This window comes from Pantherophis guttatus, chromosome 4, assembly GCF_059756535.1.
Source record: "Pantherophis guttatus breed Tessera chromosome 4, ASM5975653v1, whole genome shotgun sequence".
Classification (NCBI taxonomy): Eukaryota; Metazoa; Chordata; class Lepidosauria; order Squamata; family Colubridae; genus Pantherophis; species Pantherophis guttatus.
The window spans coordinates 13,273,688-13,344,984 of NC_142066.1; the positions used below are offsets into that span (position 1 = coordinate 13,273,688).

The 71,297-nt window shown below is 42.6% G+C and overlaps 7 protein-coding genes and 1 long non-coding RNA gene across 8 annotated transcripts; 7 read left to right on the forward strand and 1 right to left on the reverse strand.

The window, feature by feature from the left end:
- Positions 1 to 2,062: 2,062 nt before the first annotated feature.
- On the reverse strand, positions 2,063 to 7,674 carry LOC148113753 (uncharacterized). The gene is made up of 2 exons (XR_015733668.1): positions 6,921 to 7,674; positions 2,063 to 2,449 (listed from the first exon to the last, which is right to left on the reverse strand). It is a non-coding gene; the product is annotated as an uncharacterized LOC148113753 (long non-coding RNA).
- Positions 7,675 to 12,142: 4,468 nt separating this feature from the next.
- LOC117658797 (olfactory receptor 10G6-like) lies at positions 12,143 to 13,070 on the forward strand. Its single transcript, XM_087894437.1, has one exon. The coding sequence runs from the start codon at positions 12,143 to 12,145 to the stop codon at positions 13,067 to 13,069; it is 927 nt and encodes a 308-aa protein (XP_087750563.1). The 3' UTR covers position 13,070.
- A 9,241-nt stretch (positions 13,071 to 22,311) lies between these two features.
- LOC132709945 (olfactory receptor 10G6-like) lies at positions 22,312 to 23,238 on the forward strand. The gene has a single exon (XM_060685002.2). The coding sequence runs from the start codon at positions 22,312 to 22,314 to the stop codon at positions 23,236 to 23,238; it is 927 nt and encodes a 308-aa protein (XP_060540985.2).
- Positions 23,239 to 31,434: 8,196 nt separating this feature from the next.
- LOC148113754 (olfactory receptor 10G6-like) lies at positions 31,435 to 32,361 on the forward strand. The gene has a single exon (XM_087893344.1). The coding sequence runs from the start codon at positions 31,435 to 31,437 to the stop codon at positions 32,359 to 32,361; it is 927 nt and encodes a 308-aa protein (XP_087749470.1).
- Positions 32,362 to 38,549: 6,188 nt separating this feature from the next.
- On the forward strand, positions 38,550 to 39,476 carry LOC148113755 (olfactory receptor 10G6-like). The gene has a single exon (XM_087893345.1). The coding sequence runs from the start codon at positions 38,550 to 38,552 to the stop codon at positions 39,474 to 39,476; it is 927 nt and encodes a 308-aa protein (XP_087749471.1).
- Positions 39,477 to 46,055: 6,579 nt separating this feature from the next.
- On the forward strand, positions 46,056 to 46,982 carry LOC117658798 (olfactory receptor 10G6-like). Its single transcript, XM_034406897.3, has one exon. It carries the CDS (start codon positions 46,056 to 46,058, stop codon positions 46,980 to 46,982), a length of 927 nt encoding a protein of 308 aa, XP_034262788.2.
- A 9,141-nt stretch (positions 46,983 to 56,123) lies between these two features.
- LOC117658799 (olfactory receptor 10G6-like) lies at positions 56,124 to 57,050 on the forward strand. Its single transcript, XM_034406898.1, has one exon. The coding sequence runs from the start codon at positions 56,124 to 56,126 to the stop codon at positions 57,048 to 57,050; it is 927 nt and encodes a 308-aa protein (XP_034262789.1).
- A 7,986-nt stretch (positions 57,051 to 65,036) lies between these two features.
- LOC117658800 (olfactory receptor 10G6-like) lies at positions 65,037 to 65,973 on the forward strand. Its single transcript, XM_034406899.1, has one exon. It carries the CDS (start codon positions 65,047 to 65,049, stop codon positions 65,971 to 65,973), a length of 927 nt encoding a protein of 308 aa, XP_034262790.1. The 5' UTR covers positions 65,037 to 65,046.
- Positions 65,974 to 71,297: the final 5,324 nt, after the last annotated feature.

A 71,297-nucleotide genomic window follows, 5' to 3' on the forward strand; every position in this document is an offset into this window, starting at 1 on the left:
AGGACAGTTCATGTCTATACTTCTCCTGTAAACCTTCTGAAACAGAAGAGGAAGAGAATGAGATGCTATCAGTCTGGATAGTTTCCAATTTCTCTTCCAACAGTGGCATTAGACACTAATGGCGCACCTAGTCAAGTTGTCCGTTGTAATTTCACACCAACAAGCATAGCTCTTGAGATATGAAAAATGGATTGAGCTTGACATTGACAAGTTGGAATAGGTCTATGAAGAGGGAAATTATCCCAAAACAATTCTCCATGCAAGGATGTTTTCCATGTTGTGTTTTGACCTTGTGAGTCTTCTGCAGGTTCGCACTGTCCATATGAAGGTAAGGCCAATGATCTGAGGACCAGGATCTTCATGATGTTCTACATGGTGACTTCAGAGCAGAATTTATTGAGCTTCTATATGACCTATGTCCTGTATATGTGTATGAGAACAGCAACTCAACCTTCATATTTGTGTATCAAATATTGTCCAATTAGGCAGAATCGTGTGATGTCCACCATCCATGTCAAAGTACTTTCTTCGGTGTAAACCCATACTTACATTTCATATTAGGTGGTTGATCCAAGTAACAGGTTCCTATCCATTTGCTTGATAATCGTTTGCTTCTTCTTGAGTGGAAATGTTGCAAACATTTTAAAATTGGTCTCTCTGGCATGTCTTATCTCACTTGCTGGCTCAGACCCACTTCCTCCCTTACAACCCAACTGGGTTGAGGAAACTCTCATTTTGTTTTGTTTTTTGAAAAAAGTTTTTTATTTTTATTTTTCATCAACATGTTTAAATGTAGTCTTTTATCCATCCTTATACATTGTTCATTCATCTTCTTCTTTAACTTCCATTAGGTAATTAATTAATTATTTTGTTTGAGTCTGCTCTTTTTTCCATTTCCTTCTTTTGTTTTACTACAACCTTTCCTTTTTCCCTTCCCTTCTTTCTCCTCCTTTCTTTCTTCTTTCCTCATTCCTCCTCTCCTTTCCTTTCCTACTTCCTTTCCTCTTTCCCCTCTCCTCTCTTCTTCCTCCCCTTCTTACCCTCTCTCCTGATCTTCTTTCCCCTTCCTTCTTCCTCTCCTTTTCCCATTCTTCTTTTCTCTTCTTCTCACCTCCCAACTCCCCTACTTTCCCTTCTCTACTCCTCCCCTCTTTTCCATTCCTTTGTTGAGGAAACTCTCATTTTTCAATTGTTGTTCATCACTCAAAATCCAAGTAAATTGGAGTGGGATTATAATAACAATTGCAATAGACTTATATACCGCTTTATGCTGCTTTACAGCCCTCTCTAAACAGTTTACAGAGTCAGCATATTGCCCCCAACAATTTTGGATCCTCATTTTACAAACCTCAGAAGGATGGAAGGCTGAGTCAACCTTGAGCCTGGTGAGATTTGAACTGCCAAATTTGCAGGTGGCCGGCAGTCGGCAGAAGTAGCCTGCAGTACTGCACTCTAACCACTGCACCGCCGTGGCTCATAATGAGTTGTAAATAAATGTTTGAGTCTGAATTGGAGCTCAAAGAGGTGCCTACACATGGGGACAAAATCCCTTCCAAATCATTCATGCTGCAACAGAATTAACAGATTTTCCTCACGCCTCTTTAGATGTTAGAAAATAAATAGAGAGAACAATATTGAGAATTATTATGCTTCTAACTTCAGAATAGCTTTTTTCCCCGGCACAAATTTCACAAAATTCTAGGCCACCAAGAGTATTGAACCTTCACAGTTCCAGGTGCCTAGGAATATACAAGTAGTCCTCGATTTATGACCAAGATGGAGCCCAAAATTTCTGGTGCAAATTGAGACAATTGTTCAATGAATGTTGCCCCGTTTTACGATCTTTCTTTCCACGGCTGCTCAGTGAATGACTGCAGTTGTTAAGTTAGTAACGTGGTTGTTAAGTGAATCTGGATTCCTCATCGACTTTGCTTGTCCGAAGATCGTAAAAATGACCTCAGGACACTGCATCTGAATTTTGATCACATGACCATCGGGGGTGTTGCAATGTGTCAGGTATGCTTCCTTCAGTATCCAGGAAAGAAAACCCCAAACTCAAGCATTTTGAAGAATCTGGTACTTTTACTGAATATGAAAAGATTAACATCCCAGTGAAAAGCTGGAAGTGATCAAAACGCGCGAAATGCATCTACTAAGCTTCTTCCCCCCCTCGTGTTTATAGTTTCTCAGCCAATCTAAAGGTCTTCCAAAGGTCAGGTGGCAACACGTCTGGCAGCGTCATCCATCAGGAATGTCAGGACAGTTGGTCGGCCATCCCCTTCTGAAATGTAGTTTCGATTTCCCCGAAGTACCCTCCTACAAAGACAAACCCCCTCCTGCTCTCTTCCCCCCCTCTGCTCCATACCTAATCCCTCCCCGTTTCTTATGGCAGCTAAAGCAGGAAAGCTGATGCTGACATTCGGCCCCTCTTGCAGAAGAGACGTTAGTCCTAATTTAAAAGGAAAAGAGAAAGAGAAACAGAATATATACAATGATCAAGGTTTATCAGGGTATTTGGCATAGAATTGTTGAACTTTCTTGGGAGCTCGGACATCCCGTTTATTTACCCATTCAGCCTGAGATAGTGGAAAATGTTTCCAGGCAATCAGATATTGGATTTTACCATGGTGTTTTCTAGAGTCCAAGATTTCCTTAACCTCAAAATGTTGCTCCCCTTCTACTAGGATGGGAATTGGAGGGTTGCTATGATCAACCCTTAGGGGAGATGAGTGTTCAGGTTTCAATAAACTAACATGAAATACAGGATGTATTCGTCTCAAAGTTTTTGGTAATTCTAATTCAACTGTCACTGGATTTATCAGTCTGATCACACGGAATGGTCCTACATACTTAGGCCCCAGCTTTTTAGACCTCTGGGTGGTTTGTAAGTATTTGGTAGACAAATAAACTTTATCCCCCACTTTGTAAATGTGAGTTGGGGACCTTTTCTTATCGGCTTGTGCCTTATGAGCTCGGTGTGCCTCATCTAATGCCTTCCGAGTCACTGTCCAGGTGCTCCTTAATTGTTCTATCCAGTCTATCAAAGAAGGATTTTGGGGATCCTCTTGAGGTAACTCGGGAATGGGTACAAAATCCTGGCCTGATGCAACCTTAAAAGGGGTGAATCCGGTGCTACTATGCACAGAATTGTTATACGCCACTTCTGCAAATGGCAACAAGTCTACCCAATTGTCCTGTTGGTAATTCACGTAACATCTAAGGTATTGTTCGAGTACCCCATTGGTTCTTTCACAAGCACCATTTGTCTGAGGGTGGTGACTGGAACTCAACCCCTGTGCGGAGCCTATCAATCTTAAAAATTCTCTCCAGAAACTGGAAGTAAATTGCACACCCCTATCAGAAATTATTCTTTTAGGAGACCCATGTAGTCGGTAAATCTGCCGAATAAACAACTTTGCGAGGGTTTTTGCTGAAGAGATCTTTGAGCAAGGTATGAAATGTACTTGTTTAGAAAACAAATCAGTTACTACCCAAATGACAGTGCAGCCCTCACTGTCGGGTAAGTCCACCACAAAATCCATAGATATTTCCTTCCATGGGGCGTTCGGTCTAGCCACACTTTGCAGTAATCCAGGGGATTTTCCTGGAGGTCTTTTAGCCGAGGCACATACTGGACAGCTAGCCACATATGTCTGTATGTCCTTTTTTAGTGCAGGCCACCAAAACTGTCTCTTAACAAGATGTAAAGTTTTGACAAACGCAAAGTGTCCTGCGGCTTTGGCATCATGCACATATTTCAATACGGTTGGTCTTAATGTGGACGGAACATACAATTTTGATCCAACCCAAGCTAGTCCATCGCGAAGTGTGCATTCATTTGAGTGGAGTTTAAACCACTCGTCAACTTTTAGTGCTTCTCGTAACTTTTCGAGTAAATCCCCTGAGAGTTCTGGATCGGTTTTACTCTGCGCTCTGGTAGTGACGGGTGTTGCCAATTGCGTTAAGGGGATCATTGGTTGAACCAGTTCCTTCTTTATGCTGTTGTACTGTGGCAATCTGGAAAGTGCGTCTGCCATGAAATTTTTTCCCCCAGGAAGGTAACGTAAAGTGAAATTGAAACGCTTGAAATGTTGGGCCCAGCGTGCCTGTTTGGGTGACAATTTGCGTGGTGTTTTTAATGCTTCTAGATTCTTATGGTCAGTCCACACCTCGAAAGGATGTTTTGCCCCCTCCAAAAATTGTCTCCATGTTAACAGCGCCCATCTAACTGCAAACGCTTCCTTCTCCCATATGGCCCATCTCCTTTCTGTTTCAGATAGTTTACGGGATGTGTAAGCACAGGGTTGTAATATTCCATTCTCATTCTTTTGCAAGAGTATCGCTCCTACGGCAACGTCGCTAGCATCCGCTTGTATTACAAAAGGTTGTTCTATGTCGGGGTGTTTGAGCACAGGTTCAGCTGCAAACAGTCGTTTCAGTTTTTCGAAAGCGGCCTGACAGTCCATAGTCCATTCTAGTGGTTTCGAGGGTTTGGGTTTTATTTCCCCTTTTGTTTTGAGCAAGTTTGTAATTGGCAGTGCGATTTTTGCGAAAGAGGGGATAAATTGTCTATAAAAGTTAGCAAACCCTAAGAAACTCTGTAACTGTTTACGGGTGCGCGGTGCGGCCCATTCCATTACTGCCCGGACCTTTTCCGGGTCCATCTCTATTCCCTCATGCGATATACGATATCCAAGATAGTCGATTTTGTCTTGATGGAATTCACATTTAGAAAGTTTGGCATAGAGTTCAGCTGCTCTGAGTTTATTCGAGACCGCTCGAACCAATCTTATATGGTCGGTCATGTTGTCAGAATAAATTAGAATATCGTCCAAATAGACCAACACCCCCTTATATAGATGCTCATGCAACACTTCGTTGATCAACTGCATGAATACGGCCGGGGCCCCCTGTAGTCCAAAAGGGAGTACTCTAAATTGGAAACACCCCAGTGGGCAATTAAATGCTGTCTTCCATTCATCTCCCTCTTTTATTCTCACTCGGTAGTATGCCTCTCTTAAATCAAGTTTGGTAAAAAATTTTCCCTTTCCTAAATGGGCCAACATGTCCTTCATAAGTGGGAGGGGATAGACATTTTCCACGCAAATGGCGTTCATGTTTCTATAATCAACAACTAATCTGAAGGATCCATCTTTCTTTTCGCGGAACATTACTGGCGCTGCTACCTTGGGTTTGGCTCGTTCGATAAATCCCCGTTCTAAGTTTTTGTCAATAAAATTTCGCAATTCCTCCAATTCTCGAGGTGTCATGGGGTATATTTTTGGTTTGGGAAGCTTCACCCCTGGGAGTATTTCAATGGTGCAGTCAGTGGCCCTGTGGGGAGGCAGATTATCAGAAGCTTTTTCACTAAACACTTCCTTGAGGTCCCAATATTCCTTCGGAATTTTCTCTTCTCCCTCAATATAGTTAATGGCTACTGCGGCCCCTTCTGGTCTTATGTCGTCCCTTAGGGAGGGGCCTTCCTTTTCCGGAGGTGGTTCTGCCGTACGGATGCGCAGGACCCCCGTTTTCCAATTTACTCGTGGGTTCCATTTTCGAAGCCAGGGCAGTCCTAGAATTAGGGGCCTTTCCATGCCAGGGGCTACAATAAAGCTGAGCTTTTCTATGTGATTCCCCAAGTGTAGTTCGAGGGGTTCGGTCATAAAACTAGCTGCCCCCCCCCTGCAATTGACCCATCTAATTGACAAAATGCAATGGGTCTTTTTAACGTTTTCAGTCTCAGTCCCATTTCCTCCACTACTTTGGGGCTAATTATGCACCTAGTGCACCCCGAGTCCAACAGGGCTAACAATTGCGCGTGAGTTCCTGTGGATGGCACCCTTACTTCTACGGGGATGAGTAAGGGTTCTTCCGTGTGACTCACTCGTTCATCGGTGTCCGAGTCGGAGTCTGTCTCGCTGTCGTCATCGTTGGTCGGAGTTCCCAACTCACGCTGGTTCCGGGGAGTGAACTCAACGACTTCTCCTTTCAGGGCGGTGCCGCGGGTTTTGGCGGGTATTTTATCGCTTTTCTTTTGGCTGGCCCCGGTGGCTTTTGGCGGTGGTTTGGAGAAACATTCGGCCGCCCGGTGACCCTCCTTCCCACATTTGAAACAGGTGAAGGGCTTTGACTTGGGTTTGAATTCGGTCTTCCCGCCAGTCATCTTGGCCGCCCCCTTACGGTAGAGAGAGGATGACTGGTCCCCCATCCGCCTTCCTCGGAGTTCGCTCCGTTTCAGCTCGATCTCCACATCCTCAGCTACTATGTACCATCTATCCAAATCATCGGGGACCCCCATGCTCCTGCAATCTCGATATATCTCATCATTCAATCCATCCTTGAAACTCTCCAAAAGCGCCATTTCTGACCAGCCTGTCATATAAGGTGCCAGTTCACGAAACTCTTGGATATACTCTGCCACCGGCCTCCGGCCCTGCTGAATGCTCTTCATTCTGAGTCTCGCCTTTCGTTCAGCTAAATGGTCTTCAAAACATCTTCTAAGGGCCCTCATGAACTGGTTGTAATTTCTCAGCAGGAGGGAGTTGTTATTGTGGAGAACTACCATCCACTCAGCCGCCACTCCCTCTAGGGCATTCGCAACGCTTCTGACTTTAGCCGCCTCTGTTTCGTAGTCCTCCCCCCAATCCTGCATGTGGTTCCACATTTGGGTCAGGAAAAATCCCAAGGTTTTAGGATTTCCATCAAACTTTCCAGGAAGGGGGGGGATTTTTGGCTTTTTACGTCTGCGGGGGGGGGGGGCTGCAGGGCTGGGGTTCTCTGGCCGGCTGCATCTCTTCCTCGAGCTGCCGAAGCCTGGGATGTTCCCTCCTCAAACTCTTCCTCTCCCCCGCAGGCTGTCTCTTCTGCCTCCCCCCTGGGGTCTGCTTCCCCCTTTTCCACAGGAGTTTCAAAAGACTCACGGTTTTTTCTGCTTTCTTCCACATCACGGATAAGCTGCAAGGCTTGATCTATCATGAGACGTTCCTTCTGCTGTTGCATCCACACTGCCTCCCTTTTCCGGGGTCTGGAAGTCGTCACTCCCCGGGGATTCTCTCCCCAGTCCGGCAGTCTGCCCACACCTTTGGACCATCTAGCTTCCTCCAGTTCCAAACGGAGTTTTTCCAGCCATTCTGCAGTTTCTCTTTCCGACTGGAGGGTGGTTGAACTCGCTGCCCCCATCTTCCCTTCGTCATCACTCCCACGATCTGACATACTTTGGATTTTCAGTCCCCTCGGTTTTTGTCCGGGATGACTGAGATGACTTCCAGCTTAATGTCAGGTATGCTTCCTTCAGTATCCAGGAAAGAAAACCCCAAACTCAAGCATTTTGAAGAATCTGGTACTTTTACTGAATATGAAAAGATTAACATCCCAGTGAAAAGCTGGAAGTGATCAAAACGCGCGAAATGCATCTACTAAGCTTCTTCCCCCCCTCGTGTTTATAGTTTCTCAGCCAATCTAAAGGTCTTCCAAAGGTCAGGTGGCAACACGTCTGGCAGCGTCATCCATCAGGAATGTCAGGACAGTTGGTCGGCCATCCCCTTCTGAAATGTAGTTTCGATTTCCCCGAAGTACCCTCCTACAAAGACAAACCCCCTCCTGCTCTCTTCCCCCCCTCTGCTCCATACCTAATCCCTCCCCGTTTCTTATGGCAGCTAAAGCAGGAAAGCTGATGCTGACACAATGGTTGTAAGTGTGAAAAGCGGCAATAACTCACTTTTTTCCAGTGCTGTTACAACTTAGAAAGGTCACTAAAGGAACTGTTGTAACTTGAGGACTACCTGTACTGTTACAATCCATTTATTTGTTGGCCAAATTTTAACTATTAAAAAAAAAAACTATTTTAACAGAATAAAAGATTAACAGAGTTGGAAGGGACCTTGGAGGTCTTCTAGTCCAACCCCCTGCTCAGGCAGGAAACCCTACACCACTTCAGACAGATGACTGTCCAATCTCTTCTTTTTTTTTTTTTTTTTTTATTGAAAAGGTTTTCAAATACAAATTTTTCCCCCTTTCCCCCCCCCTCCCCCCCCTCCCTAACCCCCCCTCCCCACCCTTCCCCCCCTGTGACTTCTTCGTAACAAAAAAAAACCCTAATTCATAACAGATTACTTACTCCCTCCTCAAAATACTGACCTTTACTTACTAAAAGTATTATAAATCCCCCTTTATCCATACATTTCAGAAAAGAAGAAGAGAAAAAAAAAACAAAAAAAAACAAACACATTATACTATAACTATTATAAAATAACTTCTAATTTAGCATAATAGTGTTTTATATCTATGCATTATTGCAACAATTCAAAACCACCTTCCACTTTAAAACTATACAATAAGTCCTACTTTAATAACATTTCAAAGCGGGCTCCCCATAAAATCTAATTTAACATTTATTCCACTCTATCCATTTCCTCCACTCCCCTAAATGTATCACTTAAAAATCCCTTTTCTTAAACTAATCAGTCTGTAGCTAGCTTATTCACCCACTGTCTTACAAATTTACCATACACAACAATTCTTGATATCTTTAATTCACTGCCCACACTACTTAAAAATATATATATATATATATTCCATTATATCTAAATAAAAAAAGAAAAGACAATAACTTTAAATTTATAGTCCATATAATATCTTCTTGAAGTCTTTCCACTGGATTGTTAAAACCAACATCCATAATAGGGTGACATAGCTTGCGGATGCAACAGTTTATTCAAGATCTCCAATCATATCTGCCCCCATCAGTAGTAAACATCTTCTTATATATATAAAAGTAAAAACAACCACCCGAGTGACATTATAATTGTATTCCATATAATAATAATTGTGGGTTTCATCAGGATTATTAATTTCCATCATCGTATTGGGTAACAACCCGATCTTCTGCATGTCCCAATGTGATTCTCTTGCCTTATAATTCAAGATAATTATAATATATTTATCAACACAAAAAGAAGTTTCAAAGTAGATAATTCAAAACCATCAATTTGAGGCTCTTTCCATGTCCCAAAATTACGGCAATGCAGAGATCTGCCACTATCCTCAGGATGATATTGACCAATATGTCGCCTCCTCTATGTTTTCACATAATCATTCATATTTTAAAATCACTGGCTTCACTGTTGCTTGGGTTAGAAATTTCTATTTTTGTACAACCTATTTCTTTTTTTGTTTTCTTTTTGTGGGTTTGACCTCCATCCTAATTTTTTGTGTCTCGCATTTCTTTTTTATCCCTTGTATATCCTCTAATTGGTTTCCATGCTTGTCCTTGCCTTGATAAGTCATCACATTAAAATCAGATGGCACTTCTCTCAAATTTGTAGATAATCCAGCTGGGGTATCCGATAAATCCAAAGGCAATTTATCTGGTACAGTCTCTGTCTTTAGTTCCAGCTCCTTCTGCTTATCCTGTATTATATCTGAAGACGTTAAATTCATTTTCAACCTATTTTGATAAAATTCTTCCGCTCTTTCAACAGTATTTAACTGGTATCTTTCTCCTTGATATCTCAATATAATACCAACTGGGACGTCCCACCGGAATTGAATATTTCTCCTTTTTAACTCAGACACCAGAAAGCCAAATTTCTTCCTTTCCATTAATATCTTAGGTGGGAGTTCCTTGTAAATCCAAATCTTTCTTCCATACAATTGCAAATTAGAATTGAAGGAATTTTGCACAATTTTATTCCTAATTTCTTTATCTGAAAAATAGATTACCACATCTCTAGGCAATTGCCTTTGCTTGGCAGTCCAGGAGTTTATTCGATAAGCTCTGTCAATCCTACAAAACACTTCCTCAGGTTGAATCTTTAAAATCCCAGCTAGAAATTCAGAAGATATTTTCCTTAAGTCATCTCTGTTATTTTCCTGCAAACCTCTAAGTCTTATTGCATATTCTGTGAAATTATATTGTATCTTTAGAACCTCTTTTTGAATCCTCTGTTGCAGATATTCTACATTACCAGACTTTTGGTCAGCATCCATTTTAAATTTTTCTTCTGAACTATAATCCTGAATATTTAACAAATCATTTTCAATTTTTTGAATTCTATTGTCCAATTTATCTTGAATTTCATCCATTTTTGACTCTAGTAAATTAGTATTTGTATCCAACCGAATCATGAATTCTGACAATTTTAAAATTTTTTGCTGCAAAAAGTCAAACTTGGATTTCACCAATTCCTTAGTTTCCTGCTTAAATTTTTCAAGTTGCTGATTCACAATCTCATCCCTTCTTTCAATCTCCTCTAAGAGAAATTCTATTATATTAAAATCAGGTTTCTGGGACTGAAGAGTTAAAACTTGTTCCTTTAAATTCTTAGTGGGGGAATCCCCCCCACCTATTTGTTTGTCTAACTTCACAAGCCTCAGTGCCATGTTTCCGCCTAAGCAGGCTTTGTTAGAAGAAGAAAAAAAAAAAAAAACAAGACAAAAGACTTCCAGCCAGCAACACTCAAGCCTCCAGGGAAAAAAGAGAAAAACAAAAACAGGAGCGGAGTTTTGTCTACAAATGTAGCCAGTGGTATTTATTCCGCTACATTGTAATAATAAAAAACGGAAGAACTTTCCCTCTCAAACTCTTCTCCAGCCGCGGCAGACGCCATTTTAAAAAGAAACTTTTTTCCTCTTTCTCTTCCTCTATTCTCTTAAGTAATTTTTAAAAGATAAGTAAAATACTTGCGCTTCAGTATTACAGGTCCAGCTCACATTTTCTTTGAGTAATCTGTCAAATTCGCAGGCTTGCTTTTGACGCCTGGCTCTGCATTAGCAGAGGTCTCCCAAAGCCCGGAGCAGCGGCTGGGGATATGGGGCATCTCATCCGCTCCATCCCAAAAGTAAAAGAAAAACTTTTGGGACTCTGCAGAGAGTTCTACCCACCCCTGCCGGCTCTATCTCCGTTTCCTCATGGGAACGGAGTTTTTTCGAGCCGCCGTTCCGTTGTGAAGGCGGCTCTGACAGGCAGTGGAAGCTGACGATCCCAAAGGAACGTCTGGCGGCGGCCAGCAGCAAACAGGAAGTCCCCTCCAATCTCTTCTTTAAAAACCTCCAGTGATGGAGCATTCACAGCTTCTGGAGGCAAGCGGTTCCACTCATTAATTGTTCTAACTGTCAGGAAATTTCTTCTTAGTTTTAGCATGCTTCTCTCCAAACAGATTAACAGAGTTGGATGGGACCTTGGAGGTCATCTAGTCCAATCCCCTGCCCAAGCAGGAGACCCTACTACACCATTTCCAACAAATGGCAGTCCAATCTCTTCTTGAAAGCCTCCAGTGATGAAGCTCCCACAACTTCCGAAGGCAACTTCTGTTCCATTGGTTGATTGCTCTCACTGTCAGAAAATTTCTCCTTATTTCCCAGTTGAATCTCTCCTTGTTCAGTTTCCCTCCATTATTCCTTGTCTGGACTTCGGGTGCCTTGGAAAATAGCTTGACCCCTTCTTCTCTGTGACAGCCCCTCAAATATTGGAACACTGTTATTATGTCTCCCCTGGTCCTTCTCTTCACTAGACTAGCCATGCCCAGTTCCTGCAACTGTTCATAGCATGTTTTAGCCTCCAGTCCCTTAATTCCTTGATAAGTTTCCATCCATTGCTTCTTGTCCTGCCTTCAGATGTTTTGGAGAATAGTTTGAGCCCCTCTCTTTTTTTCCTAGAACATCGTTAACTCCAAAATTTTGTCTTGGATTTTGAGAGGTGGTGTTTTTCCCAAGTTGTCCCTAATAAAAGATAGAGTATAAATACATCTGTAAGACAAGAAAGAACTAATAATATGGTCGAAGATGTGACTGAGAACTGACATAATGCTACTTCCACCTAAGATATCCAGTGGCTTCTCTTTGACATGGACATTAATTTATTAGAGCTGTTATACTTTTCAATTACCTAGGAAATAATTGAGAGATAACTCTGTCATATAAGGAAGGTGCTGATGTTAATGATGAGGTGATGCAGGTTTCTATGTTTCAAAGAAGATTGAATTGGAGTCCATTAAACCTCCTTAGGCCATAAGAGCAAAACTTGCAGAATGCAAATAAGTTGCCAATGACTTTTCTCAGTTAAGAACTAGCTGTAAATGAAACATTCCTCCTAAAAATCTCTCACTCCTCAAAGCGCTGAAGACAGCATAAGAAAAGCAGATACATGGACTGCTCAAATCAAACCTCCCCAGACAATTTTGTCCTCTCCGGGTTCCCCTATCTAGAAGAATTTAAGCTCCCCTTGATCCTCTTCTTCTCGGCCATGTTTGCCCTCACTCTTGCTGGAAATTCGCTGACCGTCTTGGTGGTGATCTCTGATCTTCGACTTCACAAGCCCATGTATTGGTTCCTGTGTCATCTCTCCATCCTGGACATGGCCTTCTCAGCAGTGGTGGTCCCTACAGTTATTGCAGGGTTCAACCCTGGGGGTGAGATGATCTCTTTTTCTGGATGTGTGACTCAAATATTTTTTTTCAACTTCCTGGGATGCGCAGAAAGCTTTCTCTTCACCTTAATGGCTTATGACCGCTTCTTGGCCATTTGTAAACCACTCCACTATGGTAACATCATGAGCTGGAGACTCTGTCTCATCCTCTCCTTGGGTACCATCATTGGTGGCTGCCTCAACTCTACTTTTCAGACATCGTTGACCTTTTGGTTGCCTTATGGACAAAGAAACCATGTTGACTATGCCTTCTGTGACATTCCTGCCATATTGAAGTTGGCTTGTGCTGATACAAAACTTAATGAGTTGATGACGTTCATTGATGTTGGTCTTGTAGCGATGACTTGCTTTCTCCTTATCGTAGCCTCCTATGTTTACATCATCATGGCTATTTTGAGAATTAGTAGCAGTGAAGGACGGGGCCGAGCCTTCTCAACTTGCACTTCCCATCTTACCGTGGTGGTCATATACTACCTGCCTGTGGTGTACCATTACCTGAGACCAGCTTCTCAGGGCTCCATGGATGGTGTGGTGAGCATGTTTTACACCACAGTAACCCCTTTGTTGAACCCATTAATATATACCCTTAGGAACAAGGAGATGAAAAATGCTTTGCTGAAACTTTCGGGTGGGAATCTGGAGTAGCAGAGGTGGGTTTCAGTAGGTTGTGACCAGTTCTGGAGAACTGGTAGCGGAAATTTTGAGTAGTTTGGAGAACCGGTAAATACAACCTCTGACTGTCCCTGTCCCCATGTATTCTCTGCCTCCCGAGTCCCAGCTGATCAGAAGGAAATGGGGATTTTGCAGTAACCTTCCCCTGGAGTGGGGAGGAAATGGAGATTTTACAGTACCCTTCCCGTGCCACACCCACCAAGCCATGTCCACCAAGCCATGCCACGTTCACTAAGCCACGCCCACAGAACCGGTAGTAAAAAAATTTGAAACCCACCACTGCTGAGTAGGTAGCAGGAAATATGTAAAACAATTTTTATATGTATTTTTAAAAAATTCAAATGGTCACTAGTCATGTTCTGAATGTGTACATTAGCCTATTTTAGGGGCTCTTCTAATTTTTGAGGAACTGTTAAGAAATTGGAGCTAGATTAATTTTTAGAAAAAGCAAGTTTTGAAAAAGAGCAGATAAATAGCTCCTTCCATACAAACTAGGTCAGGCGTGTGAAACACAAGGCCCACGGGGTACTTAGATCTGGCCCAAGGGGCAGCCCTGGAAAGAGCAAAGGATCAGCCTGGGTGCCTCTGCCAGCAAAAATGGAGCTAGGGAGGAATGCCCGTGGCCCTCCTGAGCTCCCTTTTCACTGGCAGAGGGTTGCAGGAGGCCATTGCCGCCAAAAAGAGAGCTTGGGATCCCGTTTTTGCTGGCAGAGTGCTTGGGCCACCACAGGTGCCCCTGACATGAGTGATGTTGAGCTGGTCACGCCCACTCTGGCCACACCCACCCTGGCCCCTGAGGTAAAACACAACCCTGATGCGGCCCTCAATGAAATTGAGTTTGACACCCCTGAACTAGGCTATTTTGTGTCATCTTTCTTTCATAATTCAAGGAATGATATCTTGGTTAGAAGGGAAAAGAGAAGAAGAAACATAAGTTGGTCCAAGACAAAGATTCCAAAGATTCCCCTGAAGGTGGACTGTTGGGGGTTCGCAGGGGTTCGGGAGAACCTCTAGCTAAGATTCTGTGTAGTTCGGAGAACTCCCAAATCCCATTCCTGGCTGGCCCATCCTGCCCCACACATCCCCTTGCGGCCCTGCAGGTAAGTGCAGGGTGCACACGGAGGCTCGGGGAGGGCAAAAAACGGGCCTACCAAAAGTTCAGGAAAGCCAGAAACAAGCCCATTTCTGGCCTCCAGAGGGCCTCCAGAGCCTGGGGAGGCCATTTTCACCTTCCCAGAGGCTCGAAGAAAGCCTCCGGAGCCCAGGGAGGGCAAACCCCCCCCCCACCGTGGTACAGGAGGCCAACTAGGCCACACCCACCATGGCCACACCCATCCAGAAACCGGGCAGAGAACCCCTTGTTAAAAATTTTGAAGCCCACCCCTGCCCTGAAGTAATCTCTGATCTAAGAGATTTCTGCAGGGTTTCTGAAGGCAGTGAAGAAAGTCTGAGGTTTACATCATGGAGCCACAAGTGTTCATGAGTTCCTCTCCTGGACTATCATGATCCATCCATCCATATATTAAATTCTGAAAATAAAATCCTCAGTCCAGTAACCTGTATGTGTTTTGCTCTCTTGGACACAGTGGATTTCAGGAACTCATCTTCTCCAATAATATATCTTTAGGAGATATGGTCCCTCAAACTCTTTCCTGACAGTTGGATGGAGTTCCATTATCTCTCAGAAGACCTGATTCCAAAGAAATATCAACTAATGCAAATACAACAAAATAGAGAGAAATAGAGATACTCATTTGCTGCAGTTTTTACTGAGGCTCAATAAAAGCTACCAGACAGTTTATATGAATTTACTGTATAGAATGATTTGGGTGAATGATTTTTTCAGTCAGATATATAGCGATTTGTGTAAATAAGCTTTGTTCTTTGTTGTTTATATTCATTAAAGCATAAGAAATAGCAGATTTCTAGATTTGGAGATCATTCAGGGATGTATTTTTTTCTGTAAATACAGTAGTGACATTCATAATAAAATCATTGTCCCAGCAATGATACTCTTGCCATGATGTTAATATTTTTCTGAGGAGCACAGTGTCTTGAAATAGATTACCTTTCTGTATATTCGTTGCCCTCCGGGTGAGATTCAAGGTGCTGGTGATGACCTATAAAGCCCTACATGGCTTAGGCCCAGGATATTTGGCGGACCACCTGCAGCCAGCAACAACATCCCATCGCCCGGTTCGTGCCCATAGGGAGGGCCTACTCAGGGTGTCGTCAGCGAGACAATGTCGGCTTTATTTTATTTATTTATTTATTTATTTATTTATTTATTTATTTATTTATTTATTTATTTATTTATTTAGGCTTATATGCCTCCCTATCTCCAATGGATTCAGGGCGGCTCACAACAATAAAAACCACAATAATCCATTATACAAAGTTAAAATGCCTAATTAAATTCGATAAAGCTAAAAAACCCATATAAAACCCCATCAGTCCAGGCCGGGGGACCCGAATAACCAAGTTTTTAATTTGCAGCAAAAGGTGCGAAGGTCAGGAGCCAACTGGAGCCCCAAGGGGAGTTGATTCCAGAGGGTGGGCATGCCCACAGAGAAGGCTCTACCCCTGGGGGCTGCCCGTCGACACTGTTTGGCCGACGGCACCCTGAGGAGCCCCTCTCTATGGGAGGGTACTGGTCGGTGAGAGGCTATTGGTAGCAGAAGGCGGTCTCGTAAATACCCCGGTCCGATGCCATGGAGCGCTCTAAAGGTGGTAACCAAAACCTTGAAGCGCACCCGGAAGACCACTGGGAGCCAGTGCAGCTCGCGCAGGAGGGGGGTCACATGGGAGCGCCACGTCGCTCCCATAACCACCCGCGCGGCCACATTCTGGACCAGCTGGAGCCTCTGGGTGCTCCTCAAGGGGAGCCCCATGTAGAGAGCATTGCAGTAGTCCAGACGGGAAGTAACGAGAGCATGAGTGACCGTATTTAACGAGACCCGATCCAGAAAGGGATGCAACTGGCGAATCAGGCGGACCTGATAAAAAGTCCCCCTGGGACTTTTAAATAAATAAATAAATAAATATTCCTGTCAAGAATGTAGAGACCTGTTTGCAGCAGTCTCCTCTGGAAAATTACCAAAGGCCAAGGTTCTATCAAGAAAAAAATACAATACATTTTGTTTTCCGTATGAACTTTCCTAGAGGAGTCATTGAGTATTACATTCTGATTTTTTTCTAAATTGTCAACACTCAGCCATACCTCTTCTTCTGACTGGTCTCATTTCTCATCTCTATTGCCTGTTTCTTGCATTCCATTCATAATCATAACCATAAGTTTATTTGTCAAGCATATATAAGATAACAGGTAAAAGTATAAACATAATTTGGATACATGAAAAGAGTAAGTAAAAAGGAATATTAGGACAGGGACTGTAGGCACGCTGATGCACTTATGCACACCCCTTACAGACCTCTTAGGAATGGGGTGAGTTCAACAGTAGACAGGGCATTGACCACTCTGTTACTAAAGTCATATTTTCTGCAATCGAGTTTGGAACGGTTTACCTTGAGTTTGTATCTATTATTTGTTCATGTATTGTTGTGGTTGAAGCTGAAGTAGTCATTGACAGGAAGGACATTATGGCAGATAATTTTATGTACTACGCTTAGGTCAGACTGAAGTCAGCGTAGTTCTAAGTTGTCTAAGCCCAAAATTTGGAGTCTGGTGGCATAAGGTATTTTATTGCGGGTAGAGGAATGGAGGACTCTTCTCGTAAAATATCTCTGGACTCTCTCGATTGTATTTATGTCCGATATGCAATGCAGGTTCCAGACAGATGAGCTGTATTCAAGAATTGGTCTAGCAAATGTTTTGTATGCTCTAGTTAGTAATACAACATTATCAGAGAAGAAGCTATGCAAGATTAGGTTAACAACTCTTAATGCCTTTTTGGCAATGTTGTTACAGTGGGCTCAGGCACTTAGATCTTTAGAAATGAGTACATACTCATACATACATACTGTAACAACCGGTTCGCCCAGCACCGGAAATGTGAGTGTGTGCAGGTGCACACTCGTTTCACACGCGTGCCATCCACGCATGCGTGCAGCATCGCAAAACATGGCAATTTGGGCGTGCATGCCATCCATACATGTGTGTGTTGTCACATGATTGTGTGATCAAAATTCAGATGCATGGCAACAGGTTCATACTTATGACCGTCACTGTGTTCCAAGGTGATGCGATCCCCTTTTGCGACCTTCTGAGAAGCAAAGTCCATGGAGAAGCCAGATTCTCTTAACCACAGGCTTACTTACTTATCAACCACTGTGATTCACTTAACGACTGAGGCAAGAAAGGTCGTAAAATGGGACAAAATTCCCTTAATGAATGTCTCACTTAACAACAGAAATTTTGGGGTTCACTGTGGTTGTAAGTCGAGGAGTGCCTGTATGTCAAAATGGTCACAAATCAGGTCAGCTAGATGAGCGATACCTTTTTACAACCTTTTTGCGATGGTTGTTAAATGAATACTAAAGTCATTAAGTGAACCCATGGTTCACAATGGGGCTGGTTTTGCTGAAAATTGGAAATAATTGCCAGCTTTCAACAAAATTGTCATAAAACACTTGGATTGCTATAAACAGGTATAACAAATTACTTCCCATCGGAAACAATGGAGTCTTAATAGCTACCGTATTTTTCAGAGTATAAGACACACTTTTTTCCCCCTAAAAGAGGGTGAAAATTTGGGTGCATCTTATTTATTTATTTATTTATTTATTTATTTATTTATTTATTTATTTATTTATTTATTTATTGAATTTCTATACCGCCCTACTCCCGAAGGACTCAGGGCGGTGCACAGCCATGAAATAAAACACATAGATATACAAAATTTAAAATCAAATAAAATGAATTAAATAAATTTGGCTGAATTAATACCCAATTTAAAATACCCATATTTTAAAATCCATTAAAAATTTAGAATTTACACTTAAAAGGGAGAAGATTTAGGCGAGGCCAGCTTGATGAAACAAAAGCGTCTTCAACTCGCGGCGGAAGGTGCGCAGATCCGGAATCCTCCGTATCTCTGGGGGGAGCTCATTCCAGATCGTCGGTGCCCCCACAGAGAAGGCTCTCCCCCTAGGGGCCGACAGCCGACATTGTTTGGCCGACGGCACCTGGAGGAGCCCCTCTCTGTGGGAGCGTACTGGTCGGTGGGAGGCTGTTGATGGTAGTAGGCGGTCCCGTAAGTAACCAGGTCCCAAGCCATGGAGCGCTTTAAAGGTGGTAACCAGAACCTTGAAGCGCACCCGGAAGACCACCGGGAGCCAGTGCAGCTCGCGCAGGAGAGGTGTTACATGGGAGCTCCATGTTGCTCCCATAACCACCCGTGTGGCCGCACTCTGCGCCAGTTGGAGCCTCCGGGTGCACCTCAAGGGGAGCCCCATGTAGAGAGCATTACAATAGTCCAGACGAGAGGTGACGAGGGCATGAGTGACTGTGCATAACGAGTCCCGATCTAGAAAGGGACGCAACTGGCGAATCAGGCGAACCTGATGAAAAATCCTCCCGGTCACGGCCGTCAAGTGCTCTTCTAAAGACAGCCGTGAGTCCAGGAGGACGCCCAAGTTACGAGCCCTTTCCGTGGGGGCCAATGATTCGCCCCCAATAGCCAGCGATGGCGCCAGCTGACTATATCGGGACGTCAGAAACCACAGCCACTCGGTCTTGGATGGGTTGAGCCTGAGCCCGTTTCTCCCCATCCAGATCCGCACGGCCTCCAGGCACTGGGACATCACTTCAAGGGCATCGTTGGGGTGGTCCGGGGTGGAGATGTACAGCTGGGTGTCATCAGCGTACAGATGGTACTTCACCCCGAAACCATGGATGATCTCGCCCAGCGGCTTTACATAAATGTTGAACAGAAGGGGCGAGAGAACCGATCCCTGCGGCACCCCACATATAAGGGGCCTCGGGGTCGATCTCTGCCCCCCTGTCAACACAGACTGCGACCGGTCAGAGAGAAAGGAGGAGAACCACCGTAAAACGGTGCCTCCCACCCCCAACCCTTCCAGCCGGTGCAGCATGATACCATGGTCGATGGTATCAAAAGCCGCTGAGAGGTCTAACAGGACCAGGACAGAGGAACAACCCCTGTCCCGAGCCCTCCAGAGATCATCAACCAACGTGACCAATGCCGTTTCCGTGCTGTACCCAGGCCTGAAGCCCGACTGGAACGGATCTAGATACGACGCTTCATCCAGGTACTGGGGTAGCTGTCGCGCAACCACACTCTCAACAACCTTCGCAACGAAGCAAAGGTTGGAGACTGGACGATAATTAGCCAATACTGCCGGGTCCAGGGAAGGCTTCTTGAGGAGAGGCCGAATGTAGCCGAATTATACACCGAATGTAGCCGAATTATACACCGAATGTAGCCAAAACCGTGAGACACGAGGAGGCCTTGCGGTTTTGGCAATTCCTGCAGCCTGGAACAGCTGATTGGGTGTATTCCGGGAGGCTGATCCACTCGCCAATCAGCTGCTCATGCTGAATCAGGCTGCAATAATGTGCTGAAGGTGACCTGGCTGTTCGCTATTTGCTGCAAGGACTGTCAGAGTTTGAAGCAGCAAGCAAAACACAAGCAGAGGAGAGGAGTTTCAGTTTTAGTTTCAGAGATCAGCACAGCATGCAGCTTTAGAACAATTGACCTAAGCCACATCCAGGCTCCTTGCTGTCTCCTTCCTTGTTGCTCACATAGCAAATACTGTTTCAGTTTCCAAACAGTCTCACACACTGACAGGACACTAGCCAGATAAATACTGATGGATGCTGGTAGGCAGAGGCAGAATTTTTTTTTTCTTTTTTTCCTCCCCCAAAATTAAGGTGCGTCTTATACTCCGGAGCGTCTTATACTCCGAAAAATATGGTAATTGTTCTCTTGAATTATTTATATGTCTGAACTTTCAACATAATCTATTGTTGAAAATAATTGTGCCCCAGTTGAATTTCTGGAGATCATAATTGCCTTTCTCCTAAATGAGCCATATTCTAAAATAATACTCAATGGAATTTGATGGAACATTCAACAGCATTCCTTTCCCTATTGCTGGGTAATGAAGCCATTGTGTTCAATAAACACACAACATTTAAAAGATGTCATGGGAGAAATATAGCAATGCTGCTGAAAGGATTTCTATTTCAAACAGAGGGTCCATATCTTCAAAGAATCCATAATATCTCCATAGCATACTGCATCTTCTGTAGATGAGAAAGGGAGAGAACATCTAATCCAAATTAAGAAGGAATCAACAAGACTTGGAATATCTTACAAAACTAGAACACAAAAGCTTACAACAAGCCAAGAATTCACAACAGCTGACCATGTTTTTGGAATTTGCGACATCTTATTTTGCTATTCATGCAACTCATTCTCTCCGCTGTCATTTTGGAAAGTAATCTTAAGACCTTCTCAACTGGGTTGAAGATTTTCTGGCTACAACTGGAAAACAAAATGCAGTCTGCTTTTCGTAAAATGCGGGCGAGCAATTGAATGGCATGTTATAAAGCTAAAAATCAGAAACCACCGAGTGAATGCAATCATCTCTTTAGTATTGTGTTAGGACCAAGGATTGATCGTTATGATTTATGATTGTAATGATGGAATATCACTTATTCGTATCTTCTGCAGACCATAAAGATAAAAGTAAAGGTTCCCCTCGTACATATGTGCTAGTCGTTCCTGCTTCTAGGGGGCAGTGCTCATCTCTGTTTCAAAGCCGAAGACTCAGCACTGTTTGAAGATGTCTCCATGGTCATGTGCTGGCATGACTAAACACCAAAGGTGCACGGAATGCTGTTACCTACCCACCAAAGGTCATCCCTATTTTTCTACTTGTATTTTTTATGTGCTTTCAAACTGCTAGGTTGGCAGAAGCTGGGACAAGTAACGGGAGCTCACCCCATTACGCGGCACTAGGGATTCGAACCGCTGAACCGCTGACCTTTTGATTTTTTTTTTTAAATTTGATTTATATGCTGCCCTTCTCTGGAGACTCAGGGTAGCTTACAGTGCGTTAAGCAATAGCCTTCATACTTTTGTATATTTATACAAAGTCAGCTTATTGCCCCCACAAACTGGGTCCTCAATTTACCTACCTTAGAAAGGATGGAAGGCTGAGTCAACCTTGAGCCTGGTGAGATTCGAACTTATAGTAATTGCAGACAGCTGGTGTTAATCACAATGCTATCAGTCTGCTGAGCCACCAGGCTTGTCAGCTTGTCAGATTGACAAGATGAGCATCTTAGCCACTGGGCCACCGCATCCCTATTATTACAACATATTTCAACTAGATATCTAGTCAAAAAAGACAACATTATGATAAGGCAAATAGTAACAGATGTCAGGATCTCTGTGCTTTTCCACAGTTGTTTGTGAGAGCCAGATACTTTTCAAAATTGTATATATTCAGGAATGCTAAAGGGAATTTGCTAAATAAGTTTCATTTCTAGATACTTTCCTAGAAGCATCTGTTTCTTAGTGAAACGGCCTGCTTCTAATTTTGATAGATAGATGATAGAGAGATACGAAATAAAAAGTAAAAATAATAGGTCTTTGTCCACCACATTGAATATTGATTTACTATTTTTCTAAAAATGCATTGCATGTAATGCCCACTTAACATATGACAGAAAGAGGATGATGTAACATTGTTCTGAAGATCTGGGGGAAGAGAAACACAGCACTGCAAGTGAATTCAAGTCCTACAAAACACACAGAAGCTGTCAGGGATATCTAAAGGTAAAGGTTCCCCTCGCACATGCGTGCTAGTCGTTCACAACTCTAGGGGGCGGTGCTCATCTCCATTTCAAAGCTAAAGAGCCAGCACTGTCCGAAGACGTCTCCATGGTCATGTGGCTGGCATGACTCAACACTGAAGGCGCACAGAGTGCTGTTACCTTCCCACCAAAGGTGGTTCCTATTTATCTACTTGCATTTTTTTACGTGCTTTCGAACTGCTAGTTTGGCAGAAGCTGGGACAAGTAGCAGGAGCACACCCCATTACGCGGCGCTAGGGATTCGAACCGCTGAACTGACGACCTTCTGATCGACAAGCTCAGCATCTTAGCCACTGAGCCTCTGCATCCCTCAGGGATATCTATCCAGTAGGAAACATCTCCAGACAACTTGCCTCTTAGAGTAGCTCATTCAGCAAAGACTTCAAGTATATATAAGAGTAACGGACAGATGGAATGTCCAAATCAATCATCCCCACATGACTTTATCCTTTCTGGGTTTCCATATCCACAAGGATTCAAGCTACCCTTGCTGCTATTCTTCTCCATCATGTTTGCCCTCACCCTTTCAGGAAATTCTCTGATTATCTTGGTGGTGATCTCTGACCTTCAATTGCACAAGCCCATGTATTGGTTCCTCTGTCATCTCTCCATCCTGGACATGGCCTTCTCAGCTGTGGTGGTCCCCAAAGTGATTGCAGGGTTCAGTTCCAGAGGGAAAATCATTTCCTTTGCCTCTTGCGTTACACAGGTTTTCTTCTTGAACTCTGTTGGCTGTGCAGAATCTTTTCTTTACACCTTGATGGCTTATGACCGCTTCTTGGCCATTTGTAAACCACTCCATTATACCAACATCATGAGTTGGAAAGTGTGTCTCCTTCTCTCCTTGGGTACCATCATTGGAGGCAGCCTCAACTCTGCATTTCTGACGTCGCTCACCTTTCATTTGCCTTACGGAGAGGACAACTATATTGACTATGTCTTCTGTGATGTTCCGTCCATCCTGAAACTGGCTTGCGTTGATGTAAAATTCAGTGAATTGATGATCATCATTGACATGGGTTTTATTGCAATGACCTGCTTTTCCCTCATCCTAGCCTCTTATGCTTACATCATCACAGCGATTTTGAAGATTAGTAGCAGTGAAGGACGTCAAAGAGCCTTCTCTACTTGCACTGCCCATCTTACTGTGGTGTTCATATACTACCTGCCTCTGTTTTATCGTTATTTGAGGCCAGCTTCTCAGGACTCCATGGATAGTGTGGTAAGCATGTTCTACACCACTATCACTCCTTTGTTGAACCCTGTGATATACACACTTAGGAACAAAGCAATGAAAACAGCTCTGGTGAAACTCTGTACTGGGAATCCAGAATAGACAATAAGATGTATGCCTACCTAATGTTTGCATTTTTTTAAAAGAAACATGATGCATTGTCAAGTTTACTTCATCATTTCAGGATGGAAATCTGAAGTATTTTATGGATCTACTGAAAGTTTCTACTAACCACTCTTAAAGTATGGGTAAAAAGATAAAGGTTCCCCTCGCACATACGTGCTAGCCGTTCCCAAGTCTAAGGGGCGGTGCTCATCTCTGTTTCAAAGCCAAAGAGCTAGCTCTATCCGAAGACATCTCCGTAGTCATGTGGCCGGCATGACTAAATGCCAAAGGCTCACGGAACGCTGTTACCTTCCCACCAAAGGTGGTCCTTATTTTTCTACTTGCATTTTTTACGTGCTTTCGAACTGCTAGGTTGGCAGAAGCTGGGACAAGTAACGGGAGCTCACCCCGTTACGCGGCACTAGGGATTTGAACCGCTGAACTTCCGACCTTTCGATCGACAAGCTCAGCGTCTTAGCCACTGAGCCACTGCATCCGCCATGTCCACCACATCCCTAGTGCTGCTACTTGTCCCAGCTCCTGCCAATTTAGCAGTTCGAAAGCACGTAAAAAATGCAAGTAGAAAAATAGGGACCCTCTTTGGTGGGAAGGTAACAGAATTCCATGCAACTTTGGCATTTAGTCATGCCGGCCACATGACCATGGAGACATCTTTGGACAGTGCTGGCTCTTCAGCTTTGAAACGGAGATGAGCACCAACCCCTAGAATCAGGAACAACTAGCATACTGTATATGTGCAAGGGGAACCTTTACTTCGGGAATAGGGTGGTATATAAATCCAATAAATGAATGAAAATGAAATAACTAGTCAAATTCCATAAAAAGCCACAAGGAGCTCATTAGAAATTTGGGGGTGAGTCTGTGCTATGTCCTTCTTAATCTAGGAGGTGAAGATTATCTGCTTAGAGGTGTAAAGAATCAGTATATCAAGTATCTCAAGAGTCCTTCCACCTGCAGGTGGTTTCCAGAGAAATCTTGAGCAGATGCCCAGGAAAGCATTTGAGATGTAAAGCAATGTTGAAGGAAGCCTAAAGTTTACAGAGCAATCATTCCCATCATGTGTTTCTTTGTTCTTCTCCTAGAGAAGTCCTCATCCAACCAGACCTTAAAATCAGATGTTCACAAAGTCCTTTTTTAGCCATCTTCTGTGAGCTCTGCTGTCTTTGACAGAAGAAAAAGAATTCTATCAAATCATCCCCTCCACCGTGTCTATTTAGACTTTTCTTGCACTACTGTCTGACATTCCACACTCTCTCCTACAAGACCACCTATGTGAATAGATCTCCACATATAGGAAAAAAATCAGAGGGTAAAAGAAGAATTATTAGGCAACTAAGTTGTAATAAAAAACTATGATAGAGTTTATGCACGACTGTAACTGTTTTTGAAATACATTTAATAACTCTTCTGTATGTCTTTGCGTGTACTTCTTCCATGCCGTAAGAATCTTTCTGATATTATAATTTGAATTAGCATTGTCCTTTCGCTTTGTTATTCGCTGAACTTGAGCAATAGCACTTGGTAAGTTCAATATGCAGATACCATGCATAGTTCTTTCTCTCTCAATAGAATTCTTTATTGGCCAAGTGTGATTGGACACACAAGGAATTTACCTTTGGTGCATATGCTCTCAGTGTACATAAAAAGATACATTCGTCAAGAATCATAAAGTACAACACTTAATGATAGTCATAGGGTACCAATAAGCAATCGAATCATACTAGGAAACAATCAATATCAATATCAATCGTAAGAATACAAGCAACAAAGTTACACTCATGCAGTCATAAGTGGGAGGAGATGGATGATAGGAACGATGAGAAGACTAATAGTAATAGTTATGCAGCCTTAGTGAATAGTTTGACAGTGTTGAGGGAGTTATTTGTTTGTGAAAAAAAACTGTTCTTGTGTCTAGTTGTCTTGGTGTGCAGTGCTCTATAGAGTTGTTTTGAGGGTAGGAGTTGAAACAGTTTATGTCCAGGATGCAAAGGGTCTGTAAATATTTTCACATCCCTCTTTTTGACTCGTGCAGTATACAGGTCCTCAATGGAAGGCAGGCATAACCCCACTATGCTATGCTATGCTATGCTATGCTATGCTATGCTATGCTATGCTATGCTATGCTATGCTATGCTATGCTATGCTATTCTAAATCTTTGGAAATCCTGTGTCAACCACAAGTGATCAGAAACAGGAATTGAGTTCTATGCATTTCAAACTTATTATATGTTTATCTATACACAAGTAACTGATCAACTAATAGTCAAGACAACTAAATAAGAATCAATGGAATTCACAGGTGGTTGAAGTGAGATCTCTTGTGGGAGTGTAGTGACTCCAAACTGATGGTGCATTTTACCCTGCTTTTGGGCTCAGCCTGGTCATCTCCTATATCATAGTAATGAACAGGGTGGATCTTTACAGATAACTTTTGTTATCATTTTTTTCAACTATCAATTCATGCAACATCCATTTTCTTTGTCCTTTTGTTTCCACTGGAAACATAAGCACCAAAATCAACAGGGCGTTTTCCAAATCAAAATTAACATAGAATCATAGACTCGAACGAGAAATAATGTTCAGCCCAAAAGGAAGTTCTCTCCTACAAGGCCAGATCACATACACTGGAGGTACGTTTTTAGTATAACATACCCAAGAATTAACCAGGGGTCGGTCCTCTCGCCCCTTCTGTTCAACATTTATGTGAAACCGCTGGGTGAGATCATCCATGGCTTTGGGGTGAAGTACCACCAGTACGCTGATGACACCCAGCTGTACATTTCCACCCCAGGCCACCCCAACGATGCCCTTGAAGTGATGTCCTAGTTCCTGGAGGCCGTGCAGATCTGGATGGGGAGGAACAGGCTCAAGCTCAACCCTTCCAAGACTGAGTGGCTGTGGCTCCCGGCATCCCGATATAGTCAGTTGACTCCATCACTGACTATCGGGGGCGAGTCTTTGGCCTCCGCAGAGAGGGCGCACAATCTGGGAGTCCTCCTGGATTCGCAGCTGTCCTTGGAGGAACATCTGACGGCTGTAGCCAGGGGGACCTTTTGTTAGGTTTGCCTGATTCACCAGTTGCGGCCCTTTCTTGATCAGGATTCCCTGTGCACAGTCACTCATGCCCTCGTCACCTCGCGCCTGGACTACTGCAACGCTCTCTACATGGGGCTCCCCTTGAGGAGCACCCGGAGGCTCCAACTGGTCCAGAATGCAGCCACGCGGGTAGTTATGGGAGCCACTTGGTGCTCCCACATAACATCTCTCTTGCGTGAGCTGCACTAGCTCCCAGTGGTCTTCCGGGTGCACTTCAAGGTGTTGGTTACCACCTTTAAAGTGCTCCATGGCATAGGACCTAGTTATCTTCAAGACCGCCTGCTGCTACCGACGACCTCACACCGACCTGTGTGCTCCCACAGAGAGGGCCTCCTCAGGGTGCCATCAGCCAAACAATGTAGGCTGGCGACCCCCAGGGGGAGGGCCTTCTCTGTGGGGGCACCTACCCTCTGGAATCAGCTGCCCCCAGAGATAAGGAGAATCCAAGATCTTGGTGCCTTCCGCTGTGCCCTTAAAACTTTCTTTTTTCAGCAAGACGGGCTGGCTTAACATATTTTTTAATATTTTTTTAATTTTTAATTGGTCTGTTATCTTAAATTGGGGCCAAATTAATATATATCCTTTTAACTGTTTTTAATGTTTATATTGTATGTTTTTATCTGGCTGTACACCGCCCTGAGTCCCTTGGAAGAAGGTGCGGTATATAAATTCGAGATAAAATAAAATAAAATAAACCAAATCCCTGGGTTTCTTCCTAAAAACACATATTTGTATCCTGAATACATGAATCAGTAATCTGTTTATCGCTATGACTTATGATATTCCATAACTAGGGCAGCAAATTTCACTGTCTGTGATGGTTAAAAATAAATCAGGAATGGAATGGAATGGAATGGAATGGGATGGGGTGGGGTGGGGTGGGGTGGAATGGAATGGAATGGAATGGAATGGAATGGAATAGAATAGAATAGAATAGAATAGAATAGAATAGAATAGAATAGAATAGAATAGAATAGAATAGAATAGAATAGAATAGAATAGTTGGAAGGGACCTCAGAGGTCTCCTAGTCCAACCTCCTGCTCAGGCTGGAAACCCTGTACCATTTCAGACAAATGGTTGTCCAATCTCTTCTTTAAAACTTCCAGTGTTGGAGCATTCACAACTTCTGGAGGCAAGTTATTCCACTAATGGATTGTGGCTTTCAAGATGAAATCAACATTATGGTTGATCCAAGGGAAAGCCGAAATTCTAACTATGCATGTGGAGGAGGAAAGAGATAAACCAAATGGTAAGGCAGAAAAATGACTGACAGTCCGTTCCAGAGTAAAAAAAAGAATTGTTCTGAATTAATTCCCACTGGAAACAATAGGATCATAATTCATGGCTAATCATCTCTTTCATTATTATGTGTGCAAACTTTCAAACTTGCCAATTGTTCGAAAGTAATTGTTACCCAGTGGACTTTCTGACAATTGTAATTGCCTTTCTCTTAAATCAGCAATATTTAAAATAACATGCCCTATCTCTAGGGAATAAAGGCAGGGTGTGTTCTCTGAAGAACACAATATTTTAAAAAGATATGGAAACTGAAGTATCTAAATGCTCCTACCTGGAGAAGTGAAGATACCCGAGTCTGCCTAATTCTTCACTACACACTGAAAGTTCATATCGAGCAAGAGACCATCAGAACTTCACAACCGACCTCCAAAGCTCTCTGAATGGAGAAGAATGAAAACATCTACTCCTAATTAAGAAGGCATCCGAAGACTTGGCATATCATACTAACTCACAACATATAAGCTTCAAACAAGCTCCTTTTTCAAAATGGCTGACTGGTATTTTTTTGGAATTTCAACACCTTGCAATTCAGTCTCCCATTTTGTAAAGAAGTTCTTTTAGATCTTTTCCTCCATTCTCAATCTGGTTGAAGACAGGGGTGGGATTCAGCCATTTCGCACCGGTTCAGGTGAGCCGGTAGTTAACGGCCAGCGGCTGGGCCCACCCCCCCACCCCGGTTCTATCCCGTCCTATACAATTGTTGTGTTTTTGATGCAACGCACATGTGCACAAGGCGAGCCAGCTCACCTTTTCAATTCTGGGCAAGCCAGTTGTTAAATTGTGTGAAGGACACCTCTGTTTGAATCTCTCCTTGGTAGAACTCAAAATAAAATTGCAGTCTCTGAAAAGAAAGATCAACTGCTGTCCGTAAATTGCCCAATGGAAACTCAATGACGTGTTATCAAGCTAAAACTCAGCAAGCAAATCACCTGAATCCACATCCACCGCTTTCGTCTGCTACTCTGCAACTGCATTAGCAACTTGTGGCAGTCCTAACGAAGATACAATTTTGCCGGTTGCAATCCATTATACACGAGCCACTACAACTCGGAGGGAATTCGATAGCTTCTTCCCTGACACGTTCACAGTGTTGGAAATGATCACTGAAGAGGCAAGTTATGCCCCTCAAACAAAAAAATAATAATCCATTGAGTGAGTTCCAAGATCTCTTTAATGCTGTGTTATGATTGCCGGTTACTGATTTATTGTTAGGATGTATGATTGTTATGAGTGAATATTGTTTTTTCATATCAGCTGCAGATAGAATAGAATAGAATTATTTTATTGGCCAAGAGTGATTGGACACACAAGGAATTTTTCTTTGGTGAATATGCTCTCAGTATACATAAAAGAAAAAATAAAATATATTTGTCAAGAATCATAAGATACAACACTTAGTGATAGTCATAGGATACTAATTAGAATAGGATAGGATAGGATAGGATAGGATAGGATAGGATAGGATACTATAGGATAGGATAGGATAGGATAGGATAGGACAGGACAGGACAGAACAGAACAGAACAGAACAGAACAGAACAGAATAGAATAGAATAGAATTTTTTATTGGCCAACTGTGATTGGACACACAAGGAATTTGTCTTGGTGCATATGCTCTCAGTGTGCATAAAAGAAAGATGTAAGCAATCAAATAGTACTAGGAAACAAGAAAAACAATATAAGTTGTAAAGATACAAGCAACATGGATATAGCCATAAGTGGGATGAGACAGGTACTAGTAAGGATAAGAATAGTAATACAGTCTTAGTAAGTAGTTTGACAGTGTTGTGGGAATTAGTTGTTTAGCAGAGTGATGACATTCGGGGGGGGAAACTGTTCTTGTGTCTAGTTGTTCTGGTGGACATTGCTCTATAATGTCGTTTTGAGGGTAGAAGTTGAAACAATTTATGTCCAGGATGTAAGGGGTCTGTCGATATTTTCACAGCCCTCATTTTTGACTCGTGCAATACACAGATCCTCAATGGAAGGCAGATTAGTAGCAATTGTTTTTTCTGCAGTTCTAACTATCCGTTGAAGTCTGTGTCTGTCTTGTTTGGTTGCAGAGCCAAACCAGACAGTTATAGAGGTGCAAATAGGAAAAATTGTATAGGTTCGACCCCCAATGTAAAAGCTGCTTCATTCCCAAATTCCCGACTTCTGTTTTGCATCAGATTGTTGGTAGCTTAACTCCTCTCTTTTTCTATCAAGCAGTTTCTGATTAACACAGAGGCAGAATCAGATTCCTTCCACTGGGCAAAGGGACTTGCGGCAATTCAAAATCTGTATTTATTTATTTATTTATTTATTTATTTATTTATTTATTTATTATTTATTTATTTATTTATTTATTTATTTATTTATTTGTTTGTTTATTTGTTTGTTTGTTTGTTTATTTATTTATTTATCAAATTTCTATACCGCCCTACTCCCGGAGGACTCAGGGCGGTGAACAGCCAAGATAAAATACAGATAATACAAACATTAAAAGTCCATTAAAATTATTAAATATTTTGGCTGAAAAACAAATTTAAAACACCCAATTTATAAAACAAATCAAACGATTTAAAAATTTAAAAGAGGAGAGTTAGGCCAGGCCAGCCTGCTGAAATAAAAAAGTTTTGAGAGCACGACGAAACGTGCCCAGATCCGGGATCCTCCGTATCTCTGGGGGGAGCTCGTTCCAGATGGTAGGTGTCCCCACAGAGAAGGCTCTCCCCCTGGGGGCCGCCAGTCGACACTGTTCGGCCGACGGCACCCTGAGAAGCCCCTCTCTATGGGAGCGTACTGGTCAGTGAGAGGCTATTGTACTCCTCTTTTCTACCAGGTTGGTGAATGAAAGAGAACATTCCAGTGATTTTCTTTGGTGGCCTTCACTTCTGCTCAAGGGGATATCTTGAAAATGTTTTGAAATTGATCTCTGCCATTTCTTACGTTTCCTGCCGAATTGGGACAGTGGCTTTCTTGCAGGCCAACCTGTTACTCAATGTCTGTTACTCAGAGAGTACCTCACTGTTCATTAAACAGAGTCCAATAGGATCAAGAGTGTTATAAGGACTATATATATTTAGCTGTATCCCTTTTGCTGCTTGGACTTGATGTGATAGTCAATCAACTGACCAATTGAGAAGAAATTCCTGCAGATCATTCATGATACAGTTCTAAAAGAACTGCAACCTTGTTTCTTCAACCTTATTTAAAATATGGCAAAATAGATACTGGAAAAAATTGACAGAAAAATCCAGCATTGGTCCATAAGAAACACTCTGTTGGTCGGTGCATTGATAGACAAGATTTTAGATGTTAGGGAGTCTTGTTTTTCTTTAAAGGTAAAGGTTCCCCTCACACATATGTGTTAGTCATTCCCGACTCTAGGGGGCGATGCTCATCTCCGTTTCAAAGCGGAAGAGTCAGCGCTGTCCGAAGACGTCTCCGTGGTCATGTGGCCAGCATGACTAAATGCCAAAGGTGCATGGAGTGCTGTTACCTTCCCACCAAAGGAAAGAAGTTCCTATTTTTCTACTTGCATCTTTTACGTGCTTTCGAACTGCTAGTATGGCAGAAGCTGTGACAAATAGCGGGAGCACACCCCATTACGCGGTGCTAGGGATTCGAACCGCTGAACTGCCGACCTTCTGATTGACAAGCTCAGCATCTTAGCCACTGAGCCTCTGCATCCCTCAGGGATATCTATCCAGTAGGAAACATCTCCAGACAACTTGCTTCTTAGAGTAGCTCATTCAGCAAAGACTTCAAGTATATACAAGAGTAACGGACAGATGGAATGTCTAAATCAATCAGCCCCACATGACTTTATCCTTTCTGGGTTTCCATACCCACAAGGGTTCAAGGTACCCTTGCTACTATTCTTCTCCATCGTGTTTGCCCTCACCCTTTTAGGAAATTCTCTGATTATCTTGGTGGTGATCTCTGACCTTCAACTGCACAAGCCCATGTATTGGTTCCTCTGTCACCTCTCCATCCTGGACATGGCCTTCTCAGCTGTGGTGGTCCCCAAAGTTATTGCAGGGTTCAGTTCCAGAGGGAAAATCATTTCCTTTGCTGCTTGTGTTACACAGGTTTTCTTTTTGAACTCTGTTGGCTGTGCAGAATCTTTTCTTTACACCTTGATGGCTTATGACCGCTTCTTGGCCATTTGTAAACCACTCCATTATACCAACATCATGAGTTGGAAAGTGTGTCTCGTTCTCTCCTTGGGTACCATCATTGGAGGCAGCCTCAACTCTGCATTTCTGACATCACTCACCTTTCATTTGCCTTACGGAGAGGACAACTATATTGACTATGTCTTCTGTGATGTTCCGTCCATCCTGAAGCTGGCTTGTGTTGATGTAAAATTTAATGAATTTATGATCATCATTAACATAGGTTTAATTGCCATGACCTGCTTTTTCCTCATCCTAGCCTCTTATGCTTACATCATCACAGCCATTTTAAAGATTAGTAGCAGTGAAGGTCAGCACAGAGCCTTCTCTACTTGCTCTGCCCATCTTACTGTTGTGTTCATATACTACCTGCCTCTTTTTTATCGTTATATGAGGCCAGAATCTCAGGACTCCATGGATAGTGTTGTAAGTATGTGCTATACCATCTTCACTCCTTTGTTGAACCCTGTGATATACACACTAAGGAACAAAGAAATGAAAACGGCTCTGGTGAAACTCTGTAGTGGGAATCCAGAATAGACAATAAGATGTATGCCTGCCTTTATGTTTTAAAAAGAAACATGGTGCATTGTCAAGTTTAAAGGTTGTTAGGGAATGGCTATTGCCTAACTGGTTGGGTTGGCAATATATATAAACCATCAATGCATGTTTGCAGTCAAAATGTAATGTATTAAGACTGTAATGCTGTATTGCATCATACTGTATTCTGATTGGCTAGCTCTGTAGCCAATGTACTTAAGAGGAAGCTTGAATCATGGCTTCTTTTTCTTATTACATTATTATTGCCACTTCTGCTCCTCTCTGCCTGTTCTCTCTGCATGATCACTGCTTGATCATTGCTACTTGTTGTTTTCTACTGTTTTACTGATTGTTTTACTGCTGTACTTGTTCCTTTTTGCAACTCCAAAAAGAACTGTTTTATTGCATGTGACTACAACAACTGGTAAGAAGACTTTGTTCTTGAAATATCCCTGGATTGACAATTTAACTATCTTTATCTGTGTATGACCTGGATTGTTTATTGGACTTTGCTTTGCTTTTTCCTAAAAGTAAAAGAATATCACAACTCAGTGTGTCTGTGTATTGACAGTGCTTAGTCACAATCACTCTCAGCCGTTTCTCATGTACACAACCTTGCTACTCAAGGGTTGCTTTGCGCATATACCTTAACAAAGGTCTATAGAGATTCTCAGTCATCCAGGTCATGGTTGTCCCAAAGGTGGGGTTTTTTTTCTTTCCAGGAGGCAACAGGACTTTCTTGTTTTTTCTTTTGAAGATGTTTCACTTTTCATCCAAGAAGCTTCTTCAGCTTTGACAGGACAGTGAGGAATGGAAGGATTTATGTTCCTTGCAGACAGCTGGTCATTTGCATCAGGGGTGGTATTTCACTTACCTTCGCTACCAGTTTGCAAATGTGAGCACATGCATGCATGCGCAGAGCATCAGAAACGCGGATAAATGGGACGTGATTACATCTGGGCAGGTGGGTGGGGCCACCCTCAGCCGCCGCTATCAGTTTGCCCGAACCGGATAGAACTGGCTGAATACTACCACTGATTTGCATCCTTTTAGAGGGTCATTGAAGCGCTTGGAGGTTTATCATGTGACCTCAGGGTCACCTGAGTAGTGCAAATCAGTGGTGGTTCCTTCCGGTTCGGCCCAGTTCAGCCGAGCCGGTAGCGGTGATGATATGACATCACCGAACCGGTTCTCCTTGTTCGGGAGTTGGGCCGTCCCACCCCCCACACTATTCTTACCTTTTATTTGGCCCCACCCCCAATTTTTCGCTGCCTCCCGAGTCTCAGCTGATCATCTGGAAGGAAAAAATCTGTTTAAACTCTTGCCGCGGGGCTTCAAAGGTCCGCCTAAAAAGCAGTATGGTGGTAAACCAGTGTGTTCGAAAAACAAATGGGTAGACCAGGATGCTCCAAGAACAAATGGGTAGACCGGGACGCTCCAGGAACAAATGGGTAGACCAGGACGCTCCAGGAACAAATGGGTAGACCGGGACGCTCCAAAAACAAATGGGTAGACCAGGACGCTCCAAGAACAAATGGGTAGACGGGTACAGCTCTACAAGCAGTTAAAAGCCTAGTAGACCAGTACCTCTGCTAAATCCTAAAGAATTGTCACATGACCATCAAGCCATGCCCACAAAATAAGCCACGCCCACAGAACCGGTAGAAAAAAATTTTAGAACCCACCCCTGGTGCAAATGGTTCCTGTAGTCTGCAATTCTTTTCTCTGGAAATCCATTCCTACTCAAACATCAATTCATGCAACATCCATTTTCCTTGTCCTTTTGTTTCCACTGGAAACAGGGTGTTTTCCAAATCAAAATTAACATAGAATTATATACTCGAAAGAGAAATAATGTTCAGCCCAAAAGGAAGTTCTCTGCTACAAGGCCAGATCACATACACTGGAGGTACATTTTTAGTATAGCATACCCAAGAATTAACCAAATCCCTGGGTTTCTTCCTAAAAACACATATTTGTATCCCAAATTCATGAAACAGTAAGATCTGTTTATCACTGTGACTTATGATGTTCCATGACTAGGGCAGCAAATTTCACTGTCTGAGATGGGTAAAAATAAATCAGAAATGGAATGGAATGGAATGGAATGGAATAGAATAGAATAGAATAGAATAGAATAGAATAGAATAGAATAGAATAGAATAGAATAGAATAGAATAGTTGGAAGGGACCTTGGAGGTCTTCTAGTCCAACCCACTGATCAGGCAAGAAACCCTATACCCTCTGTCTATTTCAGACAAATGGTTGTCCAATCTCTTCTTTAAAAATTCCAGTATTGGAGCATTCGCAACTTCTGGAGGCAAGCTATTCCACTGATTAATGGATTGTGGATTTCAAGATGAAATCAACATTGTGTTTGATCCAAGGGAAAGCCAAAATTCTAACTATGCATTTGGAGGAGGAAAAAGATAAGCCAAATAGTAAGGCAGAAAAATGACTGACAGTCCGATCCGGAGTAAAAAAAAGAATTGTTCTGAATTAATTCCCATTGGAAACAATAGGATCATAATTCATAGCTAATCATCTCTTTCATTATTATGTGTGCAAACTTTCAAACTTGCCAATTGTTCGAAAGTAATTGTTACCCGGTGGACTTTCTGACAATCGTAATTGCCTTTCTCTTAAATCAGCAATGTTTAAAATAACATGCCCTATCTCTAGGGAATAAAGGCAGGGTGTGTTCTCTGAAGAACACAATATTTTAAAAAGATATGGAAACTGAAGTATCTAAATGCTCCTACTTGGAGAAGTGAAGATACCTGAGTCTGCCTAATTCTTCACTACACACTGAAAGTTCTTATCACGCAAGAAACCATCAGAACTTCACCTCCAAAGCTCTCTGAATGGAGAAGAATGAAAACATCTACTCCTAATTAAGAAGGCATCCAAAGACTTGGCATATCATACTAACTCACAACATATAAGCTTCAAACAAGCTCCTTTTTCAAAATGGCTGACTGGGTTTTTTTGGAACTTCAACACCTTGCAATTCAGTCTCCCATTTTGTAAAGAAGTCCTTTTAGATCTTTTCCTCCATTCTCAATCTGGTTGAAGACAGGGGTGGGATTCAGCCATTTCGGACCGGTTCAGGTGAGCCAGTAGTTAATGGCCAGTGGCTGGGTCCGCACCCCCACCCCAGCACTATCCCGTCCTATATAATTGCCGTGTTTTTTGATGCAGTGCACAAAAGGCAAGCCAGCTCACCTTTTCGATTCTGGGCAAGCCAGTTGTTAAATTGTGGGAAGGACACCTCTGTTTGAAGATCTCCTTGGTAGAACTCAAAATAAAATTGCAGTCTCTGAAAAGAAAGATCAACTGCTGTCCGTAAATTGCCCAATGGAAACTCAATGACGTGTTATCAAGCTAAAACTCAGCAAGCAAATCACCTGAATCCACATCCACCGCTTTTGTCTGCTACTCTGCAACTGCATTAGCAACTTGTGGCAGTCCTAACGAAGATACAATTTTGCCGGTTGCAATCCATTATACACGAGCCACTACAGCTCGGAGGGAATTCGATAGCTTCTTCCCCGACATGTTCACAGTGTTGGAAATGGTCACTGAAGAGGCAACTTATGCCCCTCAAAAAAAAAAAATAATAATCCATTGAGTGAGTTCCAAAGTCTCTTTAATGCTGTGTTATGATTGCCGGTTACTGATTTATTGTTAGGATGTATGATTGTTATGAGTGAATATTGTTTTTTCATATCAGCTGCAGATAGAATAGAATAGAATTCTTTTATTGGCCAAGAGTGATTGGACACACAAGGAATTTTTCTTTGGTGAATATGGTCTCAGTATACATAAAAGAAAAAATAAAATATATTTGCCAAGAATCATAAGATACAACACTTAGTGATAGTCATAGGATACTAATTAGAATAGAATAGGATAGGATAGGATAGGATAGGATAGGATAGGATAGGATAGGATAGGATAGGATAGAACAGAACAGAACAGAACAGAACAGAACAGAACAGAATAGAATAGAATAGAATTTTTTATTGGCCAACTGTGATTGGACACACAAGGAATTTGTCTTGGTGCATATGCTCTCAGTGTACATAAAAGAAAGATGTAAGCAATCAAATCATACTAGGAAACAAGAAAAACAATATAAATTGTAAAGATACAAGCAACATGGATATAGCCATAAGTGGGATGAGACAGGTACTAGTAAGGATAAGAATAGTAATACAGTCTTGGTAAGTAGTTTGACAGTGTTGTGGGAATTAGTTGTTTAGCAGAGTGATGACATTCAGGGGGGAAAGGTGTACATTGCTCTATAATGTCGTTTTGAGGGTAGAAGTTGAAACAATTTATGTCCAGGATGTAAGGGGTCTGTCGATATTTTCACAGCCTTCATTTTTGACTCATGCAATACACAGATCCTCAATGGAAGGCAGGTTAGTAGCAATTTATTTTTCTGCAGTTCTAACTATCTGTTGAAGTCTGTGTCTGTCTTGTTTGGTTGCAGAGCCAAACCAGACAGTTATAGAGGTGCAAAAAGGAAGAATTGTATAGGTTCGACCCCCAATGTAAAAGCTGCTTCATTCCCAAATTCCCGATTTCTGTTTTGCATCAGATTGTTGGTAGCTTAACTCCTCTCTTTTTCTATCAAGCAGTTTCTGATTAAAACAGAGGGAGAATCAGATTCCTTCCACCGGGCAAAAGGACTTGCGGCAATTCAAAATCTGTATTTATTTATTTATTTATTTATTTATTTATTTATTTATTTATTTGTTTGTTTGTTTGTTTGTTTGTTTGTTTGTTTGTTTATTTATTTATTTATTTATCAAACTTCTATACCGCCCTACTCCCGGAGGACTCAGGGCAGTGAACAGCCAAGATAAAATACAGATAATACAAACATTAAAAGTCCATTAAAATTATTAAATATTTTGGCCAAAAAACAAATTTAAAACACCCAATTTATAAAACAAATCAAACGATTTAAAAATTTAAAAGAGGAGAGTTAGGCCAGGCCAGCCTGCTGAAATAAAAAAGTTTTGAGAGCACGACGAAACGTGCCCAGATCCGGGATCCTCCGTATCTCTGGGGGGAGCTCGTTCCAGATGGTAGGTGTCCCCACAGAGAAGGCTCTCCCCCTGGGGGCCGCCAGTCGACACTGTTCGGCCGACGGCACCCTGAGAAGCCCCTCTCTATGGGAGCGTACTGGTCAGTGAGAGGCTATTGTACTCCTCTTTTCTACCAGGTTGGTGAATGAAAGAGAACATTCCAGTGATTTTCTTTGGTGGCCTTCACTTCTGCTCAAGGGGATATCTTGAAAATGTTTTGAAATTGATCTCTGCCATTTCTTACGTTTCCTGCCGAATTGGGACAGTGGCTTTCTTGCAGGCCAACCTGTTACTCAATGTCTGTTACTCAGAGAGTACCTCACTGTTCATTAAACAGAGTCCAATAGGATCAAGAGTGTTATAAGGACTATATATATTTAGCTGTATCCCTTTTGCTGCTTGGACTTGATGTGATAGTCAAGCAACTGACCAATCGAGAAGAAATTCCTGCAGATCATTCATGATACAGTTCTAAAAGAACTGCAACCTTGTTTCTTCAACCTTATTTAAAATATGGCAAAATAGATACTGGAAAAAATTGACAGAAAAATCCAGCATTGGTCCATAAGAAACACTCTCTTGGTCGGTGCATTGATAGGCAAGATTTTAGATGTTAGGGAGTCTTGTTTTTCTTTAAAGGTAAAGGTTCCCCTCACACATATGTGTTAGTCATTCCCGACTCTAGGGGGCGATGCTCATCTCCGTTTCAAAGCGGAAGAGCCAGCGCTGTCCGAAGACGTCTCCGTGGTCATGTGGCCAGCATGACTAAATGCCAAAGGTGCATGGAGTGCTGTTACCTTCCCACCAAAGGAAAGAAGTTCCTATTTTTCTACTTGCATCTTTTACGTGCTTTCGAACTGCTAGTATGGCAGAAGCTGTGACAAATAGCGGGAGCACACCCCATTACGCGGTGCTAGGGATTCGAACCGCTGAACTGCCGACCTTCTGATTGACAAGCTCAGCATCTTAGCCACTGAGCCTCTGCATCCCTCAGTGATATCTATCCAGTAGGAAACATCTCCAGACAACTTGCTTCTTAGAGTAGCTCATTCAGCAAAGACTTCAAGTATATACAAGAGTAACGGACAGATGGAATGTCTAAATCAATCAGCCCCACATGACTTTATCCTTTCTGGGTTTCCATACCCACAAGGGTTCAAGGTACCCTTGCTACTATTCTTCTCCATCGTGTTTGCCCTCACCCTTTTAGGAAATTCTCTGATTATCTTGGTGGTGATCTCTGACCTTCAACTGCACAAGCCCATGTATTGGTTCCTCTGTCACCTCTCCATCCTGGACATGGCCTTCTCAGCTGTGGTGGTCCCCAAAGTTATTGCAGGGTTCAGTTCCAGAGGGAAAATCATTTCCTTTGCCGCTTGTGTTACACAGGTTTTCTTTTTGAACTCTGTTGGCTGTGCAGAATCTTTTCTTTACACCTTGATGGCTTATGACCGCTTCTTGGCCATTTGTAAACCACTCCATTATACCAACATCATGAGTTGGAAAGTGTGTCTCGTTCTCTCCTTGGGTACCATCATTGGAGGCAGCCTCAACTCTGCATTTCTGACATCACTCACCTTTCATTTGCCTTACGGAGAGGACAACTATATTGACTATGTCTTCTGTGATGTTCCGTCCATCCTGAAGCTGGCTTGTGTTGATGTAAAATTTAATGAATTTATGATCATCATTAACATAGGTTTAATTGCAATGACCTGCTTTTTCCTCATCCTAGCCTCTTATGCTTACATCATCACAGCCATTTTAAAGATTAGTAGCAGTGAAGGTCAGCACAGAGCCTTCTCTACTTGCTCTGCCCATCTTACTGTTGTGTTCATATACTACCTGCCTCTTTTTTATCGTTATATGAGGCCAGAATCTCAGGACTCCATGGATAGTGTTGTAAGTATGTGCTATACCATCTTCACTCCTTTGTTGAACCCTGTGATATACACACTAAGGAACAAAGAAATGAAAACGGCTCTGGTGAAACTCTGTAGTGGGAATCCAGAATAGACAATAAGATGTATGCCTACCTTTATGTTTTAAAAAGAAACATGGTCCATTGTCAAGTTTAAAGGTTGTTAGGGAATGGCTATTGCCTAACTGGTTGGGTTGGCAATATATATAAACCATCAATGCATGTTTGCAGTCAAAATGTAATGTATTAAGACTGTAATGCTGTATTGCATTATACTGTATTCTGATTGGCTAGCTCTGTAGCCAATGTACTTAAGAGGAAGCTTGAATCATGGCTTGTTTTTCTTATTACATTATTATTGCCACTTCTGCTCCTCTCTGCCTGTTCTCTCTGCATGATCACTGCTTGATCATTGCTACTTGTTGTTTTCTACTGTTTTACTGATTGTTTTATTACTGTACTTGTTACTTTTTGCAACTCCAAAAAGAACTGTTTTATTGCATGTGACTACAACAACTGGTAAGAAGACTTTGTTCTTGAAATATCCCTGGATTGACAATTTAACTATCTTTATCTGTGTATGACCTGGATTGTTTATTCGACTTTGCTTTGCTTTTTCCTAAAAGTAAAATAATATCACAACTCAGTGTGTCTGTGTATTGACAGTGCTTAGTCACAATCACTCTCAGCCGTTTCTCATGTACACAACCTTGCTACTCAAGGGTTACTTTGCACATATACCTTAACAAAGGTCTATAGAGATTCTCAGTCATCCAGGTCATGGTTGTCCCAAAGGTGGGGGGGGGTTCTTTCCAGGAGGCAACAGGACTTCCTTGTTTTTTCTTTTGAAGACGTTTCACTTCTCATCCAAGAAGCTTCTTCAGCTTTGACAGAACAGTGAGGAATGGAAGGATTTATGTTCCTTGCAGACAGCTGGTCATTTGCATCAGGGGTGGTATTTCACTTACCTTCGCTACCAGTTTGCAAATGTGAGCACATGCATGCATGCGCAGAGCATCAAAAACGTGGATAAATGGGACGTGATTATGTCTGGGTGGGTGGGTGGGGCCACCCTCAGCCGCCGCTATCAGTTTGCCCAAACCGGATAGAACTGGCTGAATACTACCACTGATTTGCATCCTTTTAGAGGGTCATTGAAGCGCTTGGAGGTTTATCATGTGGCCTCAGGGTCACCTGAGTAGTGCAAATCAGTGATGGTTCCTTCCGGTTCGGCCCGGTTCACCCCCCACCCCCATGTTATGTTTACCTTTTATTTGGCCCCACCCCCAATTTTTCGCTGCCTCCCAGCTGATTGGCTGGAAGGAAAAAAACTGTTTAAACTCTTGCCGTGGGGCTTCAAAGGGCCGCCTAAAACTGGTGGTAGACCAGTGTGCTCGAAAAATAAATGGGTAGACCAGGATGCTCCAGGAACCAATGGGTAGACCAGGACGCTCCAGGAACAAATGGGTAGACGGGTACAGCTCTACAAGCAGTTAAAAGCCTAGTAGACCAGTACCTCTGCTAAATCCTAAAGAATTGTCACATGACCATCAAGCCATGCCCACAAAATAAGCCACGCCCACAGAACCGGTAGAAAAAATTTTTAGAACCCACCCCTGGTGCAAATGGTTCCTGTAGTCTGCAATTCTTTTCTCTGGAAATCCATTCCTACTCAAACATCAATTCATGCAACATCCATTTTCTTTGTCCTTTTGTTTCCACTGGAAACAGGGTGTTTTCCAAATCAAAATTAACATAGAATTATATACTCGAAAGAGAAATAATGTTCAGCCCAAAAGGAAGTTCTCTGCTACAAGGCCAGATCACATACACTGGAGGTACATTTTTAGTATAGCATACCCAAGAATTAACCAAATCCCTGGGTTTCTTCCTAAAAACACATATTTGTATCCCAAATTCATGAAACAATAAGATCTGTTTATCACTATGACTTATGATGTTCCATGACTAGGGCAGCAAATTTCACTGTCTGAGATGGGTAAAAATAAATCAGAAATGGAATGGAATGGAATGGAATAGAATAGAATAGAATAGAATAGAATAGAATAGAATAGAATAGAATAGAATAGAATAGAATAGAATAGAATAGTTGGAAGGGACCTTGGAGGTCTTCTAGTCCAACCCCCTGCTCAGGCAAGAAACCCTATACCATTTCAGACAAATGGTTGTCCAATCTCTTCTTTAAAACTTCCAGTGTTGGAGCATTCGCAACTTCTGGAGGCAAGTTATTCCACTGATTAATGGATTGTGGATTTCAAGATGAAATCAACATTGTATTTGATCCAAGGGAAAGCCAAAATTCTAACTATGCATTTGGAGGAGGAAAAAGATAAGCCAAATGGTAAGGCAGAAAAACGACTGACAGTCCGATCCGGAGTAAAAAAAAGGAATTGTTCTGAATTAATTCCCATTGGAAACAGTAGGATCATAATTCATGGTTAATCATCTCTTTGATTATTATGTGTGCAAACTTTCAAACTTGCCAATTGTTCGAAAGTAATTGTTACCCAGTGGACTTTCTGACAATCGTAATTGCCTTTCTCTTAAATCAGCAATATTTAAAATAACATGCCCTATCTCTAGGGAATAAAGGCAGGGTGTGTTCTCTGAAGAACACAATATTTTAAAAAGATATGGAAACTGAAGTATCTAAATGCTCCTACCTGGAGAAGTGAAGATACCTGAGTCTGCCTAATTCTTCACTACACACTGAAAGTTCTTATCACGCAAGAAACCATCAGAACTTCACCTCCAAAGCTCTCTGAATGGAGAAGAATGAAAACATCTACTCCTAATTAAGAAGGCATTCAAAGACTTGGCATATCATACTAACTCACAACATATAAGCTTCAAACAAGCTCCTTTTTCAAAATGGCTGACTGGGTTTTTTTGGAACTTCAACACCTTGCAATTCAGTCTCCCATTTTGTAAAGAAGTCCTTTTAGATCTTTTCCTCCATTCTCAATCTGGTTGAAGACAGGGGTGGGATTCAGCCATTTCGGACCGGTTCAGGTGAGCCAGTAGTTAATGGCCAGTGGCTGGGTCCGCACCCCCACCCCAGCACTATCCCGTCCTATATAATTGCCGTGTTTTTTGATGCAGTGCACAAAAGGCAAGCCAGCTCACCTTTTCGATTCTGGGCAAGCCAGTTGTTAAATTGTGGGAAGGACACCTCTGTTTGAAGATCTCCTTGGTAGAACTCAAAATAAAATTGCAGTCTCTGAAAAGAAAGATCAACTGCTGTCCGTAAATTGCCCAATGGAAACTCAATGACATGTTATCAAGCTAAAACTCAGCAAGCAAATCACCTGAATCCACATCCACCGCTTTTGTCTGCTACTCTGCAACTGCATTAGCAACTTGTGGCAGTCCTAACGAAGATACAATTTTGCCGGTTGCAATCCATTATACACGAGCCACTACAGCGCGGAGGGAATTCGATAACTTCTTCCCCAACATGTTCACAGTGTTGGAAATGGTCACTGAAGAGGCAACTTATGCCCCTCAAACAAAAAAATAATAATCGATTGAGTGAGTTCCAAGATCTCTTTAATGCTGTGTTATGATTGCCGGTTACTGATTTATTGTTAGGATGTATGATTGTTATGAGTGAATATTGTTTTTTCATATCAGCTGCAGATAGAATAGAATAGAATTCTTTTATTGGCCAAGAGTGATTGGACACACAAGGAATTTTTCTTTGGTGCATATGCTCTCAGTATACATAAAAGAATATAATTGTGAACATATCCCTAAAAGGGTAGAAGCGACATTTCGACAGAATCTCATCTGCCATCATCAGGCTTATGTGAAGGGTCTTTTGCTGTAACTGCCGTTACTATTTCAAATCTGGTGCTGGTAGTCTGGGATGGCTCCACCTTTTCATTCTGATTGGTTGGGAGTCTCAGTTTGTGTTTATTGGCTTGGCTTCGGGTGTATGGTCAGTTTTTCTCCACCAGGTGGCAGGGCTTCATCTTTGTGGCTGGCTGGAATGTGATTTGGCTGGAACTTGTGTCTATACAGGCCTTTTGATTAACACTTGATCTATGTTTTATATTTTGTGTTAAGATTCGTCTATCTATGAGAGCAGGTTTCCAAATAGTACGCAGATGTGAAGTGTCATCACATTTATTCATGCAATATTGTCTTTTCTCTATTTCAATGGCCTCTCTGATTATTCTTCCATTGAGATGTTCTATTTTTTGCAACTGTTTTTGTGTTATTAAAATTAATATTATGTCCTGTTGTATTTATGTGTTGAACTAATGATGATGTGTGTTCTTGCTTTTGTATTGAGTTTTTGTGTTCCTCGATGTGCACACTCATTCTTCTGTTGGTCTGTCCAATGTATGTTGGTGGGCAGGAAGCACACTTCTACCCTTTTAGGGATATGTTCACAATTACATGGGAAGAAACCCGAAATATTAACTGTACACTCAGGGCGGCTTACAGTGCGTTAAGCAATAGCCTTCATACTTTTGTATATTTTTATACAAAGTCATCTTATTGCCCCCACAAACTGGGTCCTCAATTTACCTACCTTAGAAAGGATGGAAGGCTGAGTCAACCTTGATCCTGGTCAGATTCGATCTTACTTTAATTGCAGACAGCTGGTGTTAAATTACAGTGCTTAGTCTGTTGAGCTATCCAGCTATCCCATTTCTCAAGAATCATAAGATACAACACTTAGTGATAGTCATAGGATACTAATTAGGATAGGATAGGATAGGATAGGATAGAATAGAATAGAATAGAATAGAATAGAATAGAATAGAATAGAATAGAATAGAATAGAATTTTTTATTGGCCAACTGTGATTGGACACACAAGGAATTTGTCTTGGTGCATATGCTCTCAGTGTACATAAAAGAAAAGATACGTAAGCAATCAAATCGTACTAGGAAACAAGAAAAACAATATAAGTTGTAAAGATACAAGCAACATGGATATAGCCATAAGTGGGAAGAGATAGGTAGTAGTAAGGATAAGAATAGTAATACAGTCTTAGTAACTAGTTTGACAGTGTTGTGGGAATTAGTTGTTTAGCAGAGTGATGACATTTGGGGGAAAAACTGTTCTTGTGTCTAGTTGTTCTGGTGTGCATTGCTCTATAATGTCATTTTGAGGGTAGAAGTTGAAACAATTTATGTCCAGGATGCGAGGGGTCTGTCTATATTTTCACAGCCCTCTTTTTGACTCATGCAGTATACAGGTCCTCAACGAAAGGCAGGTTGGTAGCCATTGTTTTTTTCTGCAGTTCTAATGATCTTCTGAAATCTGTGTCTCTCTTGTTGGGTTGCAGAGCCAAACCAGACAGTTATAGAGGTGCAGATGACAGACTCAATAATTCCTCTGTAGAACTCAGTCAGTAGCTCCTTCGGCAGTTTGAGCTTTCTGAGTTGGCACAGAAAGAACATTCTTTGTTGTGCTTTTTTGATGATGTTTTTGACATTAGGTGTCCATGTTAGGTGTCATTGAAGAGGCAAGTTATGCCCCTCCAAAAAAATAAAAAAAAATCCATTGAATGCGTTCAAAAGTCTCTTTAATGCTGTATTATGATTGCCGGTTACTGATTATTTCTTAAAATGTATGATTGTTATGAGTGAATATTGTTTTTTGTTTTTTTCATATCAGATGCAGATTGTATCAAGTTGACAAAAACATATTATAATAAGCCACAGGATCTTTGTGGTTTTCCAATCAGTCATTGGAAGGGAAGGACTTTTCAAACTTATTTATATTCAGGATTGCTACTCCAGAAGTGGTGCAGTGGCCTAGAGATGGAGCTCTCGCCCTCACAATCAGGAGGCTATGAGTTTGATCCTAGGCAGAAGTAGATATTTCTCTCTTGGCACATAGGGATTTTGGGGTCGTTGAAAGATGATGATTGCTAGAGACAACTCCCTAAATAAGTGTTCCACCTAGAGATACTTTTCAAGGAGCTTCCTTTTATTAGTGAAATGGACCATTCACTATTTGATAGGTAAAGGTAAAGGTTCCCCTCGCACATATGTCCTAGTCGTTCCTGACTCTAGGGGGCGATGCTCATCTCCGTTTCAAAGCCGAAGACCCAGCGCTATCCGAAGATGTCTCTGTGGTCATGTGGCCGGCATGACTCAATGCCAAAGGCGCACGGAATGCTGTTACCTTCCCACCAAAGGTGGTCCCTATTTTTCTACTTGCATTTTTTACGTGCTTTCGAACTGCTACATTGGCAGAAGCTGGGACAAGTAACGGGAGCTCATCCCATTACGCGACACTAGTGATTTGAACCGCTGAACTGCCAACCTTCTGATCAACAAGCTTAGCATCTTAGCCACTGAGTCACCACGTCCCACTCCACTATTTGATAGATGATAGATAGATATGAAATAAAGGGGAAGACAGTAGCTCTTTCTCTATCACATTGAATATTTATTAATTTAATAGTTTTTAAATATGTTTTCTACAGCAGGACCTTGACATATGACAGAATGAGGACGACGTGGTAGTTTTCTACATCTGAAACAAAAGCATGCAGCATTGTAAGTAAACTCAAGGCTTACAAAAGAGACCGAAACTGTCAGAGATTGTAAGAATTAACTCCAAGCAAACTGTTCCATTAGATTGGCCGGTTGCTCAAAGACCTGGATACATATAAGAATAACTGACACATGGAGTGTTCCAACCTAACAGCCCCAAATGAGTTTATCCTCTCTGGGTTTCCATACCCACAAGGGTTTAAGCTGCCCTTGCTTCTCTTCTTCTCCATCATGTTTGCACTCACCCTTTCTGGAAACGCTCTGATTATCTTGATAGTGATCTCTGACCTTCAATTGCATAAACCCATGTACTGGTTCCTGTGTAATCTCTCCATCCTGGACATGACCTTATCATCCATGGTGGTTCCTAAAGTCATTGCAGGATTCAACGTCTTCGGAAGGGTCATATCCTTTTCAGGGTGTGTTACACAGGTATTCTTTTTGAACATTGTTGGGTATGCAGAATGTTTTCTTTTCACCGTGATGGGCTACGACCGCTTCTTGGCTATTTGTAAACCCCTCCACTACGGCAACATCATGAGCTGGAAATTGTGCCTCATCTTCTCCCTAGCTACCATTATTGGAGGCTGCCTCCACGCTACGTTTCAGACTTCTCTCACCTTTCAGTTGTCTTATGGAGAGAATAACCATATTGACTACGTCTTCTGCGATGTTCCACCCGTCCTAAAGCTGGCTTGCAGTGACATACATTTCAAAGAACTGATTATCATCATCGACATGGGCTTCGTGATGCTGACCTGCTTTCTCCACATCCTAACATCCCACGTTTACATCTTCACCGCCATTTTGAAGATCGGTAGCAGTGAAGGATGGCACAAAGCTTTCTCCACTTGCTCTGCCCATCTCACTGTGGTGTGCCTCTACTTTCTGCCTGTGTTCTATCATTATTTGAGGCCGGTTTCTCAGGACTCCATGGATAGTGTGTTAAGCGTGTTCTACACCACCATCACTCCTTTGTTGAACCCACTAATATATACCCTTAGGAACAAGGAGATGAAAACTGCTCTACTGAAACTCTGGCGTTGGAATCCAGACTAGACAGCATCAAGTAAACCCAAGACATTTAAGATTAAAAACAAAACAAAACCATGATGAACTGTCAAAGTTTTTCATTATATTTTATCTATTGTATGGCAACACTCAAAATTTCTATTAACCACTGTTAAAGAATGGATATTTGCGGGACCGCCTTCTGCCGCCGATAGCCTCCCACCGACCAGAACGCTCCCACAGAGAGGGACTCCTCAGGGTGCCGTCAGCCAGGCAATGTCGGCTGGCGACCCCCAGGGGGAGGGCCTTCTCTGTGGCAACTCCTGCCCTCTGGAACGATTTGCCCCCGGAGATACGAAGGATATCGGATCTCCAGGTCTTTCGCCGTGCCCTAAAAACTTTTCTTTTCCATCAAGCAGGACTGGCGTGAAACCCCCCCCCCTTTTTTTTTTTTAGCTTTTTTAGCTTTTTAAATTGTCAATGGGTTTTAGTTTGAATGTTTTAAATTTTGGGCCAAAGTCATATAATTCTTTTATTGGTATATGTTTTAGTTCCGGCTGTCCACCGCCCTGAGTCCATTTGGAGAAGGGTGGGATATAAATTGAATAAATAATAATAATAAATAATAATAATATAGAGCTGTGATGGCTAACCTTTTTGCCGTCGCGTGCCAAAAGTGGGGGGGAGCGCGGGAAGGTCGCCCATGTACATGCCCACACCCATAATTCAATGCACCCCACCCCCATGAATGCACGTGTGACCTCCCCCAAGTCCCCCCGCTTTTAGCATGCGATGGCATGATGGGTCCGATAGGCCCATTTTTCACCCTCCCCAGGCTCCTAGATGCCTTCTAGGAGCCTGGGGAGGGCAAAAACGGCCTTCCCCACCCCTTGGAGGCCCTCTGGAGGCTGGAAACAGCCCATTTCCCAATTTCCGGTGGGACCAGAAGGCCCAAAAATCAGATGGCCGGCGCACGCATGTGTGCTGGAGCTGAGCTACAGCAACACTCGCATGCCCACAGATATGGCTCCGTGTGTCACCTGTGGCACCCGTGCCATAGGTTCGCCATCACGGATATAGAGGGTCAAATTGCATAGAAAGCAAATGATAGCTAAATATCTATGGAGATTCTTAGTCATCCAGGTCATGGTGGTCCCAAATATGCTTTTTTCAAGAGGCAACTGGATTTTCTGGGGGGGGTTTTTTGAAGATGTTTCGCTTCTCATCCAAGGAGCTTCTTCAGCTCTGACTGGATGGTGAGGAATGGATCATTATCCATAGTCAGAGCTGAAGAAGCTTCTTGGATGAGAAGTGAAACGTCTTCGAGAAACAACCAGTTGCTTCTTGAAAACAAAAAGCATCTTTAGGAGAAATCAGAGGAGCTGATTAGAAACATGGGCATCAGCGGATTGTTTCAAATCTCACAGTCTGTTGAGTGTAATCACTTCTTTCTTAATGATGGGGTGAATGACTTGCTTTGAGGTGGAAAGAAGTGGAATCACTTGTTGGTCCTCCTATCTGCATGTCATATCCAAGAAAAGATTGAACAGACGGTCAGGGAAGTATCTGAGACAGAGGTGGGTTTCAGCAGGTTCCGACCAGATCTACAGAACCGGTAGCGGAAATTTTGAATAGTTCAGAGAACTGGTAGTAAAAATTCTCACTGGCCCCGCCCTCATCTATTCTCTGCCTCCTGAGTCCCAGCTGATCAGAAGAAAATGGGGATTTTGCAGTAACCTTCCCCTGGATTGGGGTGGGAATGGAGATTTTACAGTATCCTTCCCCTGGCATGCCCACCAAGCCACACCCACAGAACTGGTAGTAAAAACATTTGAAACCCACCACTGATCTGAGATATAAGCAATGCTGAAAGAACTCTGAAGTTCCCCACGTGGTGTTGCCTAGCTCCCGTCCTAGAGAGATCCTCATCCAACTAGAACTTGTTCATAGAACTTCACAATGACCTTCTTCAGCCCAGTTTCAATTAATTCTGTTGCGTCAGAATGGAAGAGGAAGAACTCCAGCAAACCATCCTCTCCACCATGTCTCAAAGGTTCCCCTGCACATGCGTGCTAATCATTTCTGGCTTTAGGGGGCGGTGCTCATCTCCGTTTCTAAGCCAAAGAGCCAGCGCTGTCCGAAGATGTCTCCGTGGTCATGGGGCCGGCATGACTCAATGCCAAAGGCGCACGGAACGCTGTTACCTTCCCACCAAAGGTGGTCCCTATTTTTCTACTTGCATTTTTTACGTGCTTTCGAACTGCTAGGTTGGCAGAAGCTGGGACAAGTAACGGGAGCTCATCTCATTACGCAACATTAGGGATTCGAACCGCTGAACTGCCGACCTTTCGATTGACAAGCTCAGCATTTTAGCCACTGAGCCACCACATCCCATTAATGTCTCTTTAGGAGATACGATATTTCTACCTCTTTCTGGACTGCTAGCAGGGATTCATCTGCCTCCTACAAGGCCTGTTTCTGAAGGGATATCAGTTAAGGCACGTAGGAGGGAAATCAGAGAGGGAAAAAAAGAATTATTTAACAACTAATTTTGATTGGAGAGTTTGTACATATCTATGAGTTTTAGAAGAAAAGGTGTCTTTAAAAAACAAGAAAAAAAATAACACATACATACTTAACACAAAGAAGAAGGGAGTCAAGCTATTCTCCAAAGCATCTGAGGGTAGGGCAAGAAGCAATGGGCGGACACTAATTAAGGAGAGAAGCAACTAGGGAGAAATTTCCTGACAGTGAAAACAATTACCCAGTGGAACAACTTGCCTCCAGAAGTTGTAAATGCTCCAACACTGGAAGCTTTTAAGAAGAGACTTGACAACCACTTGTCTGAAATGGTATATAGGGTTTCCTTCCTGAGCAGGAGGCTGGACAAGAAGACCTCCAAGGTCCCTTCCAACTCTGTTATTCTATTCTATATTAGCAGCTGACTAAAAAGCAAACACAGTTCTAGGCTGCTTAAACAGAGGGACAGAATCAAGATCATGGGAACTGTTAATACCACTTTATAAGGCCTTGGTAAAGCCACACTTGGAATACTGCATCCAGTTTTGGTCGCCACGATGTAAAAAAGATGTGGAGACTCTAGAAAGAGTGCAGAGAAGAGCAACAAAGATGATTAGGGGACTGGAAGCTAAAACATATGAAGAACGGTTGCAGGAACTGGGTATGTCTAGTTTGATGAAGAGAAGGACTAGGGGAGACATGATAGCAGTGTTCCAATATCTCAGGGGTTGCCACAAAGAAGAGGGAGTCAAGCTATTCTCCAAAGCACGTCACGTAGGACAAGAAGCAATGGGTGGAAACCAGTGGTGGGTTCTAATTTTTTTTACTACCGGTTCTGCGGGCATGGCTTATTTTGTGGGTGTGGCTTGAAGGTCATGTGACTAGGTGGGCGTGGCTAGCTGGTCAGAGTCATTTCTGGAAGGTCCTCACACTTACAACCAGTCCTCGCACTTATGACCTGACTCATTTGTTTGCTTTTAACACTGATCAGCTGTAGGACGGCCCTTTGAAGCCCTGCGGCAAGAGTTTAAACAGTTTTTTTCCCTCTAGTCATCAGCTGGGACTCAGGAGGCAGCAATAGATTGGGGGTGGGACCAAATAAAAGGTAAGAATAACGTGGGGGGGGTGGGGGGAGGGCGGGGGGGGAGAACCCATTTGGTGACGTCATATTGTCACCGCTACCGGCTCGGCCAAACCGGATCGAACTGGGAGGAACCCACCACTGGTGGAAACTAATCAAGGAGAGAAGCAACTTAGAACTAAGGAGAAATTTCCTGACAGTTAGAACAATTAATTAGTGGAACAACTTGCTTCCAGAAATTATAAATATTCCAACACTGGAAGTTTTTATGAAGAGACTGGATAACCATTTATCTGTAATGGTATAGGGTTTCCTTCCTAAGCACGGGGTTGGACTAGAAGATCTCCAATGTCCCTCCTTGTTCGGAGAACCAGCACCACCTCCTGCTCCTGACATGCAATGGCAACAAGTTTAGCCATCACCGATTTAGATATGTGGAGAAGGAAAAAGATAACCCAAGTGGTAAGTCATGGCAGTCAGCTCTGACATAAAATCATTGTTCTGAATTAATTCACATTGGAAACTTAACTCGTGACTAATTGAGCTTTCTGTGACGATGTGTGCAAACTTTCAAATTTACGTATTGTTTGAAAGAAATTGTTCCCTAGTGGACTTTCTGGAAATCATAATTGCCTTTCTCTTAAATCAGCCACGTTTTAAAACAACGTACGCTAACTCTCTAGGGAATAAGAGCAGAACGTTCACTGAAGATGCAATGTTATAAAAACAGCTGGAAACAGAAGAGTCGGAAGTGCTTCTACCTGGTGACATGAAGATGTATGACGCTGCCTAATTCTTCGCTTCACATTGAGAGGCCTTATTAAGCAGGAGTTCACAAGATCCTCAGTTCAGAACTCCGAGTACCTCTAGATTTGAAAGGGGAAAAATATCTCAGCGAAACTGAGAAGAAAGCTCATGGCTTGGTGGAGACTTGGCATGCCACAAACCAGTGGTGGGATGCTGCCAGTTTAACAACCAGTTCGGTGATCGTGCGCTTTGCACATGCACACGCCTAACACGCGCTGCATGCGCATGCACAGTTTTACAAATACTAACCTTCTGTGTTACCGCTTGGGAGTTACACAGCTGAGGCGCGGCAATCCGCTCTGCCATGCCAAACAGCTGAGGAGATAAAGGTAAGTAAAGTGTGCGGGTGGGAAGGCAAGCCAACCTGATCGTCAGAGCGAACCGGTTCACTCCCAGCTGATCGTCGGAGCTACCAGTTCGCCCAAATCGGTCCGAACTGGTAGAATCCCACCCCTGCACAAGCCTGTATCCAGGGTGATATCTACTTACCTTCCCTATCGGTTTGGAAGTGCATGAGTCACATGCGTGCGCGGACCCTCTGCGCATGCACAAACCCTTCTGCACATGCGCAGAGGGTAAAAAACAGGTTACTTCCTGGTTAAAACCAGGAAGTAATGACGACCGGGCGGAGCCTCGTGCTGCCGTCACTACTGGTTCTCCAAACCACCGCTGCCATTGCTACCGGTTCAGCCGAACCGGTCCGAACCGGTAGCATTTCACCCCTGCCTGTATCTCACAATAGTTGTGAAACTGAGGTTATATTTGTTGGATTTTTTTTTTTTTTTACAATTAGTTATGCCAGCTAAAGCTTGGAAAGAAAAGGTGAGACCTTCCACTCTATGCTAAATTTAGGACTCTTATCTTGGAGCAAGTAAAAATACATCACTGTCCATCAAGAGAAAGTTTGTTTGTTTTTCATAAGAAGTCCAGCGAACCTAAGAAAGAAAATTAAAAGTTACAAACCTATGAGTTTGTCCATCAAAATATTCCACCGGCTCTTCTGGGAGCAGCATTAGAACTGCCGTGTCCGTCAACCCTCCCGATCAATTTCACACCAGCAAGTATGATGGAAAAGAAGAGAAATGGATGGAGTCACTCCTTCCTCAACACTGTATTGATTTATCAAATTTAAAACCAGAGAGACTCTAAGCATTGTACATGTTACAAATTTGGAATAGGTCTGTGAATGAGGTGAACGATGTCCCCAAAATCTATCCGCAAGGCTGGATTCCATGTTGTGCGATGATCGATGACTCTTCCCGGAATCTCAACAGAGATATTAAAAGGTATATTAGGCTAATGCAAATTATTTTTCACATTTATTTTATGTCCCCTTCCTATCCTCTATAAGGTGACTCTGGGCCACATGATCATTTGAGGGTGGACATTTTTCAACTTGTATATGGTGTGTGGATGTGCAAATAAGAAATTTGAGTTGGATCTGGTCCTTTGTATTTTCACACATGAGATGCTTTACAGTTGATATAATGAAGAATTGCATGATTTCCTCCATGGTATTGTAGGATGGTAGCACTCACCCCCACTCCTAGAAAAATGAAATAGTCTAGAAAATATTAAAGAGGCAGAATATTATATTTCCCTGGATGAGAAAAGGAGAAACATGTTTTTAAAGACAAAGCTCTCTACAGCTCCTTGCCTCCCCCCCCCTTCAGCTCCAGGGTGATGGGATTAAGACATGGCCCACAGGACATGATAGGATTAGCCCTCTACCCATCTCACCACATGGCACCTGGGAAGATTACATCACCCAGAAAGGCTCAACCAAGCCTGGGACACAGACAGCCTACTAAGTTAGCTAAGACCCCCGCCCCTTGGAAGTCTGACAGCCAATGGGATACATTTATTGTACAGGAACAGGAAACTCTAAGGCAGGGCCCAAGAGTGTGTATAAATATAATCCTCTCTCCACTCCATGTGCCCTTTTGCCCAGGCCCTCAAAACCATGTGGTCCTGTCCACCATTAAACCATCTTTCCAAACAGCCAACATGTTTCCAGTGTCTTTATCCACACTTGGAACTGAACCCGGATGGATATTTCTTCCAACAGTGTAAAAGTTGTTTGTTCCCCAACTTTACGGAATCTTCTATCACAGGGGTCTCCGATATCCTGTCTGTGGACTGGGACCGAGCTGCAGCATGCCAGCAAGTGGGCCATGCAAACAAGCAACATCCCACCCATGGGGATGCAGGCAGCCCCTCCTCTAGTCCGCAGAAAAACCTCTCTCCATGGAACCAGTTCCTGGGTGCCCAAAAGGTTGGGGTCTACTGTTCTATTAGATTGACAGAAGCTTAACTCCTATCTTTTTCCTATCAAGCTTATATGCAGGATTTCTTCCACCCCTGTAAAAGGACTTGCAGGACAACTCCAGATCAGGGGTGAAATGTAAAATTTGTTACTACTGGTTCTGTGGGCATGGCTTGGGGGGGGGCGTAATGTGACTGGGTGGGCGTGGCCAACTTTTTTTTTTTAAACTTTTCAAAGCATTTTTTCTAATGCTTTGAAAAGCTTCTGCAGATCAGGCAACTCAGCTGGGATCGTCAGAGACTTTTCAAAGCATTTTTTTTACCACCTCTTCGGCGAAAAAAATGCTTTGAAAAGCCTCTGACGATCCCAGCTGAGCTGCGCAATCATCAGAAGCTTCTTTTTTTTTTACTTTTAAAAGCATTTTTTTGTCAGTAGAGGTTATAGAAAAAAATGCTTTTAAAAGTTAAAAAAGAAGCCTCTGATGATCGTGTGGCTCAGCTGGGCATGGGGGGAGGGTGGGGGGGCACAGGGATTTTTGCTACCGGTTCTCCGAACCACCCACCACCATCGCTACCAGATCAGGCGATCCGGTCTGAACCGGGAGCATTTCACCCCTGCTCCAGATCCGTATTTCATTTGTCTTATCAGTTTGATGAGCGAAGGAAAACATTGCAGTGATTTTGCTTGGTGGCCTTCGGTTCTTCTCAAGGGGTTATCTGGCAAATGATTTGAAAATGATCTCTCTCTCTGACATTTCTGTCCTCACCAGCTGAGTTGGTGACACTGGCTCTCTTGCAGCCCAAGTTGTTGGTCAATGCTTATTCCTGAGACAAAACTACCATTGTTCATTATCCAGAGTCCAACAAGATTAGGAGAGGTATAAACAGTCTCTTCTATTGGAACAGACATAAATAACGCCTGTGCTTCGCTACAAAATTATGTGACCAGGCTTGATAAATTGCCACTTAAAGCCTGAAACTTAATGTAGAATGTGTAACTTCGTAGCATCAGAGCATGTTACTATAAGACAACTGGCAGTTGGAACAGTTATTTTCAGGGGGAGAGGGGGAGTAGAATGTCTAACTCCTTAGCATCAGAGTGTGTTAATATAAGGCAATTGGCAGTTGGAACAGAGTTCTTTTCAGGCGGGGCGGGGGAGTAGAACATCTCGCTCTTTAGCATCAAAGCAAGTGAATATAAGCATCTGAATATAATACAATAATATTGTATATGAAATACTAATGTTCTGATGGTCATTTCGAAAAATCCTTTCTTAGCAAGCACCTAGAAGCCAAGAGGAACATACGTGCCAAATTTCAAGTTTATAGGCTTTGCGGTTCTGGAGATTTTGTGATGAGTGAGTGATATTCGGCTTTTATATATATTGATTAGGTGTATCCCGTTTGCTGCTGAGACAGGATGCGATATGGTCAGCCAACTGATAAGTAAAGGAGAAGACATTTTGGACAGCTCTATGATACAGCTCTAAAAGAATTATAACCCAATCTACCCGACCTTATTTAAATATGGACAAGATAAACACAGACGTGTATTTCAACTTGGTAATACTTTCCAGCTCTTATTTCTTTCCAAATAACATAGAATTTTGAGACATAAGGAGCGTTTCTCTTCCACAAGTTCAGGGTTGGTCCATTATGGATGCACTGTCTGGATCCATACATTTGTAGGCAAGATTTTAGACTTTAGAATCTTGTTTTTCATGGCCAGATACAAGTTCTTTCAGGAACATCCTTAACTCTTAAAGGGCATCTCACACATTGAGACTTAAGATAACTCATTTTATCATTCTATACTTGGTTGCTGGAATTAGGTATGTCTAGTTTAATGAGAAGAAAGACTAGGGGAGACATGATAGCAGTGTTCCAATATCTCAGGGGCTGCCACAAAGAAGAGGGAGTCAAGCTATTCTCCAAAGCACCTGAGGGCAGGACAAGAACAATGGGTGGAAGCTAAACAAAGAGAAAGAAGCAACCTAGAACTAAGGAGAAATTTCCTGACAGTTAGAACAATTAATCAGTGGAACAACTTGCCTCCAGAAGTTGTAAATGCTCCAATACTGGAAGTTTTAAAGAAGAGATTGGATAACAATTTGTCTGAAGTGGATTTGAGTTTCCTGCCTTCTTGGAGTAGAAGATCTCCAAGGTCCCTTCCAACTCTGTTATTCTATTCTATTCTATTCTATTCTATTCTATTCTATTCTATTCTATTCTATTCTATTCTACTCTACTCTACTCTGATCTGCTCTGCTCTGCTCTGCTCTACTCAGCTCTACTCAATTCAACTCTACTCAATTCTACTCTACTCTACTCTACTCTATTCTACTCTACTCAGCTCTATTCTACTGTACTCTACGCTACTCTACTCTGTTCTATTCTATTCTATTCTATTCTATTCTATTCTATTCTATTCTATTCTATTCTATTCTATTCTATTCTATTAACATATCTCATCTGCCCCACAGGTTAGGTGAACAAAAGTAAAACAAAAGTACTACATGGAGTGTCTGAATCAAACAGCCCCAAATGAATTTATCCTCTCTGGGTTTCCTTGTACAGAAGACTTAAAGGTCCCCTTGATTCTCTTCTTCTCCACTATGTTTGCACTCACCATTTCTGGGAATTCTATGATCATCTTGGTGGTGATCTTTGACCTTCAACTGCACAAGCCCATGTACTGGTTCCTCTGCCATCTCTCCATCCTGGACATGGTCTTCTCAGCTGTGGTGGTCCCCAAAGTGATTGCAGGGTTCAGTTCCAGAGGGAAAATCATTTCTTTTCCTGGATGCGTGACAGAGGTCTTCTTTTTTAACTCTGTCGGGTGTGCAGAATGTTTTCTTTACACCTTGATGGGTTACGACCGCTTCTTGGCCATTTGTAAACCCCTCCACTATGGCAACCTCATGAGCTGGAAAACCTGTCTCACCCTCTCCTTGGGTACCATAATTGGAGGCAGCCTCAATTCTGCATTTCAGACCTCGATCACTTTTCATGCGCCTTACGGAGAGGATAATTACATTGACTATGTCTTCTGTGACATTCCATCCATCCTTAAGCTGGCGTGCGTGGACATAAAACTCAACGCATTGATGTTCATTGTTGACATCAACTTCATAACGATGACCTGCTTTCTCCTCATCCTAGCCTCTTACGCTTACATCATCACAGCCATTTTGAAGATCACTAGCAGTGAAGGTCAACGCAGAGCCTTCTCCACTTGCACTGCCCATCTTACGGTGGTGTGCATTTATTTCCTGCCTGTGTTTTATCATTATATGAGGCCATCTTCTCAGGACTCCATGGATAGTGTGGTAAGCATGTTCTACACCACCATCACTCCTTTGTTGAACCCATTGATATATACGCTTAGGAACAAGGAGATGAAAAGGGCTCTGCTGAAATTCTGGGTTGGTAATCCAGAGTAGGCAACAGGAAGTATACCCAAGACATTTTAAAACTTTTTTTTTAAAAAAAAAAAGAAATATGGTGAATAGTCAAATTGACGACATCATTTCCAGACGGAATTCAGATGTAGTTTAGTTTAGTTTAGTTTAGTTTAGTTTAGTTTAGTGTCACTGCACCTTGCTCAATGAAATTAAATGCTATCTTCAGTGTACATTATACATGTAAAAACACACATCCTTCACATTCTGTACACTGGGTACACTGGGTATACTGCAGGGGTGAAATCCAGCAGGTTCAGACAGGTTCTGGAGAACCGGTAGTGGAAATTTTGAGTAGTTTGGAGAACCAGCAAGTACCACCTCTGGCTGGTCCCAGAGTGGGGTGGAAATGGAGATTTTGCAGTATCCTTCCCCTGCCACACCCACCAAGCCATGCCCACAGAACCGGTAGTAAAAAAAATTGAATTTCACCACTGGTACACTGGGTACACTGGGTATGTCTAGTTTGATGAAAAGAAGAACTAGGGAGACATGATATCTCAGGGGCTACCACAAAGAAGAGGGAGTCAAGCTATTCTCCAAAGCACCTGAGGGCAGGACAAGGAGCAATGGATGGAAACTAATCAAGGAGAGAAGCAACTTAGAACTAAGGAGAAATTTCCTGACAGTTAGAATAATTAATCAGTGGAACAACTTGCCTCCAGAAGTTGTGGATGCTCCAACACTGGAAGTTTTTAAGAAGATGTTGGATAACCATTTGTCTGAAGTGGTGTAGGGTTTCCTGCCTAGCAGGGGGTTGGATTAAAAGACCTCCAAGGTCCCTTCCAACTCCTATTCTATTCTATTCTATTCTATTCTATTCTATTCTATTCTATTCTATTCTATTCTATTCTATTCTATTCTATTCTATTCCATTCCATTCCATTCCATTCCATTCCATTCCATTCCATTCCATACCATACCATACCATACCATACCATACCATACCATACCATACCATACTATACTATACTATACTATACTATACAATTGAATTGAAAACCCCTGACATTGCATTAATATTGCACTATAGAGTAGAATTCAGTATAGTTTCTGATCTGGGATAGAAGCTGTTTTCAGCCTATTTTTATTGTCCTATACCGACTGCCAGATGGTAATAGTTCAAAAAAATGAGATGGATCTTGAAGAATGTTTTGAACTTTCTTAAGGCAGCGGGAGCTATAAAGCTCTTCCAAAGTGGGGAGAGGGCAACCAGTGATCCTCTGGGCAATGACGTTGATTCTCTGGAGCGCTGTCCTATCTGCCACTGTGCAATTGGCAAACCATACACAGTAAGTTAAAATAAGACAGAGTCTTATTTTCGGGGAGACAAGGTAGCCTCAGGTACCCCTGCTCTCTTGGACAAAAAAGACTAGGAATTCCAGCAAATTATACTCTTCATGATGTCTCTTTAGAACATTGGCGTCAAACTCGATTTTATTGAGGGCCACATCAGGGTTGTGTTTGACTTCGGAGGCCGGGGGGTGACCAGGGTGGGTGTGGCCAGCTTGATAGACATCACTCGTTGAGGCTCAGTTTTCAGCCACAATGGCTTCCTGCAGCCCTCTTCCAGCAAAAATGAACCCCCCCCCCCATTTTCACTGGCAGAGGGCTGCAGGAGGCCATTGCAGCCAAAAATGGAGCCTGGGAGGGCCACATGTGGCCCTCTCGAGCTCTGTTTTTGCTGACAGAGGCACTGCGGGCTGGTCCTTCACTGTTTCCAGGGTGGTCCCACAGGCCAGTTCTAAGCAGCCCGTGGGCCAGATCTGGCCCGCAGGCCTTGAGTTTGACACCTCTGCTTTAGAAGATGTCATATTTGCTTGCTGTATTTCCATTGCCTCCAACAAGACCAATTTGTGAAGAGATCTCAATGGAGGCATGTACTGTAGGGAAAAACAATGAGAGAAAGAAAAGTAAATTATCTAGCAACTATTTTAATGGAGAGTTTATACATGACTGTATGTTTTAAAAGTGTATTTCATATCTTTTCTGAATGTATTGGCATGTGCTTTTCCCATGATGCACAAAATTTTTTGATGTTGTAATTTAAATAAACATTGTTGTTTCCTGACTTTATTCACTAAACTTGAGAAATGTAACATTCTATTATTAGTGTGTGGCATTGTTACAGTAGCCAGAAGACCACAGTAGTTTGGTTTGCTAAGGTTCCAGCTCTGTTATAAGACACGCTTGCATGCTTCCCAAGATATGTCAGAGGGGGATGAGCTGGCTTCACGCCAAAGAGAAAGATGAGCAGCATTTCCTGCAGTGTGACCCAAAGTTCCCTCTCCTCCTGGAGTTGCCTTACAAATGGATATCGCAACCAGGAAGGTTCATATCAGTCAGGAATCTGACTGCCTGCACAGAGCACCAACTCATCTCCCCACCGAAGTGGTACCTATCTCTCTACTTGCATAGAATATGCTTTTGAACTGTTAGGTGGACAGAAGCTGAGGCAAGTGACAGGAACTCACCTCAACACATAATGCTAGAACTCAAAACGCTAGAGCACAAATCATATCCAGCATCATTAAGCCACTGAGCCACCCCACCTCATTCTAAAGTTAGATTTGCAGATAATAATAAGTAATAGATTTGCTGTATAAATGCAGCAGAGACAATAATTATGAAACCTTTTTCATTTACAAGAATATTCTTGCAATGAAGCTTACACTTTCCAGAAAAGCAAAGACATGGTAAAATACTGCTGCTTTCTCTTGTGCTCTTGCCAAGTTCAGAGGTGGAATTCAGCCGGTTCAGACCAGTTTGAGCAAACCGGTAGCAGAATTTTGAGTAGTTTGGGGAACTGGCAAATACCACCTCTGGTTGGCCTCACCCTCCTGCCGTTCCCTGTTCTATATTCCCTTGTTTTTTAGCTCAGCTGATTCGCGCAGCAGAGCAATTATCATGCCTCAGCTGAGCTAGACAACAGCTCAGTTCATCAGCGCTGACACCAAGGGTGGTCTTTGAGTGCTGTGCACAAAGCACACTCTCATAGAATGGTAGGAAAAGATTTGGAATCCCACTACTGGCCAAGATCTATGGAGATCTGTGTGCAATGTCTCCTATAGTAGGTTACTGAATTTCAGGAGGACACTTGCCCTAAACAGCAAGGAATATGAGAATCATTTTTCCAGATGGCTTTTACTTGAAAAACAATATCTTCCTGAGTGTCAGCCGGATCTCCAGCATGGGTTTTTACTTTGATGCCCTTGCTATTGGCTGCCATAGTAACAGGGAGGGGATGTCAGAGTATATTCATCAACTGGAATAGAACATGGTAACAAGGTCAGCCAATGTATATGCATAGCAACTAAGTCAGCCAATGGGAGCTGAGACAGACTGGAGCCAGGACGTGTCTTAGTCTGCAGCTTCTGAGTCTGTGCAGAGAAACTGAAACTATTCTGCTCTGCTGAAATGAAATTAACTGTTCTCTCATGCCTTGTGTTTTGCTTGTAATTGCTACTACATTGAAGAAGAATCTATATTGGTATTGTACATTTATCTTCATATATTATATGTATATAAAGAAGTTAATGAATCCTGCTGAATCTGTTTACCTGTGTGTGCTTTCTGGATTTGATTTCTACTGCAAACTCTGATAGGGGGGCATGGCATTTGGGTTTGGGAAGTGAGCTGATGAGGTGAAGGCCCATGTGAACTAAAAGGAAGATTTTAGTTAAAAAGCTCTCAAGAATTACTACACTGCTGAGTGGAGTTGTTTACATCCAGTCAAGGCCAACCATCCTAGAACTCCAGATGGACGAAAATACCTGAAGATGTGCTTCACGTGACATGGCCTGGCCTAAATCTTCTCCCTTTTAAAATTTTTAAATTTAAATTTTAAACACTAATTTTAATTTGTTTAATTATGGGATATTTTTAAAATTGAGCCAAATTGTTTAATCTGTTTTAATCTATTTTAAATTTTGTATTCCTGTGTTTTATCTTTTGGCTGTTCACTGCCCTGAGTCCTTCGGGAGAAGGGCAGTATAGAAATCTAATAAAATAAATAAATAATAAAATAAAATATGAGTGACGTGGATTGAATATTTGGCCTGGGTCCTTGGGGGGAGGGATTTGGGGAAACTTTCAAACTGTAACTTTTGCACCTTTTGAATCAGATCTTGCCTTGCTTTCGCTGCTATCATTTCAAACTCAGTAAAAGTACCTCTTCTCTACCTCAGTGGAGTTGAGGGTTTTCTTTCTTGGGTTTTGAACAGAGGAAAGCCTGACATCAAGTTTATCATGTCTTCTCTATTCTGAGTGTCTCTTAGTTGACTTCAGTTAGCTCCTTTTGTCTAATTCAATCCTGAATTCTCAACTTTATCACATATGTCTTGTATTCCAATGATGAGATCTTCTTAATATCTCTTCTAACCATTGCATTAACTCTTTAATCTCTCTAGATTGAGAGCAAAGTCTAAAGTCCAGCTGAAATGCTTACGGGATTTCCTCTTCACTGATGATGATGCCGTCACTGCTCACTCTGCTGAAGACCTTCAACAACTTATGGACAGTTTTAGCAAGGCCTGCCAAGACTTTGGAATAACAATCAGTCTGAAAAAACACAAGTCATGGGTCAGGATGTGGATTCACCTCCCTGTATTACAATCTCTGCACAAGAACTGGAGGTCGTCCATGACTTTGTGTACCTCACCTCAACTATCTCTGACACTCTCTCTTTAGATACTGAGCTGAATAAACGTGTTGGTAAAGCAGCCACCACATTTTCCAGACTTACAAAAAGAGTATGGCTTAATAAGAAGCTGATGGAACATACAAAGATCCAGGCCTATAGAGCCTGTGTGCTGAGCACACTCTTGTACTGCAGTGAGTCTTGGACTTTTTACTCACGGCAGGAGAGAAAGTTGAATACCTTTCATATGCGCTGTCTCCGATGTATTCTTGGTATCACCTGGCAGGACAAAGTTCCAAATAGGGCAGTCTTGGAACATGCTGGAATTTCTAGCATGTATACACTATTGAAACAGCGACATCTACGCTGGCTGGGGCATGTCATGAGAATGGCTGATGGTCAGATTCCGAAAGATCTCCTGTATGGAGAATTAGTGCAGGGAAAGTGCCTCAGAGGGAGACCACAGCTGCGATATAAGGATATCTGCAAGAGGGACCTAAAGTGAATGGACATTAACAACTGGGAAACCTCGACCTCCGATTGTTCAGCTTGGAGGCTAAAGACGCAGCATGGCCTTCTCCAATTCGAAGAGACACTTGTTCAGCAGGCTGAGGCAAAGAGGCAGTCCTGGAACCAGCGAAATCTGGGGGCTGGGCAGGGGACAGAATATATCTGCCCTCCGTGTGGAAGGGATTGCCACTCTCGAAGTGGCCCTTTTAGTCACACTAGATACTGTTTTAGGACCTTTTTCCAGAGGACGATACCATAGTCTTTTGAGACTGAAGAATGCCAATGATGATTTGATGACAAAATTTTATAGCTTTTGGGCATTCCCACCACATGTGGTAAAAAGTCCCTGGCACTCTTGCCTTGCTTTTTTAAGTTCCAACTTTCACAACCAAATGTAGCTATGAGGAGCGAATTAACCTACATTAGTTCAGATTCATAGCAAGGGAATACTTCTTTGGATATAGTGAACGATGTATTTTGCTGAGATTTTTGTGCAAATCATGACAAATAGAGGTGCTTACCACTTCCCCCCCTTTTTTTTTGCAACTATAAATGCATACAAAATCCATTTTCCTTGTCCTTTTCTTCCATTAGAACCATAGTTAAAAACAACAACAGGGTATCTTCCAAAGCAAAATTAACATAGAATCATAGAAGCAAATGAAAAGCAATATGTAATCAAAAGGGAAGTATTATTTTACAAGAGCAGATCATATATAGTAGGGGGTGCATTTTTAGTCTTAACTGAATCCCTCCATTTCTTGCTAAAAACATGCATCATATCCAGAACAGATGCAAATTGTCATGAAATGATAATGTTTGTTTGATGGCTAGTGATGATCCATGACTAGAGTAGTAAATCTAGATTAGTGTAACAGAAGTGTAAGAATAAATCAGGAAAGAGACAAGATGGATCATGGATTTTAAAATGAGAACAACCTTATGATTAATTAAAGGAAAAACAGACATTCAAGCTATGCATTTTAGAGAAGAAAAAAAGATAATCCAAATAATAAGACGGAAAAATGACTTGAGCAGTCAGCTCTGGAATAAAATAACCATTCTCAATTAATTCCCATTGGAAACATTAGGATCTTAACTCATGGCTGATTGATCTTTTTCATGATTATGTGTGCAAACTTTCAAACTCACCTATTATGTGAAAGTAATTGTTTCCCCAGGGGAGTTTCTGGGCAGATTTAATTGCCTTTCTCCTAAATCAACCATATTTGAAAATAACGTTTACCAACTCTAGGGAATAAAGGCAGAACGTTCACTGAATAACTACAATGTTATAAAAAGATGTGGAAACGAAAGAGTGTAACTGCTCCTATCTGGAGATACAAAGACGTACGATTCATAGCAGTGTTCCAATATTTGAGGGACTGCCACAAAGAAGAGAGGGTCAACCTGTTCTCCAAAGCACCTGAAGGCAAGACAAGAAAGAATGGATGGAGACTAATCAAGGAGAGGACCAACCTGGAACTAAGGAGAAATTTCCTGTCAGTGAAACAATTAACCAGTAGAACATCTTGCCTCCAGAAGCTGTGGGTACTCCAACACTGGAAGTTTTTAAGAAGAGATTGGACAGGTATTTGTCTGACCTGGTATACGGTTTCCTGCCTGAGCAGGAGGTTGGACTAGAAGACCTCCAAAGTCCCTTCCAACTCCGTTATTCTGTTATTCTGACTCTGTCTAATTTTTCACTTCACATCCAGAGTTCATATTGAGCAGGAGTTCGTAAGATCTTCAGCACAGAAATCCAAATACCTCTAGATGTATTTCACAATAATGTATTGACTATTTTTAAAAAACTTGAAATTACATTTGCTGGGGATTTTGCAATTAATTAAGCCAGCTGAAGTTTAGAAACAGAAAGTCTGAGATCTTCCTCTCCATGCTCAGTTTAGGATTCCTCTTGGAGAAACTAAAAATACATTGCTTTTCCATCAAGAGACAATTCATCTGTTTCCCATGAAGTGCTCAGTGAGTCTTCTGAACAGAAAGAGAATGAAAAGTTACAAGGTTACAAGTTAACAAGCAAATCATTCAGAGGTAGTATTCAGCTGGTTCAGACCGGTTCAAGTGAACCAGTAGGGCCGATGATCAGTTCATCTCACCCACCCGCCCCCGCTCTATCCTGTCCTTTATTTCCTGCTTTGTAGCTCATCTCAATCGTGCGGCACAGCTGATATTTCTCCCCGTCGCTGAGCTACTTACCGTTGCTGACTTGGAAGGTAAGCAGCTGAGCTTCTAAATGCTCCATTTTCAGCGCTTCATGCAAGTGCCTTAGGCTCACACACGTGCAAAGTGCACACTCACTGAACCAGTTGTTAAACCGGCAGCATTCCACCACTGAAATCATTCAAAGACTCCGTCAGGATTTTCCACCTCTTCTTCCAGGAACAGCATTAAGAAATATTCACATTTCTACCCTTCCAGTCAATTTCACACCAGCAAACTTAGCATGTTGGGGTGGGATGGGGGAGAGAAATGAATTAAATCATGCCTTCCCTGAGATTTTATTTATTTTTTAATTTATCAGATCGTTAAGCCACAGAGGGATTCTGGATGTCGTATATTGTACAATGTTGGAATAGATCTGTGAAGTGGCAAATGATGCCAAACAAAATCTATGTGCAATGCTATTTTCCATGCTGTGTGATGATTGACGAGTCTTCGGGAATTTCAACATAGTTAGTAAAAAGTATATTAAAGGTAAAGGTAAAGGTTCCCCCGCACGTGTGTGCTAGTCGATTCTGGCTCTAGGGGCTGTGCTCATCTCCATTTCAAAGCCGAAGAGCCAGTGTAAAAAAAAAAAAGTACTACATGGAGTGCCCAAATCAATCATCCCCAAATGAATTCATCCTCTCCGGGTTTCCTTGTACAGAAGACTTGAAGGTCCCCTTGATTCTCTTCTTCTCCGTCATTTTTGCACTCACTCTTTGTGGAAATTCTCTGATCATCTTGGCGGTGATCACCAACCTTCACTTGCACAAGCCCATGTACTGGTTCCTCTGTCACCTCTCCATCCTGGACATGGCCTTCTCAGCTGTTGTGGTCCCCAAAGTGACTGCAGGATTCATCCAGCCGAAAAATATCATTTCCTTCTCCGGGTGCGTCTCACAGGTATTCTTTTTGAACTCGGTTGGGTGTACAGAGTGTTTTCTTTACACCGTGATGGCTTATGACCGCTTCTTGGCCATTTGTAAACCACTCCACTATGGCAACCTCATGAGCTCAAAAGCCTGTCTCCTTCTCTCCTTGGGTACCATAATTGGAGGGACCCTCCACTCTGCCTTTCAGACCTCTCTTACCTTTCATTTGCCTTACGGAGAGCACAACAATATTGACTATATCTTCTGTGATATTCCGTCCATCCTGAAGCTGGCTTGCATTGAGATACAATTGATAGAAATGGTTATCATCATCGACATGGGCTTTGTGACAATCACCTGCTTTCTCCTCATCCTAGCATCTTACACTTACATCATTACCGCCATTTTGAAGATCAGTAGCCATGAAGGACGACACAGAGCCTTCTCCACTTGCTCTGCCCATCTCACTGTGGTGGTCATATACTACCTGCCCTTGTTTTCTCGTTATTTGAGACCGGCTTCTCGGGACATCCTGGAGAGTGTGGTATGTGTATTCTACACCACCATCACTCCTCTGTTGAACCCCATAATATACACCCTTAGGAACAAAGAGATGAAAACTGCTCTGGTGAAACTCTGGGGTAGGAATCCCGAGTAGATTGCAACAGGTGTGTACACCATATATTTTTCGTCAAGTTTAGATGACCAGATGTGAATTCTAATTTACTTTACTGTATGGATGTGCAAGTGAGAATAGGAAGACAGTTCAGAACTACAGTATCTATTAACTTTTTTGTAGCTCAGCCATGATTATTGGAATGGATCAGAGGTGGGTTTCAGCAGGTTCTGACCAGTTCTGGAGAACCGGTAGTGAATATTTTGAGTAGTTTGGAGAACCGGTAGTAAAAGTTGTGACTGGCCCCGCCCCCATCTATTCTCTGCCTCCCAAGTCCCAGCTGATCGGGAGGGAATGGAGATTTTACAGTATCCTTCCCCTGCCATGCCCACCAGGCCACACCAACAGAACCGGTAGTAAAAAATTTGGAAACCCACCACTGGAGTGGATACATGGGAAAAGAATAAAATGGAGTGGAGTGGAGTGGAGTGGAGTGGAGTGGAGTGGAGTGGAAGGGAAGGGAGGAGAGGAGAGGAGAGGAGAGGAGAGGAGAGGAGAGGAGAGGAGAAGAGAAGAGAAGAGAAGAGAAGAGAAGAGAAGAGAAGAGAAGAGAAGAGAAGAGAAGAGAAGAGAAGAGAAGAGAAGAGTTGGAAGGGACTTTGGAGGTCTTCTAGTCCAACCCCCTGCTCAGGCAGGAAATCTGTACCATTTCTTTATATAATTTTTAAACTTCGGTTTAGTTTTTCTCTTGCATATCTGTGTGCATTTCTACTTATTTTCTTATGGTTGTCTCAATCAGATGTAGACTAAAATACATTCACTTTGGAATAAAATTTACTCTTCTATTATTCTTTTATTGTTTAAAAGGGAACTGTAACAGAGGATATTGTTAATTTTGGAAATATTATACACCATTCCTTTTCAGTAAAAGCTGCAGAAATATTGAAACAGCATTATCTTTGTTTGATAGTTTTGTAGATTATGCCAATATTTTCCTGAGATTCCAAAATATGTTCAAACACTGCCTATTCGCATTGTGTTCTGATTGTGTCATGCTGAGGTCTCTGTTCATCTAACTTCCTAAGCTTTTGGAGAGAAAATGTACTAAGATGACTTCCTGATCATCTTCATTTAAGGAACAGAGTCCTTCTGAACCAATGGGATGGCCCACATCTTTATTGACTTGTTGATTCTGGCTTTTGACTCATCCAAACTGCATGGATTCACCGTCAATCTTATTTGGTCCTGATTTCTAAGTTGCATCCTAGAGGTGGCGCAGTGGTTAGAATCAGAGGTGGTATTCAGCAGGTTCTGACCAGTTCTGGAGAACCGGTAGCGGAAATTTTGAGTAATTTGGAGAACCGGTAAAACCACCTTGGACTGGCCTTGCCCCCATCTATTCTCTGCCTCCCGAGTCCCAGCTGATCGGGAGGAAATTGGGATTTTGCAGTAACCTTCCCCTGAAGCGGAGTGGGAATGGAGATTTTACAGTATCCTTCCCCTGCCATGCCCAACAAATCACACCCACCAAGCCATGCCATGCCTACCAAGCCATGCCCACAGAACTGGTAGTAAAAAAATTTGAATCCCATCACTGGTTAGAATACGGTATTGCAGGCTAACTCTGTTCACAGTCTAGAGTTCGATCCAGTGGTGGGATTCAACTCATTCACACCGGTTCAGGCAAACCGGTTGTTAAATTACCCCCGCCCCCTCCATGCTATCAAAGTGGATCCTGGGAGCTGCAATGGAGAAACAAGTAATGGAGCGGCCGGCGTGAGAAAAGGAGAAGGCTGCTTTCCCTCTTTCTTCTCCCTGCTCTTCCTCCTTCCCTCGTGCTGGCCACTCCATTTCCCATTTCTCCACTGCAGTGCAGCAGCCAGGATCCAGTTTGATAGCGGGAGGGGTACTTTAACAACCGGTTTGCCCAGGGTCAGGTTGGCCATTGCAAGAGGCTCATCTGACATGTGTGTTGGAGCTGGAGGATGGGGACGGGTTGTTGTGGCTCCATCATCTGAGCCTGTGTCATTGGCAGGAGAGGACTCCGAGAGTGAAGGAGAGGAGTTGGCAAGGCCTCCCTCTCCAGGACCCTCCTCTCTGGCAATGCCTTCGGTGTCCGCCGAAGGGCAAGAGATAGGGCCGGGGCCAAGCACATCCACACATGGACAGTAATGAGGGTAATGAGTCTTGGCTGGATCCACACCAGCGTCGCAGAGATAAGCACGCACAACAGAAGAAAAGGCATGCCCGAGATTAGGCTGAGTCACTGGACCACACCCCACAGGATATAAAAGGGAGCGTGGTGGCCAGTCAAACCTTGTGACGAACAAAGCTGAAAGCTTCCACGCCATTCTGCATTGCTGGACTTTTGGCTATAGACTTTGCTGGATTATCTCTGGACTTGATTGACTCCGTAATTATTGAGCTGTTTCTTTTGATGTATCAGAAGTGAGGAGAAGTTATCTCTCCTCTTTGTAAATAATAAACTCTTGGCAGGCAGCTACTAGGTTGTTGCCAAGTTCCGTTATCATAAGGAAAAGGATTTTGCCGGCTGGTTTGGTCTTTAACTCTTGAACATCTGTTGGTATGTGTGTGTGTGGTTGGGGACAGAACATGGGTCACATCTCCCATGACAGCCAACCTGACCCCGAGAGAACCGGTTGTTAAATTATTTGAATCCCACCACTGGTTCAATCCTGATGGGCTCAAGGTTGACTCAGCCTTCCATCCTTCCGAGGTCGATAAAATGAGGATCCAGATTATTGGGGGGCAATGTGTTGACTCTGTAAACCGGTTAGAGAGGGCTGTAAAGCATTATGAAGTAGTATAATACCTATTGCTATTAATATGGATCATTTCAGTATCTTATACCTTGTATAACCAGTGGTGGGTTGCTACCGGTTCATCCCGGATCAGGCAAACTGGTAGCGGTGGGAGGCTCCACCCACCTGCCTGGACATCTCTGCGCATGCGCAGAAGCATTGTGCACGCCCGCACCTGCCCATGAGCAAACTGGTAGCGAACAAAATTGAAAAACACTACTGCGTATAACCTTGGCATTTAAATTACATTCCCTGATCTATGATAGTTTAGATGGAGGAATAGATACACACTCATATAATATTGTGATTTTTTTTCCCCTAATGAAAGTATATTGGATATTTTTCCAACAACTCCAGTATAGTCACCCTCGTGGTTGTTTCAAAAGAATTGGCTTCATGTCGGCTGCAGATAATTTGTAATGTCTGAGAACATAAACATTCTTTTTATTAAGAAAATGGAAATCCAAGTCGTATCATTGTCGTCGAGTTTAAGTTAGAAGCATTTGTTTCTAACAAAGTAAATAAAATAAAAGCGCTAACATTAAGAACTCCAAGGCTTTATATTGGTTCCTTTCACTCATGACAGAAAAGAATAGAATAACAGCGTTGGAAGGGACCTTGGAGGTCTTCTAGTCCAATCCCCTGCTTAGGCAGGAAACCCTACACCACTTCAGACAAATGGGTATCCAACATCTTCTTAAAAACTTCCAGTGTTGGAGCATTCACAACTTCTGGAGGTAAGTTGTTCCACTGATTAATTGTTCTCACTGTTAGGAAATTTCATCTTAGTTCTAAATTGCTTCTTTCATTGATGAGACACTGTTTTTTATATATATAACCCAGCATTGGAAATAAGAATATGTAGAACATTAATGAGGTGTAGGATATTTGTAGAAAATCAAAGGGAAGCATTGAGTATATATTCTGGAAGGAATTTCCAGAATGCTAGAAGGATCAAAGAAATAAAAGCAATCAGTTTTGGGAAGAATTGGGAAGCTCTTGACCTGATAATAGAATAGCAGAGATGGAAGGGACTTTGGAGGTCTTCAAGTCCAACCCCCTGCTCAGGAAGGAAACCCTATATCATTTCAGACAAACGGCTGTCCAATCTCTTTTTAAGAACTTCCAGTGTTGGAGCATCCACAACTTCTGGAGGCAAGTTGTTCCACTGGTTAATTGTTCTGGCAAAAAACTTTACCTTAGTTCTAGGTTGGTTCTCTCCTTGATTAGTTTCCATCTATTGCTTCTTGTTCTGCTTTCAGGGGCCATTGCACATGCACATGACAGAAACCTGAAAGTTAAGGTGCCGGCGCATGCATGCACACCGTAACACTGCTCTTCCAGGTTTCGGAGGTTCCCACGTGTGCGAAGATCATCTGACAGACGCACGTGTGTGCACAGGAATGCAGAAGAGGAGCTAGTGAGGCCACGCGTCCCACACGGGATGGCTCTGCATGCCGCTTCCGGCATGTGTTCTATAGGTTCGCCGACACGTCACTAGGGTATGAACGGATTTCCAGAAAAATTGCAGACTAGAGAAACCATTTGCACCACTCAGGTGACCCTGAGGACACAGATAAACCTCCAGGTGGCCTAAACGACTCTCTAAAAGGATGCAAACGACCAGCTAAAATCCTTCCATTCCCACCATCCAGTCAGAGCTGAAGAATCTTCTTGGATGAGAAGCGAAACATCTTCAAAAGAAAAAAAAACAAGAAAGTCCAGTTGCCTCTTGAAAAAGCACCTTTGTGACAACCAGGACCTGGATGACTGAGAATCTCCCTAGACCGTTAATTTGAATTTTATGTTTATGTTATCATGGCTTTGTAAATCATCCAGAGTCACTCTGGATTGTTAAATGGAAAGCATATAAATTTAATTTATTTTTTTTATTATTTTATTTTGAATTTGTATACCGCCCTTCTCCCTGAGGACTCAGGGCGGTGAACAGCCAAGTAAAAACATCAAGTACAAATATTAAAATACAGTTAAAATATACATATATAAATTTGGCCCCATTAATTAAAAACAATAAACAAAACACTTAAAAACACTTAAAAAATTAGGCCAGCCCGGCTTGCTGGAAAAGGAAGGTTTTAAGGGCACGGCGGAAGGCACTGAGGTCTTGGATTCTCCTTATCTCTGGAGGCAATTGATTCCAGAGGGTAGGTGACCCCACAGAGAAGGCCCTCCCCCTGGGGGTCACCAGCCTGCACTGTTTGGCTGATGGCACCCCGAGGAGGCCCTCTCTGTGGGAGCGCACGGGTCAATGGGAGATCGTCGGTGGCAGCAGGCGGTCTCAAAGATAGCTAGGCCCTATGCCATGGAGCACTTTAAAGGTGATAACCAACACCTTGAAGCGCACCCGGAAGACCACTGGGAGCCAGTGCAGCTCGCGCAGGAGTGGTGTTACATGGGAGCGCCAGGCTGCTCCCGTCACTACCCGCGCTGCTGCGTTCTGGACCAGTTGGAGCCTCCGAGTGCTCCTCAAGGGGAGCCCCATGTAGAGAGCATTGCAGTAGTCAAGGCGAGAGGTGACGAGGG

Bases quoted from the DNA above. Each gene is read 5' to 3' on its own strand.
- LOC117658798 (XM_034406897.3), top strand. From the start codon at position 46,056: ATGGAGTGTTCCAACCTAACAGCCCCAAATGAGTTTATCCTCTCTGGG.
- LOC148113754 (XM_087893344.1), top strand. From the start codon at position 31,435: ATGGAATGTCTAAATCAATCAGCCCCACATGACTTTATCCTTTCTGGG.
- LOC148113755 (XM_087893345.1), top strand. From the start codon at position 38,550: ATGGAATGTCTAAATCAATCAGCCCCACATGACTTTATCCTTTCTGGG.
- LOC117658800 (XM_034406899.1), top strand. From the start codon at position 65,047: ATGGAGTGCCCAAATCAATCATCCCCAAATGAATTCATCCTCTCCGGG.
- LOC132709945 (XM_060685002.2), top strand. From the start codon at position 22,312: ATGGAATGTCCAAATCAATCATCCCCACATGACTTTATCCTTTCTGGG.
- LOC117658797 (XM_087894437.1), top strand. From the start codon at position 12,143: ATGGACTGCTCAAATCAAACCTCCCCAGACAATTTTGTCCTCTCCGGG.
- LOC117658799 (XM_034406898.1), top strand. From the start codon at position 56,124: ATGGAGTGTCTGAATCAAACAGCCCCAAATGAATTTATCCTCTCTGGG.